The sequence below is a fragment of the Asparagus officinalis genome, unplaced genomic scaffold, assembly GCF_001876935.1.
Source record: "Asparagus officinalis unplaced genomic scaffold, Aspof.V1 AsparagusV1_Un514, whole genome shotgun sequence".
Lineage (NCBI taxonomy): Eukaryota > Viridiplantae > Streptophyta > Magnoliopsida > Asparagales > Asparagaceae > Asparagus > Asparagus officinalis.
Window position 1 is genome coordinate 58,584 of NW_017972778.1, and position 62,454 is coordinate 121,037.

The 62,454-nt window shown below is 37.2% G+C and overlaps 2 protein-coding genes across 2 annotated transcripts; one reads left to right on the plus strand and one right to left on the minus strand.

The window, feature by feature from the left end:
• The first annotated feature begins 17,460 nt into the window (after window positions 1-17,460).
• On the plus strand, window positions 17,461-19,821 carry LOC109827889 (pentatricopeptide repeat-containing protein At2g44880). Its single transcript, XM_020394910.1, has one exon. It carries the CDS (start codon window positions 17,794-17,796, stop codon window positions 19,576-19,578), a length of 1,785 nt encoding a protein of 594 aa, XP_020250499.1. The 5' UTR covers window positions 17,461-17,793; the 3' UTR covers window positions 19,579-19,821.
• Window positions 19,822-46,400: 26,579 nt separating this feature from the next.
• LOC109827888 (hydroxymethylglutaryl-CoA lyase, mitochondrial-like) lies at window positions 46,401-53,618 on the minus strand. The gene is made up of 12 exons (XM_020394908.1): window positions 53,562-53,618; window positions 52,600-52,936; window positions 51,821-52,010; window positions 51,279-51,458; window positions 50,802-50,882; window positions 50,555-50,718; window positions 50,187-50,253; window positions 49,539-49,615; window positions 49,153-49,361; window positions 48,753-48,865; window positions 46,866-47,060; window positions 46,401-46,704 (listed from the first exon to the last, which is right to left on the minus strand). The coding sequence occupies exons 2-7, from the start codon at window positions 52,857-52,859 to the stop codon at window positions 50,223-50,225; spliced, it is 906 nt and encodes a 301-aa protein (XP_020250497.1). The 5' UTR covers window positions 52,860-52,936; window positions 53,562-53,618; the 3' UTR covers window positions 46,401-46,704; window positions 46,866-47,060; window positions 48,753-48,865; window positions 49,153-49,361; window positions 49,539-49,615; window positions 50,187-50,222.
• Window positions 53,619-62,454: the final 8,836 nt, after the last annotated feature.

The window sequence follows — 62,454 nt, forward strand, 5'->3', positions numbered from 1 at the left end:
GTGTCCCAGACTCCTCTCCAAAATGATGAGTCTGAGATACTTTGGAGGGGGTATCTGTAGGCGTCAAAAAATACTTATAGACATCCAAATACCACTCAAGGCAAAGAGAAGACGATAAACGCCATCCTCTTAATCAGAGAGAATCATTCGAAGGAAGTGAGACAACATGTACACACCAACAGACAGCACTTGGTGCCGCGGCTAAGGCGCGGCAGCTCATGGTGCTGCGGCCATGGCGCGGCAGCATATGATTCAGGACATGGTGCCGCGGCTAAGGCGCGACAGCCCATGGTGCCGCGGCTAAGGCGCGTCAACCTATGGTGCCGCGGCTATTATAGGGGAGTGCTGTGGCGGTTACAAGGCAGTTATACGATGATTATTTGAAGCCCACGTGGCGGCATATCAGAAATAGAACATGTGCTGACGTGGATAAGCAGTTAAACCACGAAAAGGTGGTTAAAGGTCGTGAGAGAATAGTTTCAGGATGATAAAAACGTGGTGGTAACCGCTCCATTGGCCGCGGCAGTCCATACTGCCGCGCCAATAGCCGCGGTAGCATAGACTGACGCAGCCAAAGGGCACTTGTTTGGTCATTTATCTCGCCCCCATTTCCACTGTTATGCACTCCTACCCTTATAAATACCTCCCTAAACACGAAATAAAGGGGGGAGAGCAGATTAGAGCATGGAGACTTAAGCTTTTGGTGAATTTGAGTAAGAGAGAGAGTCTTCCTTCTTCATAAACACCCTCAAGAAGCTTTTGGCAAATCCTAGAGATCTAAGCTCTGACTTGATCTTTAGAAGAGTGAACATCTTACATCGATAAGATATTCACTTCAAATTCTTACTTCGATAAACGAAGGAAGAATCACTAAACTCCTCACGATTCAATCAGAATCTGTGATTTGGTGGTCCACGAGTCAAAGCGCTCCCGGCACAGGCAAAGATCCCACGCAAGCAGTGATCCAAACAATGATCCTGCGTTTGTTTCTAAAAAGTTATAATTTTCTTTTTGTTGTGTAAGATAAGTCTTATAAAAAGACTATTTCTTTTGAATTTGTTGTAATCGACCGAAGATATAATGAATTCCACAATGAAACCAACTTTTGACGCAAACACTCCAACATATTGTTTGTCTACAATAAATAACAAAATACAAACACTAGACAAACAATATTAGATGTAAATTATTTGTTAAATCATCATCAAAACAAGAAGGCCAATAGAAGAATCTTATTTCTGTTGAAGTTTTGGAGGTAAAGAGATTCAAGATGACCTTTGAGAATGCTATAGAAAATGTTACTAAGGGATCATTGGTGGTGATGAAGGGAGTCCGCAGTTGAAACTTGTATTATCTGAACGGAAGCACTGAGGTTGGCTATGTAGCTTCAGCTATTTTAGAGGCGGACATAAGTAAACTTTGGCATTACAGGTTAGGGTACACATGAGAAAAGTCACTACAGGCTTTGTGTAAGCAGGAGCTATTGAAGGAAGCCAAGAGTGGGAAGATTGAGTTCTGTGAGCACTGTGTTCTTGGCAAGAAGACAAAGGTTAAGTTCGGGACTGCTATTCATAGGAAAAGGGGCATCCTGGATTACGTGCACACAAATGTTTGGGGTCCCACCAAGACTGCATCACTTGGTGGTTGATATTGGTTCATCATGTTCATTGATGACTATACTAGGTGTTGTTGGGTGTACACCATGATGAAGAAGAGTGGAGTACTAGATTTATTTATGGAGTGAAAGAAGAGATTGGAATTGTAGTCTGGGAGAAAGATCAAGACGTTGCGATTTGACAACGGTGGTGAGTACACATCAGACCCCTTTTAGCAGCTATGTCGAGATGAGGGCATAGAGAGATACTTCACAGTTAGTCATACACCATAGTAAAATGGGTGACAGAGAGATTGAATCGGTCTTTACTGGAGAAGGTCCGATGCTACTTGTCGTAAAGTGGTTTTGAGAAGATTTTTTTGGACTGAGGCACTATCATATGCGAGCCACCCCATTAACAGGCTGTCTTCATCTGCATTTAAGGGGAAGACCTCTATGGAGATGTGGTCGGGAGATCCAGTACACGACTATGATCAACTCAAGGTATTTGGGTGTCCTGTATTTTATCATGTGAAGATAGATAAATTGGAACATCGAGCTAGGAAGGCCATATTTGTAGGATTCAAGCGTAGTGTCAAGGGATACAAGCTACGTGATTCAGTTGACAGGAAGATTATGCTGAGTAGAGACATCACGTTTGATGAGGCTTCTATCTTGAAGCTTCCCAGCTCTCATCAGATGGAGAGTGACCCAACAGAGAAGATATCACAGGTGGTGGAGATCGATGCAGCTCCACATTGTCCAGATAGTACAGTATCCATTAGAGTGTCAACTGAGGTGATGCCAGGTGAGCATGACGAGGAGGAGGAGGATACGGGTACAGATGTGCAGGATCAGGGACCGACGGCTCAGGTTCATGATTTGATTGCACTTCGAAGACAGAAAAAAGACATACAGATGCTAGCATGGTATATCGACATAGTAGTTGCGTATGCACTTTCGGTGAAGAGTATCAATGAGTTGGTGCCTACTACATTCAGAGAGGCCGAAGTAGAGTTCGGAGGTTGATTTGTGGCAGGTAGCTATATAGGAGGAGATAGAGTCTTTTTACAAGAACGATACATGAGAGCTTGTTGAGCTTCCAAAGGGGGCAGAAGGCGATTGGTTGTAAGTGGGTATATACAAAGAAGGAGGGCATTGAAGGCACTCTAGTGAGGTTCAAAGCTAGGCTGGTTATGAAGGGCTATGCATAGGAGGAATGTATTGATTATAACGAGGTTTTCTCTCTGGTGGTGAAGCATTCTTCAATTCGGATTTTGCTACCTTTAGTGGCAAATATGGTTTGGAGTTAGATCAGTTGGATGTGAAGACAATATTTCTTCATGACGATCTTGATGAAGAAATATATATGACTCAACCATAGATATTCTGAGCTGCAGGGAAAGATAAGTTGGTTTGTAAGTTGAAGAAATCACTATATGGTTTGAAGCAATCTCCTGAACAGTGATATAAGCGATTTGATAGTTTTATGATTTCTCATTCGTACACTGGGAGCCAGTTTAATCATTGTGTGTATTTTCCATGTTGAAAGGAGACGCATATGTTTGTGGAAAATTTTGTAGTAAGAAAATGATGAAAGAATTGTTGGCCTTCTTGTTTTGATGATGATTTATAAACAATTTACTACTAATGTTGTTTGTCTAGTGTTTGTACATTTCTATGTATTGTAGACAAACAACGTTGTTGGAGGTTGGATGGATTGCGCCATAACGATCATATCAAATGGAGGTTGGCGGAATGTCGGTGAAGCCTTGCTATTCAAAGTTCAAGATCCAAGTTAAAGCTTCATCCGCTAGATTACCAAGTCAAGCTTATTGAAGATCAAGATCATTGCTTGGGTAATTTAGTTTAGGAATTTATATTATGTGTGTTAGTACTTTAAGCTCAATCATATACACACATACACGTTTTGGTTTTTGTATATATATAGTTATATATATACATATATGTTTTGGTTTGATAGTTTTCAAGTTTTACTATGAAACAATTGAATATAATTAGAAAACATATTTTTTGTTTCATACTCATATGCATATATATGATTTCATCAATATCAATTTTAGTTAGTTAAATGAAATCATGTTTTAGTGCATTATATGTGTATTTTGATAAAATACTACATTCATTGTTTATAGACTTCATAACAATAGTTTACATCTTTCTTCAAGTCTATAAAATCATTTTGTAAAGTTTCAAAAGTTGGTTTAGCCAAAATGTCAAAATTCACATGTTTACATTTTCGTGTTTTGAACTATTTTGCAAAATGATGATATTTTTCATTTGGGAAGTCCTTTTTCGAAACTAGTCATTGTAACATGTTTATTATCATGTCTACAATCATTCCCCAAAGTTTTACATTTTTTGGAATTTATTTGTTATTTTTAAACAGTGTTTTAAAATCAGCAAAACAGGTTTTTCATGTGTTAGATTTCGGTCGACCGCACCCTCTTTGTTTTTCAGACCTGCTCGCGGTCGACCGGATTTTCCGTCGGTCGACCAAATTCTTTCTTTCGGTGGACCGAACGTTCTGTCGGTCGACCGCCAATAGATCCGTTAGATACTAACGGCTATTTTTCTGAGCTGTCTTCTGGGGACTTTTTTGTCTTTTGTTAGGGGTTTTGGCTGAGTTTTTGAGTGGGTATAAATACCCTATTGTTGTTTTCTTTCAAGCCATCTAAGAGAGTTTTAAAACAAGTTTAAGAAAGTTTTAATCAAGGGTTTATGTTTGGTTTAAGTGTGTTTATAAGCTTTTAAGCATTTGGTTTGTGGAGCAAATTTCACAAGAGCAAGTGGAGATCATCCTTGGTGTTTGAGCATTCATTCTTCTCCCTCTCTCTTGTCATCTATAGAGAAGTTTCCTTAAACTCAATTCTAGCATTTTATAAGTTTGTTCTTAATTTCATAAGCTAGATTTCATATTGAGTTTATATTGTTTTATCTCTTTGTTCACACACAACCTATTGAGCTTATTGTATTTACATTCATAGTATAATTTGGGGTTGTGGGTTTGTGACTAAGAGTTATGCTTAATTGAGTTCTCACCTTGTTAGAGAGAACAATCATTTGTCATATTGTGCCTAATTGTGAGGATTCACTTGTAATACACTTGTACACCGAGAGAAGTGTGTGGTGAGAGACGGGGTCGAATCCAAGAGGAGTGGCGTCGGTTGACGTGCCTAGGGAAAGGTTGTAACCGAGCACTTGAGGAGGAGGACACGGGCTAGGACCAAAACTTAGTGTGTGAGGTGTGATTACATGGTGATTGTATTGTGAGGTGTAAACATTGTTTGGGTGAACGTAGAAAACCCGGTTGTGATAGTGGAGATCTCCTCGAGGTGAGGAGCGGAGACGTAGGTCGTGGGGACCGAACTCCGTAATCATATTGTTTGTTTGTGATTGCATTGGCGCACTTACTTTTATGTTCATATCTTATATCGCCTTTGTATATTGCTTGTTGATTATATTGCCCACTATCTAGTTTAGATTGTTTACCCTTGAGTTTATATATCTCTTTGTTAGGATATATATTGTTGTTCATATTACTTATCCTAGCTCATATACATTGTTGTATTTCATACTTGCTAGGATAACTTGTTAATTAATTTTAATTAGCATAAAATCGGATTAGATTAGCATAAGACCCTAATCACCCCTCCCCCTCTAGGGTCTAACAAGAATTGCGTTTGGTTTTATTCTCTCTAACTGCTTAGAAAAAGAATGTTTACAAATCTCTCAACTCTTAATTACAATTGGATTTCCTGATAACAAAAGAGAAGAGAATGATCTGAATTCTTCCCTTTGTTTAATTCTAGGTTCTTCACGGTGGCGATGGAGTGCTTCCTTCGAATGCTTACGTTGAACTTGCTCTCCGTTGACGATCCGAAAATCTCAATTCGCTGGAACAAATAACTTGTCTGGTTGATAACTCTTGACAAATCTTATGATTCAGAATAAGTAACAAACTCTAATAAGAAAAGAGTTGTTTGAACCAAAAATAATTCGGTTAATAAGCTAAGTATCGAATGTCTGGAACTCTTCAGTTTGTTGAAGATCGTTGCCTTTTGATTCTCTTCCCCAAATCCGATCCCTGGATCTCTATCTTCTTCCCCTGAACTCTGTTGAGTTTGTTGATATTTATAGGGAGATTAGGGGTGTATCTGCCCCTATAATCCGCACCCAAATGAGGGTTTAGTCGCCTCATTAATCGGTTGTAACAACCCACGTAAATCACTCCTCAGATCGTGGGTGAGAAATGGTTTTCGAAACTGCGTGGATCATGTTTGAATAAGTCAGAACCATGACTTGCGTTCTGGCTTGAACGCAGTATTTGGGAGTGCGTCCCACAGTGATTTGGAGTTGTGTTTGCAGCGGATGAAGCTGCATTCTGTAGCGGTTGGAGCTGCGTTGTGCAGTGGTTGGAGCTGCGTTCTGCAGCGGTTTGAACTACATTCTGCAGCGGTTGGAGCTGCGTTCTGCAGCGGTTGGAGCTGCATTCTGCAGCGGTTGGAGCTGCGTTTGCAGCGGTTGGAGCTGCGTTCTGCAGCGGTTGGAGCTGCGTTCTGCAGCGGTTGGAGCTGCGTTCTGCAGCGGTTGGAACTGCGTTCTGCAGCGGTTGGAACTGCGTACTGCCTTTATCTTTATATATGGATGACACAAATGACCATTCGGGAAGGTCCTATTCTGGCCATTTGTGACAATTGAGGCATCTCAATAACGCTCTATCAATTGTGGGTCACGATCTCCACTAAGATCTCTTTGCATGGCTTTAACCATGCACTTCTCAGCATATCGAATATTTGCCCACAGTTCTCTAGATCTTCCTGCTTTTCTAAAACCATTACACTGCTCATCAGCGCCTCTAATAGTTACTAATATAATATTAGTCATGTTGTTGTCGCAGCCATCAAGATCAATCATCTCAAATATTTGGCTGTGTTGATAGTTGAGGATGCAATGATTGTGTTGCTTTGACTTTTGGAACGTAGCCACTTGTGTTTTGACCGTAGGGGTGAACTCTTCCTCTTGTTGACTTGTAATTTCTTCTTAATCCATAGGGAAATCCTTTGATTGCGGCTTTCCTTTGGTAACAAGAAAGTCATCTGATTGTAACTTTCATTGTTGGAGCTTGATGAGGATCAACTATCCATTGTGATTTTTAGACAGCCTACAGAACCCCCTCCAAAGTTTTTGAAAGTTCACGGTTGACTGGGACGAATTTTCGAAATACTTTGGATCCCAAAATTTTGTTGATTGAATACACTTCGTCGCAGACTGAGTGGAGTATCTCAGGGTTCTGGACAAATTCGTTGACATCTTCTCTTTAGTTTGTCAATAATGATTTGGACTCTTTCTTGTTTGACCAAGTTCGTAATCTTCAGGGAGGTTGAGCATTTCCTGGCTTAAGAGCGATCTATCGTCATAGACAGAGAGAACCACAAGCCTGTATGGGAAGGACTTCATCCCCAGCTTAGTCAGGAGGACAGCCTCAGAGGATCCCACCATATTGTCATCACTTGGAATATTAACCTCTTTGAGAGAGTTAATCGTGTGATGCGTTCAATCAGCTGAGTGCAGTGATGCATTTGGAAGATAAGGTCCTTTATTTGAAAATGCGAAAATCACGTTTCGGGTGGGATTTTCACCTAAAATCCCGTGTTGATTTAACGACCACAGCTGTATATAAATAGACCACTGAGGTCAAATCAAAAAGTCGCTCGACTTTTCTCTTTCCTATCAACCGCTTAACAGGGTTCCTGTTCATCTTCTCCAGCGCTTCGACGAAAGGGGAATTCATCCCAAAATCTTTCGTTAATCCATTCTACCTCTTCTTCGTCACCATTAGAATGGCTCCTAAGAAGAGAATGGCCTCCAAATCTAAGATCGCCCAAACTCAGGGTGCTCCTTCGGCTAGAACCCCTAGAGATGTCCACGCCGCTGTTCCGTCGTCTCCGACTTCCTCAATTAACTGTAAGTCTGGACGATTGAAAGTTATCTTAATAGGTTCCCTCCCTTCAATTTTTTGATTAGGTGTTCTACCTTCCCCTATTAGAACATAGAGACTATACCTAATGTTTCTCGGTCTTAAAAACGCATGGTTAGCTCCATCGTTCATGATATTTCAACGTAGGTTCAGACCTTGCGTTTCAAATTTTGAATGCAGATTGAGACCCTGCGTTTTGGAATTTTTAAATGCGGGTCAAGACTCTGTGTTTGAAACCTCAAATACAGGTCGAGACCCTACGTTTTGGGACCTGGACGCGGGTCTGGGCCTTGCGTTTAAAATCTTGTATTGGTCGTAGATCCAGAGTTAGACTCCTGAGTTTAATTGTCTGGCTTTTCTATTTGTAGTGTGCTACTCCAATGAGCCTCTTTCTTTCAACCATTACTTCAGTCATGTAGGAGGTGCAGAGAAAAATACGATCTTCAACTTTGCCTTCGAATATCTGATATTCCAGGATACCAACAAAGAGCGGGCGAAGCTCATCACTCAAGCTTTCCCCGAGACTCTTAGATCCTTAGTCACGGATGCTAAATTTGAGACCGCTGAACGTGAGATTTTAAAGAAACCATCCTTCCTTTTCAGGGATTCTGTTAAGATGGACCCCAAGCGGATGTCGGAGGGGAACTACAAATGGCTGAGGGCTGTCAACAATCATCGTCTTTTTCTTCCCAACCTAGAGCGAATGTCGCCGATTTCTTATTATCAGTGCACTTCCATTCCTCGGTCAATGAATTGGGAGCTTGTTCAGGACCAGGGAGGTGTTGCTACTGGTCATATTACACCCCGGGGCACTCATCTGGCTGGCTTCAATCAATTTGTGACCTTGAAGCCAGGCCTATTCAAGAAGGAACATCCCGTCGGCGAACTCGCTAAGCTGGCGGAGGTCTTCATTAGAAAGTTTATCTCTGTCAAAGGAGAGTTCCCCGCTCAAGACTTTCTGGCGGAGGTCTTCATTAGAAAGTTTATCTCTGTCAAAGGAGAGTTCCCCGCTCAAGACTTTAGGGCTCCAACGTGGGTTCATTCGAGTGAGACAGACTGGTGGGCCCGAATGATAAATTTTGTCTTGGAGGAGCTGGAAGAAACTTTGAGGATTTCAGAACTGAGGACTCCGATAACGGATACTCGATACGGGCTTTCTCCAAATTATAGCGGACTTTTTTCTATGCTAGAATTTTATAATCCTCACACTGGTACATTTTTCACTCCTGCTGGTGAATTAAGTTTCGCTCTTCATGAGATGTTTGAAATTTTTGGCTTGTCTTTTGGAGAGCTGCCTTACGAGGAGTTCGTCCCCGGAAATAGGGAATTGGAGATTCCGAAGAATGGTGCCCCTGACATCTATGGCACTTATTGGGAACTGATGTGCCATTTTCAGATCTGTGCACAAATCACTAGGAAAAGGGCCAGTGGTGTGAAACAAGGACAATGGGCAGAATATCTTTTTCAAAATCTGTAGGACAAGGAGGCTGAGGTGACCTGTTTAGCCGCCAGTACTCTTGAAGAAATCAACGAGCGTATCAACGATGCGACCTCCCACTACACTTGTGAGGTAGATGAGAATGTCTTTCCCGCTTTTACCACCTTCGAAAGCTTCCATTATCAGGCAGAAGTTCCAATCTCCGATATGGCCCTGTTCGCGGGTTTTCTTACTCTTTGGTTGAAGCGTTGTGTGGTACCCACCAGGCCAGTGGACGCTATTACGGTAGAGGGGTTATACCCTGCTGTACTTCTAGCTTATGGACGACCCTTAAATCTTCTTTCAGCCATGGTGTGCTGCTTGCAGAGTGGTTTGCGAAAACTCGCTTCTAAATTTGTCACCGTCAAGAAGTTGGACTCCGATGGGAAGACTATCATTCAAACTCCGACCCCTCGAGTGCCAATGCCATATATTTATTTGGTATCTTGGTTTGTGTTGCACTGCCCTTCGATAATGTCGACTCCTGAATTAAGTGGCACCTCAGCTCCTCTTGTTCAGCAATTAGAAACCGCTCAATGGGTTGGTTGGTATCAAGTCAAATTCCCTGAAATATTGAGGCGGGACTATAATTACGAGATCACTTGCAAGTTTCCCGCTTTCGAGGGTGGTGCGTATGGAGAACTCCATCAAGACACTCCGGGACGGAATTCTTTCACCATACTCAGTAGAGGCGCTTTTTGGTGGCTCATAAACATTCGCTCGGGCTATCTTATTTTTCGGCAAGGGAGGAAATGCTTTATTGAACCATATCAACCTTATCGCTTTTCTTGGCAATTTGGCTATGATCAGATTTACGTCGGGAATCCAAACCCTACTCTTGCGTACACAGGTAATGTGTATAAGGGAGCAAGAGCTTGGTATTACTCGGTAGCAGGATGTACATGAGAGAAATTCCGACTACCGCACAAGATGCCCAACGTTCGTACTTTTTTAAGCTTTTGCACGTGGTACCAAGCTGCCTCTCAACTTTCAGCTTACAACATGAATACCTCTTGCTTGAAAGCCATCCGCAAATGGTATGCTTCAAAGAGGAGTGCTAAACGGTTCCGTGCACGGGGTGCTAACGAATATTTATCATATGAAAAGGTGATTACAGAGGACGAATGACGACAATCACCAGAGCCAATTCAGGAAGAGGTCAGGATGCTGGATACTCACGAGGTGGAACCTTCGAGAGTTCAGACTCGGAGTAAGAGTGCCACTGGAAAAAGAGCACTAGACCTGGCTGAAGAAGCCCATTATGACAAACGAGCTCGTCAAAAGTTAGCGCTCGAGCCCCCTGCTTCCAAACTTATGTCAGATGCTCAGAAAGTATGGCATGCCGAAGAGGAAGAACGAGAGTCAACTGCTATGGGACTCTCGCCTCAGCCTGGTCTCCCTAGCGTTGGTCCCGCTTTAAGAGGCCCTGCTTCTTCTTCACATTCATTGAATGAAGAAGAACATGGAGATGAATCATTTGTAGGGGGTATGGAGTTTGCCTCTGAGGACACACTTTGTGATACCGCCTTTGCCGCCTCACATGTTGAAGAAGACATACCTCTTGTCCAAGATCCTACTGTGACTGACCAGCAAGATTCAGTAGTGGACAAGTCTCCCTCTGCTTCTGTGTTACTACCCCCTGTAGGAGGTACGCAGCCAAGCCCTACGACTAGAGTTATATCAAAACCTACTATCACCGAGGATCCACCAGCATTTCTTTCCGTAGACGAAGATGAGCCTATGGACCATAGCGATGGCGAGAATGGTATGGATGATGATGGTGACCAAAGTAAGGGTGATGATGACTTGTGTGATAATAGTGATGACCCCGGTGAGTGGGATATTCCACCACCACGGTATTCAGACAAGGCGTCAGCCTACATTCCCCTGCCTCTCACTGGTAAGCGTCGTTTGTTTTGACTTACGACTAGTCTTTGTTCTATATTTAAACCATTTTCTCGTACAGATCCTATGATCCATAAGGCAAGCACTGTCATCCCTACTTCAACGCAACAACTTATGCTACCTCGAGCTTAAGTGTCAGAGCCACCTTGCTTGGAACTCCCAACGACAACTCTCCCACCGACGACCTTGTTGATAATTTCTTTAGCCTCTACAGAAGTTGTAGATGTGCCCAGATCATCTGGAGCGGGGGAACTCATGATTTTTCAACCGAGTCCATCTCAGCTGGATGTCGATGTTCCCTCCTAAGCTACTATGCCGAAATCGCCTGCTGGTCTTTTACTTGTCTCTGTGTCTTCAGAAGTTTCCATACCATCTCCTATCGCTGCTTTGAGTCCCACGGATGTGCCAGATTTTCTTAAGATTTCTCTTAGTTATCTAGAGAGTCTGGCAAAGAAAGTGATTGAGGTAGTATTGGCTGGCAGAGATACTTTTGAAACCTTCAAGCCTATGCTCACAAATAGTTTAAATAACCTCAAGTTCGTGGGTGATGACGACGTCTTTCGTCGTTGCTCAGAAGCTATCTCACGCCTGGAGGCACAATTAAGGTTCTTGGAGGCCTTAGGTCGTGCTCAGAAGCTATCTCACGCCTGGAGGCACAATTAAGGTTCTTGGAGGCCTTAGGTCGTGCTGATATCCACGCGCAGATTACGTCGACTTTCGAAGACATACGGGCTGAAGAATTTAACAAGTATGAAGCAGCTCAGCGTCATATAGCCGAGGAGGAAGTCCGGGTAGAAGGGCTGAAGAATTTAACAAGTATGAAGCAGCTCAGCGTCATATAGCCGAGGAGGAAGTCCGGGTAGAACATTTGCAAGAGCTGCATGCTCAAAAGCAAGCTGAGCTAGCGCTCTCCAACACTTCTCTAGAGAATTTACGAGAGAAGATCATCGCTACTGAAGTAGAGTTGACTAGGTTGAAAGCTCAATTCAAACGAGAAGAAGTTATTGTCACTGAACTCAACGTCAAGAGCGCAACCTCTCTAGTAGATTATCGCACAAGAGCTAATGATCTTGCAGAGGCTAAACAGAAGATTGCTGCCATGTTTCCTGACGAGGATAAGCTTCGGAAACGAGCTACAATGCTAGTGCGAACTGTTCATGAAGAGAAATTCTCCGACCATAGATCTCAGCTTGTCTCCTTTAGTTTGATAAATTGATGCGTCGGTTTTTTTTTGTATTGCTCTTTTGGTAGTGGCAACACTTATCTTCTTGTTGCTTTGCTTTCCTTTGAATAAATGTAGCGTTGTTTTGGTCTTTCATCGTTTCTTTTGCATATCATTTTCTGACATGGAATAATGAAATTCTACTTTGATATCAAAGGATAAATTGCTTATATGCTTTTTGTTTTAAGTACTAGAAGAAATTTGTAAATCTCAGAGGTGTCATGTTAACATGGTACGTGTTAAGATCAAGGCAACTTTGAGGACCTATCGCTCTATTGGTGAGAGTCGATAAGTTAGAAGTATTGCGATCGGAGCAACTTTGAAGACCTATCGCTCTATTGGTGAGAGTCGATAAGTTAGAAGTGTTGCGATCGGACCAACTTTGAAGACCTATCGCTCTATTGGCGAGAGTCGATAAGTTAAAAGTGTTGCGATTTGAGCAACTTTGAAAACCTATCGCTCTATTGGTGAGAGTCGATAAGTTAGAAGTGTTGCGATCGGAGCAACTTTGAGGAAGGTAGAGTTCAAACATTGGAAAGACTTCGTCAACTATTTTGTTTTAAATTCTGCAGAAGTTTTAAACTCAAGCAGCATATTTTCCAAAAATCCGATTCTAGACATAGGGGTACCCCCTGCGTTCATGCTCTTGAGTTAGGCTGCGTATTTTTGGAAGAACACATCTCCAGATTATTGCGTTTAGTCTGGCCTGCCAATCTTATGGACGCAGGGTTTTGTCCCGCGTCTAATCAGAAGTCCAAGCGACTGCAATGATGACGAAGAGACCACACCTGTCGGGAGTCTTGGAACTCTATATCATTTAATTATTTATAAATAGGCTTGATTAGTCTTGTCAAAAGCCTTAACGTTTAAACTTCTTTCTTGAACTCCCAAACGAGTTTCTTCTCGTTAGTTCTTCTACTATTTCGCCTCGTCTTCTGGCCATAGCTTCCAAGAAGTCTTGCTTGAGTGGAGACGAAAAGATGGCGCACCCTACACCGCCGTCGGAGAATGCTTTTGGGTCCTCTTCCGGACCGACATCGACGCCTCCTTCACCGGCGACTGGATCTCAAGGTCAGTCGCGCTATTTTCTTCGTTTAAGCATTCTTTTTCGATAGGTTTTCTTGAAATTCTTTAGATGAATTCAGGTTGATGATGACGAATAAGGCTCGTCTTTTCAACCTTGAATGTGAAAAGGACTTGCACGTCTCCTGACGAAAACTGTTCGTCTCCTTGATTTTGGATGATAAAAGAATTTCCTATGTCCATTGTCGTAACGAAGGGTCAAACCCTTAATGTTAAACATACGGAAAAGTTTCTGTGTTCATTGACGAAAACTACTCGTCTTAGACACAAACAAAATTCATGCGTTCTTTGATCTTGAATGCAGAAGGGAACTTCTGTGTTTATTGATGAGATGAAGGGTTGATCCCTTAATCTTAGACACAAGAAGAAGTTTTGCATTCATAGTGATCCAACGCGGGTCTAGTTTCCTTGCGTTCAGGCTGATCTTGACGCATGCCTAGACCACTGCGTTTGCATTCACCCATTTTATTTGACTTTGCTTTTTGTTTGTCTGCAAGGTGGGGCTCCTGCTGTTGCTCCCCTTATTATTTCAGAGGATGCTCCTTTGATCACCCCCTCGCTATAGTCCTTCCTGGTGAGGTTTTTACTCCACTCCCCGAGAGTGTGGACTTCCTCACGAAGCTTCTGGAGAACAGGTTAGGCAAGCATACCTTATTTTTGAGCAGGGATGGGCTCCATTTTCAGAATTCAGAGCTCGTTCATGGATGTGATGCGCTTGATTAAACGTATCAACCGCAACTGGGCTTTTCACTGTGCTGAGAAGATTTACTTCTTCTCAGGCACTGTGGAGACCTTAGAGAAATTGCAGAATGCTGACTTGAAGCCCGAGATAGAGGAGGATTTTCAAGCCTTGCGATGAGGAGCTGGAGCTGCTGCTGCCACTGCTGAAGAATTGAGGGGGAGGGCTGAAGCAGATGTCCGAGCCAAGCATTCTGCTCGTATATCCCAGGCTAAAGCCCGCCTCACATCTTTTTTTCCTTTGAAGGCTTTCATAATACTTTTTGGCTTGTAATTGTTCGCGGGAAAAACCGTAGCTTTCTTCATTAATGAGATAATTGTCATCTTTAGTTACAACTTTTTGAGTTACAAAAGATCCGGTCTTTTATAGATCCGGTTACAACTAAATCAAAGAAAATATTAGTATCACCGCTAAGGGGCAACACTAAGGAAAAGAGACGGGGAAAGAAGAAAAAGACTCCTCCTTTGTTGTAGACGGCTCGCTCACTCCTCGCTCCGGCAGGGCTTCGCCTGTGCTTTCTAAAAATCCTCTCCTCTCTCTCTAGCCTTGCTCCAAGACAAAATAAATCCAGCCCTTTGAATGAGGACCTAAGGGGGGTATTTATAGTGCAAGAGGGGGGCTAGGGGACCCTCAAGGGGTGCGGACACCCCTTGGTGTCTCGGCCATGGCCGAGACACCCGGGTGTCTAGGCTTTTCCTAGACACCCCGGGGTATTTCGACTGGCCGGGACTCCGTTTAGGTGTATTTTGTTTGTTTCCCCGTAGATTCTTCGTCCGGACTTGGATTTGAGTGATTCCGGGTGCGTTGGATGCGTGATGAAGAGTTCAATCCACTCTGGTGGTTGGATTGTCCTTAGAGTGGTCGAGGCATGAAGGGCGTTGTCCTTTTTGTGAACAGTGCCGGGTTCCCGATTGGTCCGGGTCTTGGTTGTTCCGAAACCCTATCCGCTTACGTAGCTCGCCGACTCACTTCAGTCATTCGTCGACGTCGATTAGGCTCATGTGGATTGGATGGTGACGTCCATCGTCGCTCGTTAACACTGAACCGGTTGTGGAGAACTATAGGCAATTTTCGATGCCTACAGTATTTTCTTTCGATTCAAGCTCAGTAACTTGTTCAGTAGTATGGCTAGCATCTCAAACCCACGCCTTGTCTTCTTCAAATACCACATCTCGGCTAATGTGAATCTTTTTCTCAACTGGATCATACATCCTAAATGCTTTCGATTCACTGCTGTAGCCTAATAGAATGCACTTTACACTCTTGTCATCAAGCTTGGTTCTTTTTACATCAGGAATGTGGACATGCCCTATGCTCCCAAAAATCCGGAAGTGTTCCACTGATGGTTTTGCACCACTCCAAGCTTCTTCAAGCGTCATATCTTTCACAACCAAAGTAGGAGATCTGTTGAGCACATAATTTGCCCACTGTACAGCTTCTGGCCAGAACACTTTTGGAATCCCTTTCTCTGTAAGAACAGCCCTTACCATGTTCATCATGGTTCTATTTTTTCGTTCAGCCACTCCATTTTGCTGTGGAGTATATGAGGTAGTCAGTTGCCTCTTAATTCCATGCTCATTGCAGAATTCCTTGAACTCTCCAGAGTTATACTCTCCACCTCTATCTGTTCTCAAGCATATTATACACATTCCAGTTTCCTTTTCCACAAAAGCTTTGAACAATTTGAAATGATAGAATGTCTCTGATTTTTTTGGAGCAAAGAAAATCCAACACTTCCTAGAAAAATCATCAATAAAGCTTATCAAGTACCTCTTCTGGTTGTTTGATGGAGGAGTGATTGGGCCACACAAGTCAGAGTGGATGAGTTGCAATTTTTCTGTTACTCTCCATGAACTTTGCTTTGGAAAGGGCATCCGATGTTGCTTGCTTTTCATACAAACTTCGCATGTAATTCTCCCTTGTCCTATCTCTGGCAGACCGGTAACCATTCCTTTGTTGTATAAAATAGCCAGGCCCTTGTAACTCAGATGCCCGTATCTTTGGTGCCACAGATCAGCTTTGTCAGAATTCCCAGCCCGAAGACATTTTTCTTCCTCTGTCTTGCTGCAAGTCTCTGTGAGTAAGACATACATTCGGTTTCCACTCATTACAGACTCAGCAATTTTCCCTTTGGTGGGATGAAAGATGCTGCAAGTCTTGTGGACTCCTCCTTCGAACAACACATCCAATACCCTTTCCTGAAGTTGCCCGACACTCAGCAGATTGTTCCTCAATTTAGGAACGTAATAAACATCCCTCATCATATAGCTAACTCCATTGAGCGTGATATTTACCACGCCTTTCCCATTGACAATCAGCTTGTGATTATCTCCAAGTTTGACAGCATGAGTAAAAGATGTGTCTAAACTCAAGAACATACCTCGATCACCACACATGTGGTTCGAGCATCCAGAATCAACAAACCAGGTACCATCTTTCTTAGTTCCTTGAAGCTCTACTTCTGCCATTAGAAGGACAGCATCCTCTTCCTCCTCTGTGTAGTTTGCTTCTTTCCAACTAGGATATTTAAACTGATAATGTCCTAGATTGTGACATTTATAGCACTCGATCAGTGCTTTGTTGACAGCGCATCCTCTGCCCCTGCCTCGGCTGCCTCTGTAACCCCCTCGACCTCTGCTTCTGACATTGAGTGCTTGTTCATCCTCTTCAGTGTTGATCTTTCTGAACTTCTGCTCATGAACAGCCAAAGAACTTTGCAACTCATCAATAAACATTTTCTCAGTATCTTTGGATTCCTCAATAGAAATCACAACATATGTGAATTTGTCTGTCAGCGTTCGGAGGATCTTCTCGACAATCATTGAGTCTGGCATGGCTTCCCCATTGCTCCTCATTTTGTTTGAGACTGTCATTACTCGCACAAAGTAATCCATAATCTTCTAGTCTGTCTTCATGGCCAGAACCTCAAATTCCCTCCTGAGAGTGTTGAGTAGAGATCTCTTCACTCTCTCATTTCCTCCGAACTTCCTTTTCATTGAATCCCAAACAATTTTGGATGTTTTTCGATCCAAGATTTGTTCGAACACCGTCCGATCAATCGCCTGGAACAGGTAATGCTTTACCTGATGATCTTTCATCTTGAGATCCTCTAGAACTCTCCTTTGTGCAGCAGTTTGCTCGACTCCTTCTGCTGGTTCATTGTAGCCGTCGGCTACCAGATTCCATAAGCCCTTCGCTCGCAAAAGATTCTCCATCAATTCACTCCAATGATCGTAGTGACCATCAAAGTGCAGAATTTTTGTGAGGGATTTCTCGTCGCTCATGATTTCTCTCTTGAGTTACTCTGGCTCTGATACCAAATGTGAAGTTTAGCTTCTGAAAATCACAATTGCACCAGAATAACTACACTTTACTCGTGAGATTTGAGTGCCTTTTGTAGGGCTTACAAACTGAACAACTGAACACTGCTAAAAACAAGGACACGATCTTCTACCATCACAACAAATGGCTAAGAAGACTCTAACAAACTTTGACTGACAAAACAACCCAAAGAGACTCTAACTAATCCCATATTAATAGGATGACTTATTCTTAACAAAATAACATAAAAGACTCAACAAATTCTATGTTTTAAGGTTAATTTGATGTCGTTAAGAAAATTCACACGGCTAACATTGGAGTATTTTTTTTTTTTTTGCTCCGTTTTGGAAACTAGGGAATGCAAGTGCTTTATTGGAAAACAACAAGATATTTAAGTGCAATTTAGCTGATAATCAAAACCCCAAACCTTTCCTCTCTCATTCTCTCATTCATGAACCAACGCTGGTCCCCTCAAGAAAAGCTCTGCTTCTGTCTCCTAACCCAAACAAACCCAAAACCCTCCCTCTCCTCTCTCCTCTCAATCCAATCCTTCCTCCTCCGCCGCGCTCTCCTCTTCTCCAACCTCCACCTCTTTACCCTCCTCATCTCCTCTCTCTCCTCCTCCAACCTCCCCCTCTCCCTCCGCCTCTTCGATCTCCGCACCTCTCAGGACTCCTTCCTCTGCAACTCCATCCTCCAATCCCTCGTCCGCCATCGCCATTTCAAAGAATCCATCTCCCTCTATCGCGATCTTCGAAGGCGAGAATTCTCCCCTGACACCTACACATTCCCTCCCCTTCTCAAATCTTGTGTTTTTCTACGAAGGGAAGGGGCTCAGGTTCATACCCATGTGATTAAATTGGGATTTTACGATGACCCATTTTGTGCTACTGGGTTGGTTGACATGTACTCGAAGTTTGGGGAAATGTGTTGCGCACGAAAGGTGTTTGATGAAATGCCGAGCAGAAATCCGGCTTCTTGGACCCCGATGATCGTTGGGTATGCGATGGTGGGGGATTTGGACTCTGCGGTTGAGTTTTTTAAGAGAATGCCTGAGAAGGATATTGTGGCGATTAATGCTATGATTGATGGTTTTGTTAGGTTTGGGGATTTGGATTCTGCGAGGAAACTGTTCGATGGAATGAGTGAAAGAAGTGTGGTTTCTTGGACTAGTTTGATATCCGGGTATTCTAAGGTTGGAGATATGGAGGCAGCGAGAGTGTTGTTTGAGGAAATGCCGGTGAAGAATTTGTTCACTTGGAATGCGATGATAGGTGGGTATTGTAAGAATAACCAGCCGCAACGAGCATTGGAGTTGTTCCGTGAGCTTCAATCAGCTGCATGCCCATTTCATCCAGATGATGTGACTGTTGTTAGCATTTTGCCCGCAATTTCATCAACTGGCATGATCGATTTGGGCCGATGGATTCACAGATATGCTCGAAAGAGTGGGCTTGATAAGAAAACCAATGTAGCAACTGCGCTAATGGACATGTACTTCAAATGTGGTGATATCCAAGAAGCGAGGCGAGTGTTTGACTCAATTGGAGCCAAGGAGATTGCTTCTTGGAATGTGATGATCAACGGACTTGCTGTCAATGGCCAGGCGACAGAGGCACTGGATGTGTTCTCGGATATGACTTCATTTGGTGAGCGACCAAATGAGATAACAATGATAGGCGTCCTGTCAGCCTGTGCACATGGCGGCCTCATAAAAGAAGGTCGAGAATGGTTTAACAAGATGAATGAATTTGGAATCCAATGTAGGATCAATCACTATGGATGCATGATAGACCTCCTAGGCCGAGGAGGGTATCTAGACGAAGCTGAGAGGCTCATTGAAGAAATGCCATACTCTCCTAATGGAATTATCTTGAGTTCATTGTTGTTTGCGTGTGTTTGTTATAAAGATATCGATAGGGCAGAGCAGGTGATGAAGATGATTGAGAGGGTTGAGCCGGGAAATGTGAGGAACTATGTCATGATGAGGAATTTGTATGCAGAGGAGAAGAGATGGATTGATGTGGAGAGGGTGAAGGAGGTGATTAGGAGTTGTGGAGGGAAGAATGAGGCAGGGTGTAGTGTTATTGAGATTGGAAGAAGAGTTTGGGAGTTTGTTTCAGGGGATAAAGTTCATCCTGAGTGGGAAATTATATGTGGGATTCTTGGGGAATTGAAGTTGCATATGAAAGGAGTGGGAACGGATAGGGAGTGTGAGATTGAATTGATTGGTTGAAGAGGGAGAGTATATTGGCACTTGTTGCTCAATCAGTTGGCGAGATTTTTTGTAGGTAATTTAATTAGTAGTAGATGGCTTCTCTAATGCATTGTACACTGTTCAGGTTTTTGTAAGACTGAAGGGCTTGAAGGCATGACCTTGTCCTAATATCTCAGGATGAAGGTTTTGTCGTGTGTTTGTTGGATTCAAATTATCCCTAATTAGGTGGTAATTGAAAGGATGAAACTAGATCTGGTCACATTTCCACTATTGTGTTCGTGGCTTTCATTTTAGCGATTCTCAAGAAAAAAGTTTTAAATTTACTTTCGAATCTGTGAAAATGTAGATGATTTAATTTTTTTTTTAAAAGATGTTCGTGCTTCTTTCAGAAATAATAAGTTCTGGTTTGTTTCTCTGCATTCTAACGAGATATAATCGGGAAATATCGAACTTGGATACAGTTGAAACTTAGTGCAAAACCATATCTGTATCGGCGGATATATCCATAACTATTTTCGTTAGGATATGGATATAATTACTGAAATTTAGAGCCGAGAGGATATAATTTTGGATATCGTTATAGTGAAAGATACGAATCTATCTCTAAAATATTCGAATATATGTTGGTTATACAGCTGCAATTGTTTCCATCCTTGGATTAATGAATTTGAGACTAATTTTGATGATCAAAAGATCTAATCTTAGCTTTTCAAATATGACAAACATATTAATGAACTCTCTTATATCATACAAACTATACACTTTTTGATATTATTTTGTTTTCTCAAATCCATTTTGCATCCTCATGTATATCTTCACATATATTCGGGGATGTATGTGTGTGTATATATATATCTTCACATATTATTTTGTTTTCTCAAATCCATTTTGTATCCTCATGTATATCTTCACATATATTCGGGGATGTATGTGTGTGTATATATATATCTTCACATATTATTTTGTTTTCTCAAATCCATTTTGTATCCTCATGTATATCTTCACATATATTCGGGGTTAAGACTTAGAGTTTGAATCCCTTCTTTCGTTTCTTGAATGATTGATAAGAACTAAGAATTCAAGTTTCATTCAAATTAATCATTTTGGCTGACCGTTTTTACATAGATGATAAGTAAAAAAGCCGTAGGAACTAGAATGAACAGCGCAGTAGCAATAAGTGCGAGAATATTGACTTCCATAATATAATCTTCCTTTTTTTGTTTCGCAATAACTCGGGATCTAATCCCATAGAGATGATAAATTTGACTCCTGTAAATTCAATGGGATGAATTACATCCTAATGATACTGAATCAGATCAATATTATGAATAACAATTTCTGATCTATCAAACCAATTCATCGTCGAGAATCGAATAGTATAACATGGAAAGATCTTTTATCCATACTAAATCAAAAATACCATTTTTGATTGGACCGGAAATACACATCATTGTATTTTCATTCCCTTTTTCACCTTTTCTTTTCTATAACTTATTATCTTCCGTATACAACTTTCCTACTTATACATAGAATTATGTAAATAAAATTATGAGGTATCATATGACTGGTATTCTCTGAGTCATACACAGATCCAAACAGTATAAGTGAGATGGAAAAAGAAAGGATTAAGTATAAAAAAAAAGAATAGTCGAACAAATGAAATTTAATTTACTAAGAAGAAGAAAGGGGCGCTGCTTGGTTGGCCTTTTATTTTATTTTATTAGTATCCTCTTTAATTTGAATGAAACTTGGATTCTTAGTTCTTATCAATCATTCAAGAAACGAAAGAAGGGATTCAAACTCTAAGTCTTAAATGAAATGATTGGGCTAGAATCAAAAGTATCTTATTAAGTATTTAATCTGGTGTGGTAGAAAAAACTATTTATCTAGATATATAGTTCTTTCTACCACACCTGCTAGTATTGTATACTATTTTTAGTATTAAATTACAATATATATGTACATATATTAGATGTACATATAGATAGTAGTACTCTAATTCTATTTCTTTTAGTTTTATTTCCCACCTTAAGATCTTAAGAAAGAAGTCATTGATTGAACAATTAACAGATGATCTGCAGAGTTAAGTTATACAGTAACTTCTTTGTATTTCTAAAAGAAGTAGAGCAGACCCTGCCTATTTTTCATGCTTAAACATGAGATGAGTCAAAAAAATCATAAAAAATTTTCTAGGGGTCTAAAACAAATGTTAAATGTGTGATATGTGGGTCGTTCAACGTAAGAAAGATCTAATTTTATTATGTCTAGGACTTCTTTGGACAACCACTAATCACCTCGTTTCCAATAGAAATAAAATATGTATTGTCGTAATAGGGGAACGGCTTTCTTTTAGAAAGGTAAAAGTAAAAAAAATATAGGTATTAGTTTTTCTTATTGTAATATTTATAATTCTGATAAGAGCTGATTCACCAAAATGGAGAAAAATTAGGTTGGAAGGGGGTATGTATCGATTTTCCTTACCGAGGCATATCTGTATCAGTACTTGTATATGTGGTTGGCAAGCAGATATGAATATAATAAGTATTATACTCGAGCCCTATCTGACCATCTGCACTCCTATTGAGACTTCCATCTTTCCATTATTTTGTATGTGCCCTCTCGAGAGTCGAAGAAAAGGGTGTCTAAGTCCTAAAATCACATTCGGTGCATCAAAACTTTAAAGTTATAAAGAGAATTGTGCTTTATAATTTGGTACTTGATATACCTTCATATACGTTGAGTTCCAATTTTATGGGAGGAATTTGAGGTTCTTTATTATTTAGGGTTTGTTTTGCTTTTAGACCCAAAATTTTGCCCCCATTTATCAAAAAACCTATTAAGTTTCATTTAAATCTATAAACCTAAAATCTCCACACCCACTTACTTTTAAAACCATTTCCTATTAAGCCATATATTTTCATATAGTATTTCAAAAATACCAAAACTCCCCTTAACCCTCATATATTTAGATTTTGAGATCAAACTCGCCTTAACCCACGTAAATTTAGATTTTGAGATCAAAATCGCAAATCTCTCTCTTGTTCCCCCAAACACTCATAATATTCTCTCTACTTTCGATCCTAAATTTTTGAAGATTTTAGACCTAAATCAGTTGCTATCGTCTTCCATGATAAAGTAATCGAAGCTCTCTGCGCAACATAGAGTTGCTATTATGGTCAGCCCTAATTACTTGAAGCCTTAGCCATGAGTTCATTTTGGAGTCATTGTCACCCGTGAATCCTAAAACAAGTAGTCCCAAAATCAACTTTCAGCAGTCACTTCTCTCAAATCCTAGTAGACCTAGCCCCAAATACTAAAAACATTACCCCCAAATTCCCTTCGATGCAATGATGGTTTCTAATAAAGTGAAGGGGTCGACATCCAGGAGTTCTTCAAAAGCAACAAAATCTTCCTCCTCTAAATGCAAGAATTCTTCTTCTTTATAAGTAAAGTTTTAGAATTTTGTGTTTTATTTAACTTGTTTTATAGTTTTGCAAAAAATACATAGAGGCCAGACATAAAAAAAAAAGAAAATAAGATGGGAGTAGATGATATGAAAATTTTAAGTGATTTTAAATGGTATATTATATTTAATTGTTAATGCATAATTCCTTCCAATATGTTTATTTTAGAGATTTAGTTGATAAGTGTATTGTACTGGATGAAAGATATACGGAAGCTCTTAGGAAGACCCCTTTTCCCAACTTTCTTTGAGTACCAACCTGCTTAAGCAATGAGCAAGTATACATTGATTGCTTGGTCTAGAAATTTAATCCCGATAAATGCTCATTACAATTAGGCATAAAGAGTATGTTTTTGGTATAGAGGATGTGCACTGAATAACCGATTTGCCCAAGGAGGAAATTATGATAAAAATGACAGGAACATTAGCTAATACAATCTATCCCAATTTGTAAAAAACTATAAGACACTGAAGGGCAAGAAGGATAGTAGGAGTAGGGGAAGAAGAAAGTCGAGGAGGAAATGGAGGGGGTAATTTTAGGAAAGCGCAATAGAATGGTTATTGTAGATATGGCCAAAAAAGACCATATAGTTTGTGTGAAACTCATTGTGGCCTTTATTATTGGCTTCATATTATACTCATGGACGTGTATGACATGTTTAGATATGCACTTGTCCACTTTTGAGAATTATAATTGGTGTCATGTAGTATTTACTATTCTTTAAAAAGAGGAAGAATGCGAAGAAGTCTATTATTTTGAGGGGGTTGGGAATGACCATTTACTAGGTGCATGAGTGGTTTTACCTCTGTATTGTTGGTAAGTGACATGAAAATTACAATGTATATTTGAAGTAATTATTTTTTTCATGCACATGCTAATGTATATTTTTTAAAGTTTGGTTTTATGATTTGGTTGTTGGGGGGGGGGGTTTGAGGTTTGAACTAGAGTGTATTTTAGACATTGAAAGCCTACCCCTACTCTTTGTGTTAAGAATAATAAAAATTTTAGGAGGACTATCATGAATAGATTATTCAAAAATCCAAAATGTCCTATTGATATTGGTCAAGGGACTACTCCTCTTATTCATAGGGCATAGCGCCAAGGGCCTGCATATATAGGATCCTCAAACTCCTTCAGATGGCTGGTTCTAGAAACCACAGCTCTTTCCTGCACATAAAAATTTGTAAGGGGGAGGAGTTGGGTTCTCCTGTTGTTTCTCCGACAATGAAGTCAGTATTTTAATTTTGAGTGGGAAAATGAAAGACAAATTGTATAAGTAGTTATTCATACTGGCCAAAAAGTAGAAGTAGGTACCCAATGCAGCACGGTTCCCTTTTATAGTAGATCATAGGGATATTAAGGTAACTTTAGCTAAATCCAGTCAGGCTGCTAAGTTGGCAGATACCTTCCAGGTGTCGTCCATGGAAGAAGGTAAGTCATCTGCTTATTTAATGAGGGAATGGTAGCAGGTACTTGGAGCTGACCAGGTCCAATGAGTTATAAATACTAATGGGGTTAGAGCAATGATGATTTTGTCAGAGCAGTTAAGCGAGAGAGTTCGACTGGCGAGGGGTTCAAGGTAACTGCTGTCACTCTATTTGTTTGGTCAAGAGCTGAGAACTGCCACCTTTTTAGCTTGTCTCGCAAGTTGTCGGCTGGCAAAGTAGGCCAAGTGAGGCTTGCTAGACGGGACGATCGAATGAGCTAGCCAACAAGTACTGCCTTTTGACTCAGCTACGCAAGTTATCAGCCAATATGGTCGACTATAGGAGTAGTTTGAGTCGTCTTGGCCTCAATACGTTTGATTAGGTGAGGGGTGAGACATGTGTTGCTTCCCTAGGGAGATCTGAACTTGGTGGTTTTTAGGCAATAACAATTTGCTTTAATTGTTATAAAGATGAATGAGTTGAATGAGCTTATTAAGGAATTACAGAACTTAGAAGAGGACGATACTATAGATGTAAATAAAAACAAAGATGACACGAGCGATAGGATTGTGAGAATGAGGAAGTGGAAAAGGATTAGGAAAATGAAAATGAGAAGAATATTGAGGAAGAGAAAAATACAAAAGATAAAGAGGAGAAGCAGAGTGAAGTAGAGGGGGATAACGCTGAGGAGATAGAAGAGGATGACAACTTTGGTGATATGTGATCCTTGATTCTCTCCTTTAAATAATTCCTTAATTTCCTCTATCTAGATCCATTCTTTTCTCATATTTCCTTTTTTAGGGACTATACAAATCTAGATTCACTTTTTCTTCTTCTTTCCTTTTGTAAGGCTTGTACATATTCCACATTAAAGGGGTGTTATTCGTTGTGGATCGTTGATTCAGACTCCAACAATTGTCAATGAATCTGACATTCTTGGATTAGGATTAGGATTAGGAATTTTTGGTTAGAGCTCCGGACTGTTGGTTTGGATTTTAAATTTTGAGTAGAATTCTAGAACTTTTGCTTTGGATTCTTAAACTTTCACTTTAGATTTGTGGACTTTTACCTTGGATTTGTGAACTGATTGTCGAATCCTTGAACTAAAGTTTAGATTCATGGATTATTTGAATTTGGAGTTTCAAATTATATTATTATCTTAAATAATATTTTTAGCAAAATAAACATTAATTTAAAAAACTATCCTCATTTTGATTAATGAATGACAACAACAAAGCTAAGTACCTCCTTTAATTCGTTTAAAAAGTTTAAACAGTGCTGCATAAAAGTAGATAACTAGCGTTGAAGCACATAAATGAAAATAACTACTGTTCAACTACATAAAAGAAAATATCTAGTGTTCAATCATATAAAAACTATATTAAATTACTTTCTTAAGAGCTATATTTTTTGAAAGATATGTATTCCATCATTCTTCATGATTACTGCCATAGAATTACGCTATATTCCTGCTACGGGGAGTTGTGTTTGTTGACTTTGTAATACATCCTCCTCGTCAGAATCAACATTAGGAGGAGCATCATACATGGTTGCCTAGAAGGATGGTCAGAAGTATCAAAATTATATTGTGAGCCCTCAAAACTCAAAAAGTTATGTAAACCAACACATGCAAGTACCATTTTATTTTGACTCTCATATAAAAATCTAGGAGATTTAGAAATAGTGAAGCATGACTTAACAACACCAAGGATAAGCTTGATGCAGTTCCTGAGAGACGAATGTCAATGGTTAAATAGCTCCTGCTTAATTCGTGGTTGTTAACAACTATTGCCAAACTCTTGGAGGTGGTACTTCGTAGCTTAATATTGAGATGAGAACTGAAGCCTATTTGGAATTTGTCTATAATAATAAATAAATATAAACTATTAAGTAAAAGTTATTATGAAATTAAAAAACAAATATGTATCTTACTATTCAGAAGCGGAAGTCCATTTGGCTTGCTCATTGCATCATTTAGTACTCTAGCATCATTTGTAGATTTTTCCCATCTCGGTAAAACATAGATGAACCTGAGGTCAATGTGCGTGCTGCTAATATTTTTGACAGAGAATTCCATGACGATTACGGTAAGGGGTAACATCACTAGATACCATGCATGAAATATGAGTCCCATCATTCGCACCGATACAGTCCCAAAAGTATAGTTATACACTATTTCTTTAATTATTATTATAACTGTCTATAATTCACAATATAATATTAGAATATTTATTACTTTAAAATAGGGCAAAAATCGAGGGCTTGAATTAACTCTATCTAGTGGTTCAGTGGGAGGAGATAGGGCTGTCCAAAATACCCGCCGGCCCGGCCCGGCCATGGCCCGGAAATCCGGCGGCCATGGCGGGTTCCGGGCCCGGTCCGGGTGACCCCGACGGCGCCCGGCCCGGCCCGGAACAGGCCGGCGCCGGATCAATCCTGCGGCGAGCAGCCCGGCCGGCGGCAACGGTCACCAGTGGCTGACGTGCCTGAAAAATCCGGCCCGGCCGGCCGGCCCGCGTCACATACGGTCACATTGGTGACCGTTGTGGCCAAAACGGCCGGGCCGGGCCGGCCCGGCCCGACCACAACGGCCAAAAAACGTCGTTTGACCGTTTTGCCCCCAAAACGGTTAAAAAACGGTTATTTTGTGAGGTTATTTTGGTCATTTGCCTAGGGGGCTGTATCTATAAATAGAGGGGATTTTCATTTGTTTTCTTCACACCAAAAACTCATCTCTTCTCTCTTATACTCTTATACTCTCTCTTATACTCTCTCTTATACTCTCTTATTTATACTTTCTAATCCTTTCATCAAATGGCTTCCCGATTTGATTATGAAGAGCAAAACCTATCTCCCGATCCTGAAATGAGTCCTCCTACTATGAGTCCTCCTACTGGGTCTATTCCTACCGAAGTTAATCCCGAATCCGGTGGCGACGAATCTGTACCAAGAGCTCCTAAAAGGCCAAGATCCGATGTGTGGAAATTTTACGAGAAGATCGACGTCACCAAGGATGAACACGGTAGGATCCTCACCCAGAAGGCTAAGTGTGCATTGTGCGGCAAGATTTTTCAAGCTCATCATAAGAGCGGCACCAACCACCTCAAACGCCATTTAGATAAACACAACAAAGGCCGGACTCCTCAAGGTGATATCCGACAATCTATGATTTCTCAATCCTCCTCTTCTGGTAGTCTCGGTAGTTGGAACTATGACGCTGCCAGAGCCAGGAAATGCGTAATCAGGTTTATCATTCTTAAAAACCTTCCTTTTAAATTAGTAAAAGATGATGAATTTGAAGATATGTTTAGAGATGGTTTTTATCCTGCATTTTAAAAAAATTCTCGTCAAACCTGTTAACGTGATATTTTAAAATATTATTAGCAGGAATAAGAAAAAATAATTTCTTATTTTAAAAATTTAAACTGTAAATTTTCTTTAACTTCTGATATTTGGACATCTAGAGCACAAACTGGATATTTATGTATCACAGCACACTGGATTGATAAAAATTAGGAAATGTTTAAAAGAGTTGTTTCTTTTATTGCAATAGAAGAGTCACATACTGATGCTAATGTTACAAATTTAATAATTGAAGAACTTATGAAATTAGAAATTTCAGAAAGAATATTTTCTCTTTCACTAGATAATGCAAGTAATAACAATGTAGCTGTTGATTTTATCAGATCAACTTTATCATTGCCATGTCATGGTGATCTTTTTTATATTAGGTGCATCTGTCATATTTTAAATTTAATTGTTCAAAGTGCATTTACTTAAATTAAACCCATGATATTAAAGGTTAGAACAGTTGGTTACATGCATAGTGCTTCTAAACAAAGACTTAAAAGATGGAAACAATTTTGTAAAAGAAAAAATGTAAAGCCTAGACTAATTGTAAAAGATGTTGACCATAGGTGGAATTCCACATATGCAATGTTAAGTATAGCAATAGAATATAAAGACATTATAACTGATTTTATAAACTATTATGCTTCTAGTTCTAGTTCTGGTAGCACTTATGGAATAACTGAAGATGAATGGAGAATTATATGTAATTTAAATAAAATGTTATAAGTTTTTTATGATGCTACAATGTTATTATCTGGTTGTTATTATCTAACCATTACTTTAGCTGCTTTACAAATTTTAAATATTTAAAATTTTTTTGGGAAATATCGTATGGATAATACTTTTGGACCTATGATTTTTGAAATGGAGAGCAAATTTAATAAGTACTTTAGGTCTATTCCTCATATTTTTGGTTTGGGTGTTCTTATTGATCCATGCTTGAAGGATATTGGCCTTCGAAGTTTGTTACAATCTTTGTATGGTAATCAGGTTATAGACTTAGATGATGGAACCACCATTACTGCTACTGCTCATCATTTAGCTATTAGAAGTTATTTTCAAACCTTATATGATGAGTATGCAGCTAGATATGGTGTAACTACACAACAGTCTACAGCTTCGGTTTCTTCGAGCTCATCCCGAGCCCGAGGTAAAACTGTAAGTTTTGATAGGTATGCAATGGTAGCTGAGCTAACTGGTAGATCTGGACTTGGATCGTCATCATCGGAGGTTTCTGAAATAGATGAATATTTTTCTGCTTCTTTAGTTAGATGTCAAGGAAATGCTTTAGATATTTTGCAATGGTGGAAAGTATATGGATCAGTTTCATATCCTATACTTTCCACCATGGTTCGTGACTTACTAACAGTGCAGGTTTCGACGGTAGCTTCGGAATCCGCCTTCAGCACAGCAGGTCGTTTGATCGACGATCACAGGACATGCTTGGATCCGTATACTGTACAAGCGGTGATGTGTTTACAAGATTGGTGGAGGTACGAGAAACGAACGCAAGGCATCGATCGGATGGCTGTAATTGAAGATAAATTTGAAGAATTGGGACTAGCAGATGATATAAAGAATAGATTGTAGTTTTTATATCTTAGCTTAAAATTTGTAAAGAATTATTTTAGAAATAATTACAAATGATAGTGATATAGGTGAGTAGGTGCCAACCTAGTTGGGATTTACTTATCTATTGTGATGCGATTAATTCCAAAATAAATTTGTACTTGTAATTTGTAAATGATTTATTAATTATTAATAAAGAATTTGTTTTTATCATTTTTTATTTGTAATTTATGTCATTTTAAGTAATTAATAAAATTATTGTTTTTGTTATTTTTCTTGTCTTTTTTTTATAATTTATAAGTTAAATAACATTAAAACAGATTTTCGGGCCGGGCCGGGCCGGGCCGGCCCGGATGGACAGGCCTGCAGCATACCCAAAGATTATACTATTCTAAACTTTCACACCAAATAGTTAAAAAAAATAAAAAATAACTTTGATGCCTAAAATGACATACCTGGGGGTATCAAAATTAACAAATTTTTTTCCCTGTTTTGGGATATTTTTAGAGGCAAAAAAAAAAAACCTTCGGACTATCAAAGTTAAAAATAGGATTAATTTGGGAGTATAAAAGTGCGATTAGCAGCAAAAAGTAAAATTTCTAGTGTTGCCCAACAATATACGTTTTTTTTTGGGTTTTTTTAAGTGATTAATAATTATCACTTTAAATCACTTCGTTATTCATGATATTAGAAGAACATATGAGGAAATGTGCATCATGTAATAAATGCTTTCAACGAGGCTTTCAACGAGAATAAATATTGACAAATTTTTTCAATAAATGCTTTGAAATTATATTATCGTGGAAGTAAATTATAATACGAACAGAACTAATGCATAATGGATGATTCAATGTTTAACATCAATCTAATGTGTAATTGATGATCTAAGCTTCTTGTTTCTCTTTTGACTATGATTTCTATCCTAAATCAGACATTTTAAATTAATGTACAAATTATATTTGATGATTTTGAATTGTTGACCATGTGCACTTTTTGATAATCTCAAATAGAAGTTGTTATTAATGTACAAATTATATTTGATGATTTTGAATTATTTGATAAGCTTCTTTTGTTTCTCTTTTGACTATGATTTCTATCCAAGACATGCACTCTATTCATCTCTCTTTTTCCAACATGGTTAAATGGCAGGTGGGAGACGGTAAAACTTACAATTTTTGGTTTGATAAGTGGACTAATGACAACTCTCTTAGTAGTCTTTTTCCAAAAGCATATCATCTTGCATTGTCTTCTTGCAGCTCTGTTCTTTCCCAAGGATATATCCACCAATCTAACTGGCATTGGCACCCCATTCTCAGAAGGGGTATTACCTATGAAGATAAAAGGGACATTGATAATTAATCTCCTAACCCTCTTGGAAGGGTTTTCAGTTGCTAATAATGCTAATCCTGACAGTTTATTGTGGCCTTATCATCCTTCTGGCTTATATTCAGTCAAATCTCTATACACCATTGTAATACCCAACACATATGATGACTTATGTTGGCCACATGAAATTATTCTAACTATACATATGCGCTAATTATTATATTAGAGAGGGGATCAAGATGCTAAAAATTAAAGAAACCTCTGATGTGTGTAAGCATTCTTCTCTCGAGCCTTATGGCCGGATTATGAGTTATGATGATTAGGGGCTCGGTGCAAATAAAAATTTGTTGAGGAGTTTGTGGTAAATTGATACCCATATAAAAGAAAGAGAGGAAACCTTAGGGTGCCTTTCCTCCAAGCCGCAACTAGAAAAAATAAAATAAAACCCCTCTGACTTCAACATCTCTCTAAATCTAAGTCCACGTTCCTCTTCCCATGCTCTTTCTCTTCTCCAAAGCTTTCCCCCTTCTTTCTTTATAACCTATGAGATCCCCAACCCCCCGCCCCCCACCCCAAATCAATCAACTGCCTCAAACGCCTGCTCCGACTTTGCAGGAGGCTGAGGAGGTGACGGTAGATCTTAGACTTGATTCAGAAAATTGGCAAGCATCTTTCTAAACATTTCCTTCTGTTTTTTTTGTTAGAATTTCACTTCATATTGATGTTTATACATAGGGTTCATGCTAAAATACTTCTCTCTTTTTCCTAAGTTTTTTTTCATATTGTCTCAATATGTTCATCGTACAGTACTTTTTATAATTAATATCATTTTAGTATAGTACTATAAGTTCCCTTACGCTTTATATATTTTTTCCCCATAGATCTCTTGTCTGTGACTTGTAAAGGAACTTGAGTATGTTGCATACACATAGATCCTTCTATGTGTTGTTTTATCTTGTTGGTAGTGTCTACCAAATTTACCCCCTGATGCATAGGTTCCTCCTCAAAAATGATAGTAGCTAGTTATACATAAACGACTTTAGTCTTGTGAGTTTGTTTTTCACCAGATTTTAGTCATATCACCCATGACTTTGTTGAAGTCCAGTGTGAGTTAAAACAAGATTAGACACGATAATATGACATTCTAGCGATTTGGTCATATGCATTTGTTTGCACTTTCGATTTGGGATAGTGTGTGTGCTTAAGTAGAAATAGCTTAAAAGTTGACACAAACGATCAGAAGTTTGTGCAGGAGCGCACAAAGACATTAAAATATATTAGAGTGAATGATGGGTGATAATCTTAATGTATGCCAGTAATGGAGGGGCTTCATCAGTTTATTGAGGCTAAAATTGTGTTTAGATCATAATGAATAAAGCATTGGTCTCTTCGTGTTAGATCTACCAAAAATGCTAGAGTAATAAAGATAATATTTATATGGGTTGCCTCATGTCACTTACTTGTTGGCATAGGTTTTGCACTTTTTCGGTTCTAACAAGTGCTCAGCAGACCAATATATGTATAGTGCTCATTGGTGCTCATATGTACGGTTAGCGTATTGTAGTGGTCCATAGAGATGATGTTGGGTATCAAAAAGGGGTTTAAGCTAAGATAATGATTTTCTATCTCTTTATTGGAAGTAGAACATGGATGATATTGGATATTGGAAAGGGATTTAAATTAAGATGGGAAGTTTCTTACCCTTTATGTTTAATAATTTGGAAGTCCTACTAGCAGAATGAGTATTTGCTAGGTCTGTGGTACAAGCAAAGGTTGAATATTTTTTTTCCACATATAGATGCTTGACAATACAAATTATAGTTGTAAATAATTTACATACTTGTAGAGGTGCATACTACTATGAATTGACCGACATATAACAGATCTCTTACCTTTGTTCGTCTAAAGGATATGCAATGAATACAAAATGTAGAAGACGTGAACATTGATGGAGATGATTTCAATATTTATATTCACTTTGTGCATTGTAAAGAATAAAATTTGTTATAATTGGTGTACCAAATGGTATTCACTAGCGCTGAACAATCACACTAAGAGAGCCCTCATATTATGATCCATGTTCTTGAGATGGATGAGAACTTACATGTGAAATATGGAACGAGTACATTTTTTTATGAAACTTGAGGCTATTTTAATTCGGGAATAATACAATAGAATATTATTTGAGATGGTTTAGATTGATTAAAAAGAATAATAGTTTCATCTTGGAAGGAGGTGTTGGAACTTCGGTCCAAGAAAGATGAACCTGATGAGAAAATGCTTAACTAATTATTTGCAGTCCCATTTGTGTTATTAATTTGATCAGTAGCCCTTATCTTCCTCTCAATTAGCCTCTCAATTGGAATACCAAGTCCAGCCCCTTGAGTGTACTTGTCATTTAGTTGCTAATTTAACTATAAATACGACTCTAAATAGAAAGCTGAAAGAAGAACATATGTGACTCCAGTTTCATGATGTAACGGTTTTATTGCTGTTTTACTTATTATTCTACCCTTTACTCTATCTTTGTCTCTATCTCACCTTACCAAGTTAGGTACTCTCTCAACAGAAGGCAATAATATTCGGTGGATTTGCCATGATATTTTGAAATAGATATTGTTTGATCTCTTGATGCTTATTGGATAACATGAGCATATAGTATTATGATTGCATATGTACAAACTTCAAGATCCTTGTCTGATCACGTAGTCACTTCTTTTAGGTGGGATGAGCATGAATAAATACCCTGATCAGAAGCATGATCTAATGGTATTGACCATTGTTTGGTGGAAAATTTGTAGTAAAAAGAATGAAAGAAATTTGATTTGTATTCTCTCGATCTCGATTACAATTTGAATTCTGATTACAAAAGAGAGGAGAATTGATCTGAATTCTCCCATTTGTTTAAATCTGGGTTCTTCATGGTAGCGATGAGATGCCTCCCTCGAATTCTCGCGTCGAGTTTGCTTCTCGTTGACGATCCGAACATCTTGTTTTACTGGAACAGTATCTTCTCCTCACGATTTGATGCTATGGAGGACTTGCGTGGTAAGTTTAAAACTCTGAACGAATTGATAACTCAGAGCGAGTTTAAACTCTTGTAAAAGAGTTGATTGATCTTAGCCGTAATTGGTTAGACAAGCCAAGCACGAAGATAGCTCCTGTTGCCGAAGAATGCCCTTTCCTGATCTCTAGATTTGAAAATGCTTAAGGATCCAAAGATCTCTCTTAATCTGCCCAAGCCGAAGAGCTCTCAACTAAACTGATTTTTTAGTTATTTATAGGGGATTAAAGGGTGTAACCGCTCCCCTTAATTTACTCCTAAGTGGGACTGAATAGGGTGTAACCGTCTCCTTAATCCGCTCCTAAGTGGGGGCAGAAATCCCTCAGATCATGGGGAGAAAACGGTTTCTGAAACCGTTCAACTTGTATTTAAACGAGTCAAACGTAGGTCCTGCATTCTGGAATAAAATTTGCATTTGAACACAGTGTTTGTAAGCTGCGTTGGGCAACAGATAGAACCTGTGTTGGTAGCTGTTAGAAACTGCGTTGGCAGTAGCTAGATGCTGTGTTTAGCAGCGGTTAGAAGCTGCGTTTGCAGTATTTAGGACCTGCGTTTGCTTAGCTTTGACTCTGGAATGAGGCCACTTGTGCTTCACCTCTGGGATGCTGGGATGAGTCCTGCGTCTTGGATTGAGGAGATCGTTGACTTGTAATCTCTTCAGTCAGAATGTCGCGATGATCGTTGTTTTATAATCTTCGCTTTATCTCTTTGAAATGCGAGAGTCGTAAGATTACAACTCTCATTATTGGTTATGAAGACCATTGATCAGAGCTTTCATCGGTTATCGTGAAGGTTGTTGATTTGTAATATTCATCGATCTACGTGAAAGTCTTCAAATTATAGCCTTCTGAAAGTCATCGAATTGTAACATCCCTTGTTGATGTTTGATGGAGATAAGCTATATGTTGTGATTTTTAAATAGGCTACAGAACCCCCTCCAAAGTTTTTAAAAGTTCACGATTGACTGGGATGAATTTTCGGAATACTTTGGATCTTAATCTGATCTTGTAGCTGTTGATTCCTTATCATAAGGAGTTGTTCTTTGCACCCGCTTCGAAGACATCCTGGTTGAAGGGATTTTCCACGCAGGAGTGTGAGGATGAGCTTCAAATAGAAACTATAGCGACGGTACAAGCTACTCATGAGCAGAAGCTATCAAACGCACGTCACGGCTCACCTCCATTCAGCTAATGGGCCCATAAACATTCATAGTATTTTTGGCAAATCCCCAACCATCAACGGATTTAATAAGCCTTTACCGACTACCGTTTGAGTTGGGCTAGCATGTGGATTATCTAAGTTCGTTCCACATGTAACGTTATGCTAAGAGAATGAACCCTCTTAGACTTGATGCTATAATTTTGAATATATAGACTTTATCATTTTCACGGGAAAAAGACTAACCGACAACGCGTATTAGGCGTAGACTTATCTCTAATTAGGGATCAAGATAAAATCCCCTATGCATGTAAGACATGGATTTTTGGTACTACGATGATGAATACGTAGACTTTGCCACTGTTTCTTCCTGTGTTATATTTTTACTTGAAACACTAAAAAAAAATTGGAAATACCAGAGGTGTAATATTAACTTGGCATGAATTTTCACTTAGAGTAAAATTCAGAAACTTTGTCTATTACCACTGGGATAATTCCAGAAAATCTTTAATCCGCTAGGGATTTTATAATAAAAACTTGCTATTCTTGTTAAAAAATGATTAACAAGTTCATTAGTGATTTTGTGCCGTCAAATGTTTGTAACGTCAGGACTTTGAACTTTGGAGGATAAGGGGCTGTATCCCACTCGGTAGGATAGGGTCTAACAACTCCCTCATCTTGGAGTACGCTCCTGTTAGCAATGGCATTAAGACGGGCTTTCAATTCTTCCATTTTGGCAGATTGGAGATTCTGTTTATTCTTAGTCTCTCCTACTTCATCAGAGAAAGATTCCAGGTTGTGGGCTTCTTGGTTAGAAGTAGTGTCATCAACCACTTTTCCCTTTCTTTTGCTTGTGTGAGGTCGGGATGAAGATGCTTTTCCTCTCCTGGAAGATTCTTGCCTAGGTGGCGAATCTGTCTTTTAAGATTTGACCTTGTCTGCGATGATTTGAGTCAACAGGGCTAGGAGTTCATTGAGGGTCTTCTACTGTGATTTGAGCATGACGTCTTGCTCAGCAACCCTCTTTAAAAGATCTTTAGAATGTTCTGCTATGTAGGCTAAGCTCTCATGCCCAACGAAAGAGCTTGATGATTAGGACTCCGCAATGGTTGAATGTTCATCCTCGAAATTGGTTCCTCTGGTTAACTTCAGATAGTTGACAGGGGGAATGACTTCTGTTCGTGTCTAAGTGTGTTAGTAGACTCCTTCAAACTCGTTAGCGATTTCTCTGACAGTAGGTGAACGACTTGTCTCAGAATCATCAGAACTAAGACCTGAGGCTTTTCCTGTGCCGATCACATTGATAGTGACTCCATGATACTCGGTCTTTGGAGACTTCTTCTTGTACGAACATCGTCATTGGTTGGGCAAGGCAACGTTCGTTAATTGGTCGAACACCAATGGTTTGACGGCATATGAACAACATTGACATCCCGAGAGGACCGTAGGAATCAGTCGTTCATATTAGAATGAACGAATGACTTGTTGCATCGGTCTTTCCCTCGATATGAAAATTCTCAGCTTCGAAAGTGGCTTGCGGTCGACCGTGAGATTTTCGGATTCTGTGGGCTTTTTGGTCTTTTGTTTGGGGTTTTTGGCTGAGGTTTTGGGAGGCTATATATACCCTTTGATCTCAGTTCTTTAACAACCTACGAGAATGTTTTAAAAGAGTTTAACAAGGGTTTAAACTTGTTTAATGTTTGTTTAAAAGAGTGTTTAAGAAGCTTTTAAGTAATTGAGAGTTTTGGGTTTGTGAAATCAATTTCACAAGAGCTTGAGGAGATCCTATTGGTGCTTGAGCTTCCAACCATCTTCCCTTAATCTCTTGATCCATTGAGAAGTTTTCTAAACTCTATTTCTAGCTTTATATCTATTTGTTTGTTTATCATTTTATTAAAGCTAGTTTTATATTGAGTTTAGATTTGATTTATCTCATTGTTACACACATCCACATTGAGCTTTTAGTATTTACATACATAGTATATTGGGGTTGTGAGAGATTGTAACAGTGAGTTTGCTTAATTAAGTTCTCTCCTTGTATTAGAGAACAAATTAATTTGTTATTATATTGTGAGATTGTAAAGTTTTTGGTTAGCTAGAAAACCGAGTGTGTAGTGGAGATTTCCTCGGGGTAAGGAGCGGAGACGTAGGCTGTGGGTACCGAACTCCATGAATCAAATTGTGAGGTGTAACGTTATTCGGGTGAGCGTAGAAAACCCGCTTGTGATAGTGGATTTTTTCCCGGGAGTGGGGAGCGGAGACGTAGGACAGAAGGTCCGAACTCCGTGATCATTTGCTTGTGTTTGCTTTGTCTTTGGCACAATTATTTCTTGTGTTCATATCTTATATCGCCATTGTTCTTTTGCTTATTTATATCATCCATTATATTGTTTCACCCTTGTGTTAGTTTATATATCCTTGCATATATTTCACCACATATCTCATTGCTAGGATATATCCCTTTGTTCATATTGTATATTCTTGCACATAACTCTTTGCATATCTTTCTTACAAGAATATATTTGTTAATTAGTTTTAATTAGTATAAAATCAGATTAGATTAGCATAAGACCCTAATCACCCCCCTCTAGGGTCTAACAGATTCCAGGTTGTGGGCTTCTTGGTTAGAAGCAGTGTCATCAACCACTTTTTCCCTTCCCTTTGCTTGTGTGAGGTCGGGATGAAGATGCTTTTCCTCTCCGGAAAGATTCTTACATAGGTGGCGAATCTGTCTTCTGAGATTTGGCCTTGTCTGCGACGATTTGAGTCAACAGGGTTAGGAGTTCATTGAGGGTCTTCTGTTGTGATTTGAGCATGACGTCTTGCTCAGCAACCCTCTTTGAAAGATCTTCAGAATGTTCTGCCATGTGGGCTAAACTCTCATGCCCAACGAAAGAGCTTAATGATTACGACTCCACAATGGCTGAATGTCCATCCTCAAAATTAGTTCCTCTGGCTAACCTCAGATAGTTGACAGCGGGAATGACTCTTGTTCGCGTCCGAGTGTATCGGTAGACTCCTTCAAACTCGTTAGCGATTTCTCTGACGGTCGGTGAACGACTTGTCTCAGAATCATCGGAACTAAGACCCAATGCTTTCCCTCTACTGATCATATTGATAGTGACTCCAGGATACTCGGTCTCTGGAGACTTCTTCTTGTGCGAACATCGTCATTGGTTGGGCAAGGCAACGTTCGTTAATTGGTCGAACACCAATGGTTTGGCCGCATATGAACAACATTAACATCCCGAGAGGACCGTAGGAATCAGTCGTTCACATTAGAATGAACGAATGACTTGTTGCATCGGCCTTTCCCTCGATATGAACACTCTAAAATCTGTTGCAAAGACTCGAGAAGAATTACTTACTGATCGTGAGTTTTGAATTGGACCCCCCCAGTCTATGATTGGATGAGACTAGCTTCTGGTGAGCATGGATATGGTTGAGATGCATTGAATCCAAAGACTTCTTATATCTGCCCCTCGATCTAATCGCGCTACGCAGAGTATTCGGAGCTCCACGGTATACACCAGGTTTTGTATTGAATTTTGTTACCCGAACGCATGCCTAAGCTCCAGGTTTTGCTGGTGAAACATAGTCTTGAAGTCAGCATTTTGGTTCTGAAATGCATGTTTGAGAGTTGCGTTCAGTTTGTGGAACACGCCCCTGAGGGTTGCGCTCAGTCTTATTCAAACAAAGCCTATGTTTGGGCTCATAGACACGAGGCTTGCATTCTGAAGCAGAAACACAAAGCACAGGGTCGTGTTTAGGCTCACAAATACGAAGCTCACGTTGATCTGAGGATCAATTCTCTCGGAGATGTGCTCGTCATAGGGATCTCCTCCTTCGTCGAGCAGCATTCTTCTTAGCCTGCTTTAAGGCCTTTGTAGCGACGTCACCATCTGTGTTGATCAAGTTTGTCACCTCTTACGACCTGATACCCGTCGTCTTGATGCGGGTTTGGCTAAAGCTGAGCCCACTCCATAGGAGGAGGGACTGTCCGAGCAATCTGGACCAAAGGATAAGTCTTTCTTAGGCGATTCGGTTGCAATTGGAGCAGTTGTAGCTTTAGTCTCTTTGGAGACTTTGTGGATCTTGTGCATAACCTTAGGGCTAAGGGATCTGGAGGAGTGGGCTTCCTCGTACTTGGCTTTATCGAACTCTACAACGAGAGTTTCAACCGTCGTTCCAGTGAGATGAACATCGGATTGCGTCACCACTTCTTCGTCAGAGAAGCTTGTCCCCAGCGGAGTTGCTATCTTTTGTTTGGTGGAAAATTTATAGTAAAAATAATGAAAGAGATTTGATTTGTATTCTCTCGATCTCGATTACAATTTGAATTCCGATTACAAAAGAGAGGAGAATTGATCTGAATTCTCCCCTTTGTTTAAATCTGGGTTCTTCACGGTGGCGATGAGATGCCTTCCTCGAATACTCGCGTTGAGTTTATTTCTCGTTGATGATCGAACATCTTGTTTCACTGGAACGGTATCTTCTCCTCACTATTTGACGTTGTGGAGGACTTGTGTGGCAAGTTTAAAACTCTAAACGAATTGATAACTCATAGCGAGTTTAAACTCTTGTAAAAGAGTTGATTGATCTTAACCGTAATTGGTTAGACAAGCCAAGCACGAAGATAGCTCCTGTTGTCGAAGAATGCCCTTTGCTGATCTCTAGATTTGAAAATGCTTAAGGATCCAAAGATCTCTCTTAATCTGCCCAAGCTAAAGAGCCCTCAACTAAACTGATTTTTCAGTTATTTATAGGGGATTAAGGGGTATAACCGCCCCATTAATTTACTTCTAAGTAGGGCTGAATGGGATGTAACCGCCTCCTTAATCCTCTCCGAAGTGGGGGCAGAAATCCCTCAGATTATGGGGAGAAAAACAGTTTCTGGAACCGTTCAACTCGTGTTTAAACGAGTCAAACGTAGGTCCTGTATTCTGGAATAAAATTTGCATTTGAACACAGTGTTTGCAAGCTGCGTTGGGCAACAGATGGAACCTGTTGAATATCAAGTCTCTATGATATTATTTTGATGATAACAATTTATACAATGTGTGTTATATAATTACACTAACATTTATATGCAGCTTTTAATATCATTATGAAGTGAAGAAGATCAAGAACATATGAGATAATGTATTTTATATTTTCTTTACTTAGAATTATTGTACAAGCCTTGATCACTCACACACACACACATAAATATTAGAACACACTAACACAGGCTTAGTGTGTTGGTTAATTATAGAAATCCCCTATATTAACCATTAGATTTTATAATTAATATTTGAGTGTCAAAACATTTCATACATTACATTTTTCTGTAAAAATCAGATATAGTCGACTAATGTTGAATATAGTCAACTACAATAGTTTCAGTCATGTTTCTGTAAAACACATGACTAGTCGACTAATGTTGAATATAGTCGACTACAAAAGTTTCAGTCATGTTCTGTAAAACACATAACTAGTCGACTAATGCTTAATATAGTCGACTACAAAATTTTCTGTCATGTTTCTGTAAAACATATGACTAGTCGACTAATGCATATTATAGTCGACTACTAAGAAAATTTCTGATTCACTAAGTCGATTTTAACTCAGTGTAGTCGACTACTATGTCTTGTATTCGACTACAGATACAGTTTTTCTATATTTTAAAGTTTAAATTAATGACTGTTTATAAACATTTTTAAACGTTTTTAAAGTTAATTTTTTTGTCTTTTCAAGGGCTATAAATAGGTTATTTTGCTCAGAAAAATGCACGAAATTGATATACTCATAAGCTTTGATATTTGTGCATCTTTCAAGTGTTAAAAAAAATTTAGATTTTGAGAAAAAAAAAGTTTTCTGAAATTGCCTCTGATCCTTATTAAAATACTTGTCTAGACAATTTACAGAAGTTAGTATCATTCCTAAGCCACTACTACAGTACACTACAAATCAAGGCTTATAGGAATTAAATTGTTGCTTCAAAAGTTCTCTCGGTTTGTGAGAGGTGTTAATCTCTTGGTTTAGAGATTGGTGTGTAAATTGGCAATGTGTTTGTCAATTGATGTTGTAATTTACAGGGACTTGCAAATTGGTCAGGTTTGCTTTTGATTTTATAAGTTTATTCAAAATTATAGTGGAAACTCTCAAGCGGGATTTTCTTGGGGACTGGATGTATACCAGATTGGTGGAACCAGTATAAAACTTTGTGGTTTGTGAATTTCTGAGATTGTCATTTTTTCTTTACAATTTATAATCTACTCTGCATAAATTTTTAAAAAAATACTATTCACCCCCCTCTAGTGTTCTAGTGTACCTATTTCAGATTCTACATTTGGTATCAGAGCAAGGTGAAAGGTGCCATATAGAAATACATCACAATTTAAAAAAGGTCACTCTACAAATCGTCTACCAATGTTCGATGGATTGAACTACAACTATTGGAAGTGCCGAATGAAGATTTATCTTCACTCAATTGGCTGCGAACTTTAGAACGTTGTGGAAACGAAATATGAGAAGCCAACAACTTCATTTTCAGAATGGACTACCTCACAGAGAAATAATGCAAATTTGGATTCAAAAGCAATGAATGCATTATTTTGTGCACTTGACAAGAATGAGTTCAATAGAGTGTCAATCGCCACATCTGCATATGATATTTGGCATACACTTGAGGTAACTCATGAAGGTACAAATAAAGTTAAAGAATCTAAAATTTCTATTCTTGTACACAGATTCGAATTATTTAAGATGAAAGAAAACGAGACTATTGGAGAAATGTTCACAAGATTCATCGACATCACAAATTCTCTCATTGGTCTTGGAAAAACATATACACAAGTAGAGATGGTAAGAAAAATACTTCGATCACTTACTCCACAATGGGAAAAGAAAGTTACCGCAATCAAAGAAGCCAATGATTTATCAACTCTTTCGGTTGAAAATCTTATCGGAAACCTTATGGCGTATGAAGTTTAAATTGAAGATAGAAAGAATGATAAAGAATCAAAGAACAAGAAAGTACTTGTATTCAATACTACTTCCGATAAAGAAGATTCAGATGATGATGATGAAGAAATGAGCATGTTTACACGAAAATTTTGAAAATTTATAAAACGAGGTAATTTTAAATCTAAAAGTTCAATTTCAAATAACCCTCTTTGTTTTAAGTGTAATAAACCAGGTCATATGAAGAAAGATTGTCCTACGTTGAAGAATAAGCAAAAATCAAGTTATTTTAACAACTTTAACAACATTCAAAATAACAAGAAAAGGAAAACATTGGTAGTCACTTGGGATGATAGTGATGAGTCATCTTCTGATGAAGAAATTGAAGAAAATGAAAGTGCTCACATGTGTTTTATGACACAAGATGAAGTAAGTGACAATGAAGAACTTTTAAATGCTTTTAATGAATTATATGAAACTTTTTTGAGATTAAAGGCTTCACATAATTTTCTTAAAGGTAAAAATAAAAGATTATATGAATAAATTTCTGATTTTAATTTTTCTATTATTTCTAATTCTCAAGTAATTGAATTGAAAGAAGAAAATTATTCTTTGCTTAAAGAAAATAAATGTTTATCTAATGAAAATGTTTATTTAAAATCAGAATATAATGATTTAAATATTCGTATTAATAGTTTAGATAAAGATATTTCTTCTTTTAAATCAAAATATGAGGATATATGTTTGAATGTTAGCAAATTCAATAAAGGGAAACAAAATCTTAATAATATACTTTCTTTTCAAAAAGAATCACAAAAGACAAAAGGATTAGGTTTTCAATTTAATAAAAATAAATCGAAGAAAACAATTTTTGTAAAACCTTCTTGTGATTTGTATAAATATAGAAATGAAAAATTGTGTAAAAAGAAATCAAAATTCTTTTATATTTGGGTTCTAAAAGAATTAACTTCTTTACATAAGAATTTTTATATTTCTGATTTTATTAAAAATATTTGTTTATCAACTAACTATTTAGGCAAATCAAACTCTTCAAGGGTTTGATTTCCTAAAGGCTAATTTAATACACCCAACATAGTATGGGTACCAAAACTGTAAATGTTCATCATTTCAGGTACCCAAGAATGATAGATAGATTTTGGATAGTGGTTGCTCCAAACATATGACTAGAAACATACAATTATTATCATCTTTTCAAAACAGGGATGGTGGTACCGTTACTTTTGGAGATAACAACAAAGGAAAAGTCATCGGTATTGGATCTATCGGTAATCCAAACAAACCTATTATTGATAATGTTTTATTAGTTGATGGTCTTAAACATAATTTACTTAGATGTTTTATTAGTTGATGGTCTTAAACATAATTTACTTAGTATTAGTCAACTTTGTGATAAAGGTTATAAAATTGTTTTTAAAAAAGAATCTTACTTAATTTATGATATTTATTTAATTACTATTATTTTTAAAGGCCATAGAAAGAATAACATATATGTTTTATCTATGAAAAATATTTCAAATGAACATTGTCTTATTGCATTATCTAATGATTCTATTTTATGGCATAAACGTTTTGGACATGTTAACTTTAAACACATTTCTAAGATTTCTAAGAATGATTCAGTAAATGGTTTACCTAATATTTCTTTAAAAAATAATTTTTTTGATACATGTCAACAAGGAAAAATCCACAAATCTTCTTTCAAATCTAAAAATATAATATCTACAAGTAGACCATTAGAATTAATTCACATAGATCTTTTTGGTCTTTCTAGAGTAGCATCTTTAAATGGAAGTAGATATATATTTGTTCTTACTGATGATTATTCTAGATTTATATGGGTAATTTTTCTTGAACATAAAAATAATGCTTTTAATGAGTTTTCTATATTTTGCAGAAGAATTCAAAATCAAAAATCTACTTCTATTATCTCTATACGTAGTGATCATGGAGGTGAATTTGAAAATAAATTATTTACAAATTTTTGTGATAAACATGGTATATCACATACTTTTTATTTTCCTCGTGCTGCTCCATAAAATGGAGTTGTAGAAAGAAAAAATAGAATTTTACAAGAATGAGCTAGAACCATGTTATGTGATAGTAATTTACCAAAATATTTTTGGGCAGAAGCTGTATCAATAGCCTGTTATGTATTAAACAAAGTTTTATTAAGACCTATTTTAAAGAAAACCTCTTATGAATTATTTTATAATAAAATTCTTAAAGTATCTTACTTTAAAGTTTTTTGTTGTAAATGTTTTATTTTAAACACAAAGGATAACTTAGATAAATTTGATTCTAAATCTGATGAAGGAAATTTTGTTGGATATTCTAATCATAGTAAAGCTTATAGAATATATAATAAACGAACATTAGTTATTGAAGAATAAATGCATGTATCTTTTGATGAACTTTTTACAAAAACATCTAATGTTTTAGATAATGATGATGATTTAGTTGATTCTCAAAATGATTCTAAAATGTTAGATGTTTCAAATAATGATAATTTACAAAATATTTTACCAAAAGATTTTGTAGAAGTTAAAGATCATCCACATGACTTAATTATTGGTAATATATCTGACAAAGTAATTACTAGATCTCATTTTAATTTAATATCTCATACTGCTTTTATCTCATCCATTGAACCTAAAAATATAAAAGAAGCACTACTTGATGATTTTTGGATAATTCCTATGCAAGATGAACTTAATCAATTTACTAGAAATAATGTTTGGGATCTTATACCTAGACTCAATTTACTAGAAATAATGTTTGGGATCTTATACCTAGACCTCAAAATAAATCCATTATTGGAAAAAAATGGATTTTTAGAAACAAATTAGATGAAACTTATACCTAGACCTCAAAATAAATCCATTATTGGAAAAAAATGGATTTTTAGAAACAAATTAGATGAAATTGCTCAAGTTGTTAGAAATAAAGCTAGATTAGTTGCGCAAGGTTATAATCAAGAAGAATGTATTGATTATGATGAAACTTATGCACCTGTTGCTCGTTTAGAATCTATTAGGGCTCGTTTAGAATCTATTAGAATTCTTCTTGCATTTGCATGTTTTATGAATTTTAAATTATTTCAAATGGATGTTAAAAGTGCTTTTCTAAATGGTTTTATAAAAGAAGAAGTTTTTGTAAAACTTATTTCAAATGGATGTTAAAAGTGCTTTTCTAAATGGTTTTATAAAAGAAGAAGTTTTTATAGAACAATCTCCAGGATTTGAACATGAAAATTTTTCAAATCATGTTTTTAAACTTTAGAAAGCATTATATGGTCTTAAACAAGCACCTCGTGCTTGGTATGATAGATTACAGAATTTTCTTTTAACATTAGGATTTGATATTGGAAAAGTAGATTCAACTTTATTTATTAAGAAAATAAATAAAGATATTTTATTAATTCAAATATATGTAGATGATATTATTTTTAGTTTACTAATAACAATCTTTGTCAAGAGTTTGCTAAGACTATGCAATATGAATTTAAAATGAGTCACATGGGTGAACTCAATTTCTTCCTTGGACTTCAAATTAAACAATTTAAAGAAGAAATTTTCATCAATCAAAGCAAGTATGCAAAAGATTTACTTAAGCGCTTTGAAATGGAAAATACAACAAGCAACCCAACACCAATGAGTACTACTACATCACTTGACAAAGATGAAAATGGTAAGAATGTTGATCAAAAGCTTTATCGAGGTATGATTGGATCACTTCTTTACATTACTGCAAGTAGACCTGATATTATGTTTAGTGTATATTTATGTGTTAGATTTCAATCTAATCTTAAAGAATCTCATCTTAAAGCAGTGAAAAGAATTTTTAGATATCTTAAAGATACTACAAATTATGGATTGTTTTATCCAAAACATAGCACTTTTAATCTAATTTCATATAGTGATGCGGATTTTGCCAGATATAAATCCGATAGAAAAAGTACAAGTGGAACATGTCATTTCTTAGGACATTCACTTGTATCTTGGTTTAGTAAATAGCAAAATTCAGTATCATTATTAACGACTGAAGCAGAATATATTGTTGCAAGTCTTGCATGTGCTCAAGTTTTATGGATGAAACAAACATTATTAGATTTTGGCATAAATTATCCCATATCATCCATAATGTGTGACAATTCAAGTGCAATTAATTTATCTAAAAATCCTATTCAACATTCACGTACAAAACACATTGACATTAGACATCATTTCTTACGTGATCATGTGCTTAAAGGTGACATTTCGTTAGAATTTATACCCACTGATAAACAAAATTTAGATATACTAGTTGGATTGCACGTGCAATGCACGTGGTTTTTTTTTAAAAATTTATAATTGTATTTATAAAGTTTTGTTATAAAATCATGGAATGGAAGTAATGAAATAAGAACTTAAATGTTATTTACATGAGAGTAAATTAAGGCTACATAAAACATAGAATACCCAATTAGAATAACTGACAAAATAACTTTGTATATGATTGCACTTTTATTGCAAGTTATTGGGAAAAATTGTTCAATGCAAAATCTTGAATCATATTTGTCCGCAATCATCCAACATATGCCAACAATTTTCTATAATACAAATAAACAGCTTGTCAACATTTTCTGTAGTTAATCGCTACCATTTTTTTTCTGTTTTACAATCTTAGATTTTCCAAAAAAATTTAGTTTATAATTGGCAGATTCACCATCCTCCAGCTTAGTAGGACCCTCTCGCTTAATAGCTTTTGTTCCTTGATCACCCCTCTCTCCCTCTTATTTCCGTTAACTATTCTGCAAATAGCACAACAGCAACTTGTTGACCTGAGAGAAATGGTCCTCATAAGTTTACAAGAAATTTACACAACAGCAACTAAGAATTATCCCAAATTGTATTTATGTGAGATGTAATTCTTTTGATAAAAGCTTAACTACTATGTAACTACAAATCTCATGATAGTTTATAGAGTTTCAAGTAACTTTACCTGTACCGAATTAAGGTGCAATTTTCACATCAATAATACAGCAAAGATGTTTCATGTCTTGGAAACCTTGGTCATCGAGAGATGCCGGAGCCAATCGTTCAGATTAATTTGACTATGATGCACTGTTAATTTTTGATTATTTGTTGTAGATAAAATAGCCTCCACATTCGCAGGTTGAGAGTTGGTCTCTAGCCGCTGGAAGATGAATCTATATCACAATCACGGCCCAACAGTTTACCATTGCTTGGTTAAAATTAGCATAATATGGTCAATTAAGTAATGTACAGTCATTTGAAACCATGAGTTGGTCAAGATAAATGCATAAAGAAAATGGGTTCAATCCCATACAGTAATGTAGTGAGTGGAGCATGTCGACAAAATTTTTAAATTCTATAGCATGAAAAATAATAAAGGACCGAAATGATTTGTCATTTAACTTACAGAGCTATATATAAACGAATCAAAAACAAAACGAATTTTTGAATCGAGAACCAGTTTGTAAGAACCTTTGATTCTGCGAAAGAGGTCTAAGTCATGCTCGAAGCAAACAGTGCTCAGTACTCTGCTCCAACTGAACTTACAGGTATCATCTCTGTGCTTGTGTGTTACTTTTTCTCCCCTCCAGAGATTGGAGATATATAACATTACGTAAACCGATATTTGCAAAGTTTAGTTTCCATTTTGGTATATTGATTGGTGATTAATCCTAAATTTGTCATAGAAATACCAAGTAGATGACAATTAGTGTCGTGTCTGAATTTCAGCAAGATGCTAAAAACCAAGAACCATATACTTACTTCACTCGACATAGTTGCAAAATAAAATGTAATAAATTTTATGCACGTGCATAATATGTATTTATCTTAAGGGATTTGTAATCAAATTGTAGACGATATGGAATTAATTTTTGTGCTTTTACATAGTTGTCTCAAATCTTTACTCGGTGCAGGAGCTAGGATATTTAACCCTGCTTCTCTGTTTAGTGGCCCCTCATCAGCAGAAATTACTCAGAAGAATGTTGTATGATATCTGGAAGCTATCAGGACACATTAGACAGATTGTATGCATGGGAGAAGAAGTTATATGAAGAAGTAAAGGTGCAAATTTTACGTGCTAAATTATAATTACTGAGTTATTTATGATGGCAGTATCTTAGAAGGTTCTTACCAATGTTGAAAATAGCGATAACGCATAGCGTAACGCTTACCTCCGGTTAAGTTACAGTAGCGATAACGCATAGCGTAACGTAGGTTAAATAATTTATTGTTATTTAAATAATTTATAGATATATAACATTCAAAATAAAAAAAATATGAATAATCATCGCAATTCTCAATTTCACAAATCAATATATCATCACAATTTCACACCAAATCAACCATGTTTGCCTTAACAATCAATCCAAAAGCATAAAATACTTCAAGTTCGAAACCAAAAAGGATCCAATGATCCATAACCCTCTTTCTTGCGGACCTGGGCATGAGACGATCACCTTGCGCCTGAAAAACACCGATCACAGCCATTAATCAAAGTAATCAAATAACGTAGGTCTTCAAACGCTATGAAGAAACGCCATATATCGTACGCTATGGCCAAAATAGCGTAGGTTATTTGGTATTTGCGCTATTTCAAAACGCCACGTAACGTTATCCCACCGCTAGGTCACGTTAAACGCGATTTTACGCTACAAAACGCGTTTTTTTCAACATTGGTTCTTACATTTTGTGTACAGCGCGGAGAGCGTATTTGCATAGCATATGATAAGAAATGCATGCAGATTTGGAACCATGACTTGATGTGAAACATCAAAAACATACTATATATCTTGCATTAGATAATGAACTAAAGTTTAAGATTAAGAAAAATATCTTACAAAAACAAAATCACCTGTATATTGCTGCTTTCTGCAAGCTTAACAGGAGAATCATAATAGGACATACGCAACATATAGTCGTCAAAGATTCGTTTCTGCCTCTTCTCGTTCCACTCATTCAAATTATCTGCATTTTTCTATAGATAATCAGTTTTAAATATGAAACGAATTCCTGCCATATCTGTTGGTTTAGGGCTAAAAGAATCATAATGTTTTATTCCCGTTATGGTATAGCTGATTTCTCTTTCCTTTTTCTAAGCACCATGTTATGTTTCCTACGTATTGGCTCTTTTGATTCTGGGATTGAAGAATCTAAAATATAAGATGAAATTGATTTTTTCTATTGATAATTTCTATGAAGAATGAAATGGGCTTATTTTGATTTGTTAGATGAGAGCAAGCAGTGATTCGTACTTGCAACATTGTGTGGAGACAGTGCTTTTGTTGGCGAAGATTGGTGCTAATGTGACGGTTGTTGCTGCAGGACTTTTGCATGATACGCTTGATGATTCTTACATGGATTATGATTATATTCACAGTAGGTTTGGAGCTGGACTTGCTGAGCTTGTTAAAGTGGTCATTTTTTCTTCTTTAGATTTGCATCTCTGTTGTTTGGAATTTACCTGAGGAAACAGGAAAACATTTGTAGCACAATCAGAGAACATTAAGTTGAACACGAAATTGTTGTCTTAATGTAAAATAGAGCATATTTCAGCTACTAATCCAACAATTGATTTTAAGTTTTGGCTTGTAAACATCATTGTCTTAAGAGGATAATCTGCAAGCTCAGATATGCTTACTCCTTTGTTATCCTTGCAGTCATATACAATGATAACTGGAAAAAGTTCCACCGGTAAATGGTTTGCAAAGTAAGCAGCTTGTTCCACAGGTAGCAACAAACTGTAAGGTTTTTGGTATAATATTAAATTGCAATATTCTTTTACTGTTAAAAAGAAAAAGAAAAAGAAAAATAAAAAGAAAACAGGGAGGGAATTCGTATGATCATGTTAAAAATATATGACTAACAAAACATGATATACAAAAAACAACTCTAGTTATATCCATATTTTTATTTTTACCATAAGGAACCAAAAAGATATGCCCATACTTGACGGGATTCACCTTAAATAAATGATCATAGTAAATGAGAACATGAAGTAAAACACTTCGACATACTTTGTATTCGTATTTCTATTAATACTTTGTATTCGTATATATTAAATTATATTTAAATTATTTTTTCCTATTTCACTATTTATATTAACATGCTCACAAACATAGCAACAAATTATACATAACATTTCCGGTTGCAAATAGATTACTTTCGATATTATCACAGCACAACCTATAATTGAAATCCTTAAAGAACAATAATACATGGAACATGCATGGATTACAAAATACAATTCATTAATCCAGCAAGAACTGATTCAAATGCACTATACCAACCTGATCCCCTTTTTGTCCTTGTGAATTCTGATCCATTAAGAAAATTGCATGTATACATTCCTTCCCCTGAAATAGCAAAATTAGGTTTATGACAAAACAATCAGCAGCACAACAATAACAAAAGTCGCCATGGAACATGCATCTCCTATAGCATTATGACCTTCTGTATATTCAATTACATCCACATAGAGCGAATTATGTTTGAATAATATGAAAAAGAAGAAGGACTTATCAAAACAATTAACACTCAGAGTATTGACAAGACTTTAACCCAAATCAGACACCTCTGAACTATTATCATCATATTTAATTGGATAAAAGGTACTCAAGAAATGCCTAGAGATAGTAGATAACACTCAGAACTTACCCTCTTACAGGTATGGCTAATTTCTTTGCAGCAAGAGTGACATCAAGATAACGGGCAAGGCTTTCTTTAATGCTACAATTGATGTTTGATTTAGAAAAAGCTTCAGAAGCTGATGCAAATACTGCGACTTCCTTTGCTCCAGCTGCAATAGCAACCTCAAATCCCTGGACAAAATGACTCATAAATACCCATTTTGTACTGAAGTGTATAAACAAGCTCTTGAGTTCAGTTAGATAATTTAGCTTACTCTGAGATTTGGTGTTAGCACAGGGAACATCACACCCTCAATATGTTTAATTCCTTCCATCACATCCTTTCCATCTGCGAACTGTAGTTGGCACATCAAGATATCAGAACAAAAACAAACAGCTGGAAATGCACTCGAAACTAAGAAGTCTAATGGAGAAAATTATATATCAAGGGATAAGTATACAGAAAGATTGTAGACAATGAAGAAAGGCAATAATACAAATATATGGAGACGGATAAGCTTCAGAGAACAATGTCAACTTTGCAAAGAGTAGGGGGGAAAACAAGCACATAAGTGAATGATTCAATAGTTGAAAGCATGAGTAGAGAAGAGGACTCTTTGCTGCTTTATGAGCTATCACACTAAAACATCGTATTGTACTGAATTGAATTATTATATAAGAGAGAACAATGAAATAAAATAAAAAAAATTGTACCCTTTTTAAATAGAAAAAAGATTGTATGATAATATTACCTGTGGTACCCATTTCGAAGAGACGAAACTGGTGGCCTCAATAATAGATAATCCGGAAGAGGCCAACCTCTGTATTAGTTCAATTTTTACAGCTGTGGGTATAGTATTCTTTTCATTTTGTAATCCATCTCTTGGTCCAACTTCGACTATCTTTACAAATTTTGGCATAACCCTCAAGAACTGCAAGTTTGAAACATCTCATGCAGAATCAAGTACTTAGACAAAGTTAAAGAGAAAATCTAGAACAACTTAATTAGTGCTTAAAAAGTAAGAGACAACTTTAAAGCTGTTAATAAGATATTATCATACAATCATAACATACAGTGCATTAAGGAGATGGTAAAAAGAGGAGAATTCCCTTGGTCTTATTTGGCAGAAGAACAGATTCCAAAATAATTATGAAGCGCTCGATCAAGAAAATGAATAAAATTAATAGGTCAACTAAATCAGGACAGAAGCAATAGAATTATAGATGAGACATTGATAGAAAAGATTAAAATACTTTAGGCTAAGGAATTTTTTTTCTACATCATCACAAGCACCTTATTTGTTAGATCACTCTCCCTACCATTGCTTAATGAGTGGTAGTGACGAGTTTGATGACCTTGTAAATACCATGAATCAGAAACATTATCAAAGACCCTTCGACTCCTACAAAGGCTTGATCTCGTCCAAAGTAAAGAGTCTGAGCAGTATATATCCTTTGTTTTCCTTCCCCATGTATATTCTTCACTGAGAAGAGAAGCAAATTAGGCTCGATAAGTACATTTCAAATACCGCAATAGAATGAATGGTAAAATAATGCCTAAGAAAGAAAATAACCTGTGGTACTAAAAGAGTGATGAAAAGATAAGCATCTAATTCTCAAAAAGTAATGAAGGATAAGCACATGCAATATGAATCTTGAATTTAGTTTAAGAACAATTATTCCTTTATCTCTATCAAGAGAAGAAACTTCAACGAGGGCTTAGTTCTTTTAGTCATAGTGCTAATATAAATTCAAACCACACCAATTGTTCTGATCTTTTGGTAAACCTTGCAGTTGAGAAAATTAACTAACTGGAAAAAACTATCCAATTGATGGTGTTCATAAGGAGATACATTTGGAATCTTCTAAACCTAAGATTGAGAAATTGAAGAAAGCACCTTTCAGAGTTATGATGACAAATATCAGGATCTTGGTTTATGTAAATCTACACAGCAATGGTCATGCAAATATAACAAATTATATTGAGCTAACATTCAACATCAACTGCATAATTGGCAAATAATCTATCAGTTTACAATTGGAAAAATTCTGGAAGAAGAAAGTGAAACTTACGAGCAACTATTTGAAGAGCTGCATTGTCTACCTTCAATCAAACAATTACCCAATTCAGTTTCATATTCTCTGGGGCTCCAAGCGTTAGGACTAAACCTCTGGATCCAACCTACCCCACTTAAGCTTGGAAAATTGTTGAGACCTAGAGGCTCCTCTAAGCTCGACATCTGGAAATTGAAGTTCAAGAGGGATCTTTTAACTGCATTTGATAAGCAAGTAGTCCACCATTGACAAGCAGGAAAAACTTTCGGTGTCAGCATAATTTAAGTTTTTCAACAGCAGTGCATTAAAGTACTTATGCACCTCAAGGAATAGCAAGATACAAGAATCAAAGTACCTGATTACAGATGCAAGAGACTATGTTAGAAGTGAAAATCTCATCAACTTAATGTTTAAAAAGCAAAGTACAACAGCTGATCCACGCCAATCAATTACCATACCCAAGTCAAAAGCACAAACATCATCAACTTTTTCTATAAAATCATACATCTAGAATCACAAACATTATAAGCAACAGAACATGTCCAGGCCTTGGTTTCACATTGCTTCAATAAAAAAAAGGAACATAATCAAGTTTGATATTATTAATAACAGCCGATATCGCAATACCTAGAACAATAGTTTGTGAAAATGCATAATGACTAAAATTCTAGTCAGCAATGGGCCAAAGACTTACTGATTGCTACAACTTAATGTAGGATAACAATCAAGAACAAAGAAAGATTCTTACAGGATTTGTGAATTCATTCAACTCCTTTATAGATAAAATATTGGAATTTTCGTAAATAATATATTCATATCAAATCTGAACAAATAGTTAGATTAAAAATTGTATGGATTTCTGATCAAAACAGAATTGATATAGCAATTAATTCATGAACTCCTTTGCACAAATAAACTAAATAAATAGAATTTGTGGTTGCAAAAATAAAAGAGATCACAGGCAACTAAACTAAACTTACTTTATTGTTGCGATATAGCTGTTGTTTGTATTTTTAAACGCTTGTCGATTAAATCTGTAGAAAATCGGAAAATAGGGCAAAATTATTAGAATAAAATGAAGCGTACTGCTATCCCGAATCCCCAATTAAATCTAGGGTTTAGTACAAATACACAAGTTCTCAATCAAGCTAGCGTACTGCTATCACGAATCCCCAATTAAATCAGTTAATTTCCCAATTCGAACCAAAAAAAACCCTGTAAATTAAATTTAAAGGTTGAGAAATAAGAACTTGCCTGACCTCAGCGGACGGCGAGGGCTTGTTCGTCGCGGAGCAGCGTACAGTTCGAGAAGAAATGGAGGCTCCTTTCTTCGATTTTGGGGAGGAAGGTGGTATTTTGTGATTACGGATCGAATTAGGGTTAGGAAATGAGGAGAGAAGGAAGGAGATTTGAGGAGGAGATAAGGCATCCATGGCTGTTGAGTGAGTGGAATTTCGTGGGGCGCCGAGAAGAGTAACCGACGAACTCTTCGGCTTCAGCGGAGAGCAAGACGCTTAGGTAACGATGACCTCTTCGGATTCTGCGGAGAGGAAAGCGTTACCGAAGTGTAGATTAATGTTGATTACGCGTAGGAGGTCAAATTCTGGTATATTTAAAATAGTTCAGGGTTAATTTGGGGAGGATAAAGTTTTTTAGGAACTGGCTCTTTTAAAGGGTAGATAGATTAACAAAGCCTTTAAAAGAAGAAATTTATGTTAAATTAAGAAGTGAATTAGGTATATGTTCAATTGATGATTTAAATTAAAGTTCATTTGTATTCACAGGTTTTATAGTCGACTAATTTACATTATAGTCGACTACATGCACAAACATTGTATATAGGATTTTCTGTAAGTCAACTAATTTTTCTTGTAGTCGACTACTTTTCATTACAGTCAGAAAATAAACTTTCTGTCAACCAACCTGTAGTTGACTACTATTGTTTATAGTCGACTACTAACAACAATTTTACATATTATTGACTTTCAATCTTTTGGATTTTTTTAAAATCAAATCCACAACCCAATACTAGTTTAACTTACAAAAATTTAATCTCAACCATTCATTTGTCTGATCAAATCCTAGCCTTATATCTATTGTTTATCTAGATCAAATCCAAACCACATAATTTTTTTTCTTAACTAATCTTGACCATTCAAGTATTTGACAAGAATAACTCTTTAAAATCCCCAATTCACTTCCTCTTTCTTCCCCATAACCGATCACTCTTCTTCCCCATTTCAGAAATTCTGTTTCCTCATCTAGGGCATCTTAAAAACTCATCTTTCCCACTTATTTCTTCAACAACTTCCTTGATTCCAAGCTCTATTCAGGTCCTGTAGTCGACTACAATCAAGAATAGCCAACTACATCTAGGGTTTCATCATTTTGGGTAAGTTTTTCAATCCTTTCTTTGCTTCCAAGTTCATTTCGTGTTCTTCATCATGTCTAGAGCTAAGAAAGCTAAACAAACTCATTCTAATGTTAATGATAAAATTATTGTCTATTTAAAAAGTCCGGATTTACTTGAAGAATTCAATAAAATATCATCTTTCGAAATTCTTCCGGGTAGATTCGTCAAATTTGATGATTTCATACCATCAAATTTCAGTTCTTATTTTGAAAATGTGGGTCTTTTAGAATTATTTTCATCGGAAAATAGAAAACGTACATATCTGTTCTTGGTTCATTTGTTCTACACCAATATCACTCGTGTGGAAACAATTCGTGGACATGAAAAATTAAGTACACTTGTAAAAGGGATAGAAATTGAATTGACTATTAAGTCAATTGGAAAAAATTTTAACATTCCCTATAAAGGTTTAACTCTTAGTTCCATCAAAATGAATGATGAAAATCTATTGTCTAATCACATATTTCTTCCGGGTTATGGAAAACCATTGAACAATTCAAATAAACTCCGTCCAATTCCTCGTTTCATTGCTAGAATCCTAGCATATAACATGTTTCCAAAAACGGGGAGCTTTCATTTCCTTTCCATAGATTTAGCAAAAGCTCTTTATGCTATTATGGGAAATATTCAAGTAAATTGGGCTGCCGTTTATTATGAAATTCTGTTAGCAATACCAAAAGGATCTCTTCCTTATGGTGCTTTCTTAACAAAAGTCTTTGAAAAATTCAATGTCGATCTAGCTTCTGAAAAATCGGTTGTTCGAACTGTCGAATTTTTTGACTCCAATGCTCTTACAAGAATGAAGTTAACTAATTTTGAAATTCATGATCAAAATCCTCACAATGAGTCTCCACCTACTCAAGAACAACAACATGATATACCTCAATCATCTCATCAAGCCGAAACTTCATCTAGTCAACCACTACCACCATTTCCTTCAGAACCTTCATGTTTTTCAGATGTGCAGTACAACACACTATCTGCACGTATTCTTGAACTTGAAACTGGTCAAAGAGCTCTATATTCTTAGAATTCCTATATTATTAGTAATCAAGAAGAGCTAATCAAGAAGTTTGATGACTTGGACACAAAGATTAGCGCATACTTTCAAGGACATCAACCTCCTCTAGCACCTTAGAAGTCTATGCATGCATCATATTAGATTTGGATGTTTTAGTGTCTATGCATGCATCATATTAGATTTGGATGTTTTAGTGTTTAGTTTCAAAACAATTATGTTTTTTTTTTGTTAGTTATCTATGTTTAAGTATCAAAAATGTTTTAGTGTTTAGTTTCAAAACAATTATGTTTTTTTTTTGTTAGTTATCTATGTTTAAGTATCAAAAACTATGTAGTTGTGGGTTGATATTAAGACATATATAATGTGTTATGTTGCTACTATGTCAAGTATGTTGATTATGTGTTTACATTACTATGATGTTTTTTGGATAGTTAATATATGTGCTACATATTTTAAATAGATTATGGTGATGAACATTGTGAAACTTTTAATCTTTATGGCAAGTCTTTGTCTACCTATTTGGATGGGTGAAGTTATGGACTATGTTCATAATCTGGATGATTTGTTTGAAGTATTAGCTCATGTTGAAGAAATAATGTCATGTTTAGCATAAATGTTTATCTCTTTTTGTTGATAACAAAGGGGGAGAAATGATATAAATATTAGACTCATGTAATATTATAGACTCTAATATGAGTAAGTATGTTTATTTCATAATGTTTAAATTTGTTTATAAAATACTTACATATGCATAAATTGTTTGTTATCATCAAAAAGGAGGGAGAATGTTAAATATCAAGTCTCCATGATATTATTTTGATGATAATAATTTATACAATATGTGCTATACAATTGCACTACCATTTATATGCAACTTTCAATATCATTATGAAGTGAAGAAGATGAAGAACATATGAGATAATGTATTTTATTTTTTCTTTACTTAGAATTATTATACAAGCCTTGATCACTCACACACACACACATAAATATTAGAACACACTAACACAGGCTTAGTGTGTTGGTTAATTATAGAAATCCTGTCACGCCCCGCTTCCCAAAAGACCGGGGAATCGGGACGTGAACAAGCCCGCGACGTATTAGACTGAGGAGAGATAAGTGCTAGACCCCGTCTTCTCAATCTAATACGCTAAGCGTCTGGAAATAAGTACAATGCGAAGTCACAGGTCCCCGATCACAATCAGCAAGAATATAATAGACAAACTCAGAATAAAAAATATCATATCACAAATGAGATATCATCCAGACATAATAATACGGGTCAAACATACCCTTATACAAAACTATCTGAATGAAATACTGAAGAATATAAAATACACTGACCAAATGGAAATGGAAGGTAGCACAAGGAAAAATGAGGACCAATAACTAAGCTTCAGCTTCTTCTACTCTGTCTGCAGGGCACTCCTACTGAGAATATCCTGGCTCTGACGTATCTCCAAGATGGACCTGTACTTTCTCTAAGTCTGACGTACACCAGAGAAAACAGGTGTACGTCAGGGCGCATGGCGCACGGCAAGACCCCATGAGGACCAATAACTAAGCTTCAGCTTCTTCTACTCTGTCTGCAGGGCACTCCTACTGAGAATATCCTGGCTCTGACGTATCTCCAAGATGGACCTGTACTTTCTCTAAGTCTGACGTACACCAGAGAAAACAGGTGTACGTCAGGGCGCATGGCGCACGGCAAGACCCCCCCGAAAGAAAAGAACGAACGAAAACCCAATGCGAAAAACAATACTATAACCGAAATGACAAAAGAACGTGCAATTGGAAATCCAACCAAATCAATCAAGTAACAAGTCGGTCATGCAGCTAGTCATCAGAATAATCATCCAGGTAACCATGTCATACAAATAGATGGAATTAATACTTAAAAATCCACAACAAGAGACGTAGTACATCGAGCGAAATAATCCAAACAAGGAAACCCTCATGTATATACCATATGTCACGAATTGTAAATAATTAAATATTAATCCCAATCTATGTATGAACTACACGCAATCCGATCTCGGCCTGGTCCGAACTCAGGCAAAGCTCAGGTGACTACACAAATTCACTGACTAAAGTGACTACACGAATTCACTTTAGCCCAACAAACCAACCCCAGTGACTACACGAATTCACTGGCACGAGCCTGGAAGATACATCAACAGCCTTATCCGATCACATGAACATGGACTTCCCCATCCCAACTCTCTTGTATTTTCTAAGTCAAACATAATCCATATTAAAACTCGGGTTCACCACCTAAACTCAGTCAACACACTCACACATGTCACTAAGTCTGTTCATGACGCACAAGGCTACTAAATCATGAACTACTAGGGTTCTTAACACGTTAACAGATCATGAGTATAGAATGGCATGTTAAACATGATTAAATAGGTTTATGAAGCAGAAATGAAAACTATAATGAACATGAAATATATAAACAAATACTATAGCATGAATACATACATAAGGAACTTCATCACTACTAGAATATCCAAACTTCTCATACCAGTTATCTGTTCTTAAGTATTCTCTAATATAATAATACGGTAAAAGAAAACTAGAAACCGATGTTGTTTTGCACATGAAATGTCACGCTGTACGACGATCAGTCATACTATCATAAATAATAAATATTCTTTTTCCAAAAATTATTCTTTAAAACTATTTCTCATTATAACTAATTTAAAATAAAAATATTGATGTTGTTTTGCACATGAAATGTCACGCTGTACGACGATCAGTCATACTATCATAAATAATAAATATTCTTTTTCCAAAAATTATTCTTTAAAACTATTTCTCATTATAACTAATTTAGAATGGAAAAAAATATTTATATAACATGAAAATCCGTTCTTTAACCTTTTTGTTGTAGGCTTTGGAAATACGGGCAAAGCTTGGTTAATCGGTCACCATCTAAGCTGCTGAACTTCAATTGTACCGAAGAAGTATGGTCGGACAAAGAAGTTGACTATTCTACTCTGAAGCTTTTCAGAAGCAATACGTATGTTCATATTCCGAGTGATGAATGGAACAAGTTAAAGCCAAAGTCACTCGAGTGCATTTTTCTCGGTTTTGAGAAGGGAGTGAAAGGCTACAAGTTGTGGGATCCAAAAAACAAGAAGAAAGTACTGAGTAGAGATGTCGTGTTTGATGAAAGACTTGGAGATGAAGCTATTGACAAAGATGAGGATCATTGTCGTACTAAAATCCCTTTGTCAACGGAAGGTTATATTCTAGAAAGTCAAGCTGAAGTGGAGCAACACGATGAACATCAATAAGCTGAAGAGGTTCATGCAGAACCTACAAGCATAGCACAATCAAGACAGAGAAGAGTCATCAAGCCTCCTCAACGATTCAGATGGGAAGATGAAGCTTGCTATGCACTATTAGCTAGTGGAGAAGATCCTTCTACTTTCAAAGAAGCCATGGAAAATGATGAGCGGCAAGAATGGATAGGTGCTATGTCAGAGGAGATGGAATCTCTCCATAAGAACTCTATTTGGGAGTTAGTTCCAAAACCACAAGATCGAAAGATCATCAGATCCAAGTGAGTTTATCGGAAGAAAGAAAGCATAAATGAAGCAGAGGCTCCTACCTACAAAGCAATGTTAGTTGCAAAGGGGTTCTCGCAAAAGGAAGGAGTAGATTATGATAAAATTTTCTCTCCAGTGGTCAAGCATACATCCATTCGGGTGTTGCTATTTCTTGTAGCACAGCATGACATGAAGCTAGAACAACTCAACGTAAAGACAACTTTTCTTCATGGAGATTTGGAAGAAACCATCTATATGGCTCAGCCAGAAGGATTTGTGGAAGAAGGAAAAGAAGACTTTGTGTGCAGATTGAAGAAGTCTTTGTATGGGCTCAAGTAATCCCTAAGACAATGGTACAAACACTTCGACTCCTTCATGCTCCGAATTGGTTACAAGAGAGCTCATGAGTACACCTAGTCACTAGAGGTGTGGGGAGATGAGCTAATGCTCATCAAGGTGAAGCAGTTGAAGCCAGAGCAGGACTTGCTCTAAAGCTCCGGAGTCTAACTTCTTAGATTCCGAAGATCCATGTTCCGGTGACAAGTGTTCATGATTCAGAAGACTAATACCCCAAAGATGCAGCTGACAATTTCGAGTAGCGTTGGATATCTCGCCAAGGTGGAGATTGATGGAGTTGGCTTAATTTCCAACTCATTTATTACTGTAGTTTTTCTGCATGCAGATATAATTGTGCATGGTCTTTTCGGGCATGATGAAGTCATTATTTGGCTCGAAAATCTACATGAAAGTTGTAGATATGCATGTATAGTTTACTCCAAGGTTTGAATCACAGGAAACAAAGTAGTATTGAGGGAGTTATGGTCAGTCAAAGTACCCTACTCGAATCTGGACAGATTTGTGTATTCCCAAGCATTTTGGAAGATAAAAATGTTCATCAAGGCCTATAAATAGGCATCCTCTCATTGTGGAGAGATCATCCAAAAATCATCCAAGCTTTTCCACTTGTTCTCTTGAAAGTATAGAGAGTTAAAGTGAAGGAAAGTCTCTTGTGTTGTAGAGATCTCTAGTGTTGAGAAAGAAGGAGGGTGTGTGAGGGTTGTGTGGAAGTCGGCGTTGTTGGGTGTGTTGTGTGTGCCTTGTACCCATTTGTTGATTTTATTATAGTGAAGTATCCTCCGAGCTCCAAGCTCAACCCGTGGTTTTTCCTATTTGGGTTTTCCATTTAAATCTTTGTGTCTATTATTTTTGTGATTGTCTTTTATCTTTTTGTCATTAAAAACAAGACCCTAAAGTGGTGTTGAGAAGTTTCGTGATTCGTCAACGCCAACACAATGACATGTTTGGATTAGGATTGATGGGAAGCAGGAGAAGGTAGGAAACTCATTAATCTTGTTTGGAAACTTGTTTGTGATAGATAACAGGAGGAGGGTAATGTAACTAAGGTGAAAATAAAACTAAGATCCCCTCCCCTTCCCCCAAATTGGCGTGTAACTAAGGAAAATTGAAGGTAACTATTGCACAAAGACAATTTTATCCTACTATCAAAAAATAGTATTACACATGTAGGGTTATTTATGTAAATTTATGTATATTCCCTTCTCTTCCCTTTACTGTATTAAACTTTTCAAACATGGTAAAATTAGTTCCCCTCAATTCCTTTTACTAAATCCTCAAAAAATATCTTATATGCCTTTTGTCAAGGGTAGTATTTTATCCTATGTTTCCTTAACTTTCTTTAACTAGGCGAAAAATCCAAACATGCCTTAACAAAACAGAATTACCACTGGTCTACTTTCCTCATCCACCCTCTATGTCACCGAGAAGAGTGACGAAACAGATCCGCCTTGCCCTCCTCTTGCAACCCCTCTCCAAAATATTTGCGTCTTACCTTCCTCACCATCTCCACAATTTCGATGGAACTCCCTTAAAGAAACACCTCTAAGTGCGTGTTTTTAGAGTTTCCATAAATTTATGGATGTAGGTTTTTGGCCAAAAAAAAAACTCATTTCCGTAGTTTCCCATGCATATCCTAGAAATGGATTTTCTCAAAGCGAGAAAAGAAATGTATTTCCTTCAAAATATGTTGTTTGGTACATAAAAAATGGAAACCAAAATTGAGAACATGGGTTTCCTCAGCTTATTGCCATTTTGCATGCAAATGAATCATCATTAGAAAACCATATGAAATCATCATTGGTGAGGTTACCGCACCGCACAAGCATGAAATTTTAAATAACTAACTAACTGTAATATATGGGCCAACAACAAATTGATCAGCATAAACAAGATCGCCAAATCAATATATATAGCTCCTTGGAGGAAAGTGGAGGATATTATCATAGAAATAAATCAACATAGAGTTCATGAATGAAAATAATTTATATTTCAGTTTTAGCCAACAAAATTGTTGATGTCAGTTATCGAACATGGGGTTTATCTGTAGATTACAGTGGTGTTAGAGTTCTCAAACTCCTTTAGATGACCAGTTTTGGAGCCCGACGTTCTCTCCTGCACATGAAAAGATCGTGAGAGGCTGGAGTTGGGGTCTACGATTGTTCCTCCGACGATAACTCAGCATTTTTACTCGAGTAGGAAAATAAAAAAAAGTGGTGATATAAAGTTCAGAGTTGCATGGAAGTAGAAGAAGTTACCTTAGGCTGCATAACTTTCTTTGGTAGTAGATCAGAAGGACAGATAGGTAACTTGAGCCGAGTCTAGAAAGGCAGCTGAATCGGCAGATACCTTATATATGTCGGCCGCTGAAGAATGTGAGTCATCTAAATGTTCAAGGTGAGGGCGACAGCAGGTGCTTAGTGTTGACTATGTCCAATGAGTCATAAATACTATGGGGGATAGACCAATAATGACTTTGACATCACATTTAAGTTAAGGGTAGTTGGTTATCGGCGGGGGGGGGGGGA

Bases quoted from the DNA above. Each gene is read 5' to 3' on its own strand.
- LOC109827889 (XM_020394910.1), top strand. From the start codon at position 17,794: ATGAACCAACGCTGGTCCCCTCAAGAAAAGCTCTGCTTCTGTCTCCTA.
- LOC109827888 (XM_020394908.1), bottom strand. From the start codon at position 52,859: ATGCTGACACCGAAAGTTTTTCCTGCTTGTCAATGGTGGACTACTTGC. The intron at 52,011-52,599 runs GTAAGTTTCACT...TTCTCTTCTCAG, and splicing joins AGCTCTTCAAATAGTTGCTC to TGAAGAATATACATGGGGAA. The intron at 50,719-50,801 runs GTAAGCTAAATT...CATTTTGTCCAG, and splicing joins TGCTAACACCAAATCTCAGA to GGATTTGAGGTTGCTATTGC.